This window comes from Adiantum capillus-veneris, chromosome 19 (genome assembly GCF_014529385.1).
Source record: "Adiantum capillus-veneris isolate H3 chromosome 19, ASM1452938v2, whole genome shotgun sequence".
Taxonomy (NCBI): Eukaryota; Viridiplantae; Streptophyta; class Polypodiopsida; order Polypodiales; family Pteridaceae; genus Adiantum; species Adiantum capillus-veneris.
This window is the reverse complement of record NC_140949.1, coordinates 146393237-146465325: the sequence shown is the minus strand read 5'-3', so window position 1 is coordinate 146465325 and position 72089 is coordinate 146393237. Positions and strand designations below refer to the sequence as shown.

The window sequence follows — 72089 nt, the reverse complement described above, 5'->3', positions numbered from 1 at the left end:
TTCACCTTCGTATTTGATAAGCACTGATTTAGAACTCCAGTCAATCATTGCATTGTATTGCTTCTGCCATGGTTGTCCTAGCAATAATGGATGTTGTGTAGCTTGGTCTTCAACCACGTAAAACATATGAGGATACACATACTGGTTAATCTGTATATGTAAAACTGTGCATCCGACAGTTTTGATTGAATTCTCAGAGTAACTCTTTAACTCTTGCTTGGCAGTTTGTAGTTTAGTGTCATTTGTCAATTGTCTATACAAACTGAGTGAAAGTAGGTTAGCTTGAGCTCCTGAATCCAATAGTGCTCTGGCTTTAATTTGGTTGGTCCCTACTTTGCATTCAATGATGGGTTCTTCTTTGTCATTCCCCATTTCTGTTATACTAACTGCGTTTATTCGTATTGCTCCTTCATTGCGCTGTGTCTGACGCAGTAGTCTTCTTTTCTCCATTCTTTCCTTCGCCTCAGCTTGCGCTTCCTCTACAATCTTTTTCTTTTTTTGGACACGCAGCTTTTCTTGATGTATTTTGAGAAGCATGTCTTGGGTTAGCGGCAAAAGATACTTTTTCACTCTGCATCCACTAATCCAATTGGGCATTTCTTCTCCGTCTAATGTAGCAAGCTTGACGGCTCCACTTGGTGATAGATCTTTAATCACCAGAGGTCCCATCCCTCGCTTTTTAAGCTTCTTAGCATGCTGTTTCAGAGTGTAAACTAGGACATAGTCCCCAACTTTAAACTCTTTAGTCCGCACATGCTTATCAAAAAATTCCTTTTGTCGCCTTTTTTGAGCGTAGATAGAAGCTACTGCTTTTAGGCGAAGCTCATCTAGCTTTTCTAGGTCATCTATTCTATCAGAGAGTTCGTGCCCTGTCCACTCTAGATCCTTAGCCACCCTTAAGGTTGAAATCAAGAATTCTATTGGTAAGATAGCATTTAGCCCAAAAACCATGTTATATGGGGTTGTTCCTATTGATGTTTTATATGCTACCCTATATGCCCATAATGTTGAATGCAACTTCTGGTCCCAATCAGTTCTCGACTCAGATACAATCTTCGTAAGGACCGTGCATATGGTTTTGTTTGTTGCTTCAGCTTGTCCGTTTGCTTGTGGATGATACGGGGCTGGTTTCCTATGGATTACCATGAATTCATCTAGAAGGATCTTTATCACTTCATTTATGAAATGTGTGCCTCGATCACTCACAATTTCTATTGGCAATCCATATCGTACAAAGACGTATTCATATAGAAATTGTGCCGTGGTCCTGGCATCTGCTTTTTGAGTTTCCTTTGCTTCGACCCACTTTGTTAGATAGTCTGTAGCCACAATGATGTATTGTGCATGAGTCTTATATGCAGGAGGTGAAATGGGTCCGACATAATCAATCCCCCATTTTGCAAAAGCTCTTGCCCCCATCATTGGTCTAAGCCGCATATCATCTCTTTTAAGTGGTACTTTGGTCCGCTGACAGTCATCACACCGTTTAACGTATTCCTCAGCGTCCATATGTAATGTTGGCCACCATATTCCTGTGGCTAAGACTAGTTTTGCTGTCTTATCACCTGAGAAATGGCCTCCACCCACTCCTCCATGAGCTTGCTCCAGGATTATCACATACTCAGACTCTGATGCGCAAATCCTAAGCTGGTTGTCTTTACCTCTCTTATAGAGTTGATCTCCTATTAAAGCGTACTCTCTAGCCTCTGTCTCTACAGATTTCTGACGAGCTTTTGTCGTTCCTTCTGGGAAAGTTCTATTTGTGAGATATTCAACAATATACTGACTCCATTCTGGAGTGATCATTATCTGATATAATGTCGAATACTCGGCTGGCGGTTTTGATGAACATACAATACATACAGTGACATATTCATGTACGCTTTCTTTCATTCCTGGCCAATAGACTCCCAATTGTAATAAATTCCTATATGTGTTCCTTCTTGAACAATGAAATGCACATTCCTGAACATGTGCTTCGCGCAGATATATACTATATTCCTCAGGATTGATGCATAGTCGTAAAACATGATCATTTCCCAATTGATACAACCTTCCTGCAACCAATTGAAGAGTCTTGGATTGCTGAATAGCAATATGTTTCAGGTTGTATTCTCTTCTATCGAACTCTCCTCCATAGGTTAATAGGTTAACGACATTTTGAGACCACCTCGGTATCATTTCTATGTTGAACAAGTACGCGTCTGGCATGTCGTCATCTACTCCTATAGGGTCTTCTCCATTCGTCAATCGCGAAAGATGATCAGCTCTAAGATGTGTTTTTCCCTTCTTTACTACTACCGTGAAGTCGAATTCCAGTAAGATAATGAACCATCTCACTATTCTCCCGGTATTGCATGGTTTATTCACTAGGTAGAGCAAGGCTTGGTGATCCGTAAAAAACACAAACTTGTTGGCTAGAAGATAATGCCGAAATTTTTTCACAGCATAGATCATTCCTAATCCTTCTCGCTCTATTGTGGTGTAATTCTTCTCTGCATGGTTGAGCTGTCGACTGGCGTAACAGATAGGAAAATCCATGTTTCCTTCTTCTGGCTGAGCCAGAATGCATCCTATTGCATATGCAGAAGCATCTATGTGCACATGGAATATCTTCTCCCAATCTGGTGATTTCAAGACTGGAGTAGTAATGAGTGCCTCTTTCAATTTCTTGAATGATTCCTCACACTCCTCTGTCCATTCAAAGTTCACTATTAGCCTGTAAAGTGGTTGGCCTATTATAGCGTACATGTAAATGAATCGTCTATAATATCCACAATGTCCCATAAAGCTCTGTACTTGTTTCGCATTGGTTGGTCTAGGCATATCCACTATAGCTTTTATCTTCTCTAAATCCGTGGATATTCCGTTTTGTGAGACAATATGTCCCAGAATTCTGCCCTGTCGGACCATAAACACACATTTCTCAGGATTGAGACAAATGCGATATGTCCTACATTTCTCAAATACTTTTCTTAGGTGTTCTAGATGCTCATCTCTCAGAAGAGAATGTACACATAAGTCATCCATGTAGATTTCTAGAAACAGCCTTAAGTATGCTTTGAAAGCATGCGTCATTAGCCTCTGGAAGGTTGCGGGAGCATTGGTTAGACCAAAAGGCATAACCCGATAAGCATAAATTCCCCACTCCGTTGCAAAAGCTGTTTTATGTTGATCTTCCAGTGCTATGGCTAGCTGGTTATATCCTGAAAAACCATCAAGAAAGGAGTATGCTGTTTTCCCTGATACACGCTCTAGAACATGATCAGTTATCGGCAGGGGATAATTGTCCCTGATTGTTGCAGCATTCACTTTCTTTAAGTTGACACACACTCGGAGTTTTCCGTTCTTCTTAGGTACTACCACAATCGGAGATACCCAATCAGTGTGTTCAATCTCGTATATGAATTCAGCTTCCATTAGCTTATCTATCTCTTCCTTGATTCGCTTAGCAAAAGTATCATTATATGTGTATGGTCTCTGTCTGCTAGGCTTTGCGTCTTGTTTCAGTGGGATTGTGTGTTGGCATATCGATGGGTCAACTCCCTTTAAGTCCTTATAAGACCATGCAAACACATCCCTGTACTCTCTGAGAAGACTCAAAAGTCTCTCTTCCTCGCTTGGAGACAAATCTGTGGCTATGTACACCGGTCTAGGCGTCTCACCTGGAGCTGCTAAATCAACTTTTTTTGCATCCTCCGGTCCGTCATAAGATTCGTTCTCCTTCCTCTCTCTAATAGGTGGGGTTAATATCACCTTCCTATCCTCTATTGTGAATTTCCTATAGTGAGAGGGAACATCAATGTTTTCCTTGATTTTGACGTTTTCGTCCTCTCCACTCTCAATTTCTGTCGTCCAAACTTCCTTCAGAGTTTTCTTGAGCTCTCTGTACTTGTTTCTACGTTCTAACTTGGACTCCGTGTATTCTCTGTTGCGCTTGTTCTTTTCTGATTTTTCTGTTTCAGTTTTCGTTCCATTATTTTGAACTTGATTTCTTGAGCCTCTTTTGTCTTTTCGTAAGCTCTTTTGATCACTGCCTCTCATTCTTCCAGAAATCTTATCCTTAACACAATCTTCAGCCTTTACTAGCATTAGGAATTGATTTTTTCCTCTTATTCTAGGCATCGGATTGGTTCTAACCCCTTTTGTTTTTTTCTTTGCTCTACAGTGTTTCTGGCGTTGTTTTGTTTGGTTCGGAAAATCATAAAATCGGACATCCATTATAGTTTCTTCGTTTCCGCTTGAATTGTCCATTGACTCGTTGTCTGCTTCATTTCCCCACTCAGGATGATCGGGAATGTCGTGAAACACCTCTTCTTCATCTTCCTTTTCCAGTGTATTGTTCTTTTCAGTTTCTTTTTTGAGTATAGTTCTCAACATGAAATACGGAACCACGTCGTACCCGTCCTTGTCGCAAAATTTCGTTGTGGGACCATCTGGAATTGCACAAACATCTAGGGTTGCTAGAATGTGTGTCCATTCTAATGGTTCAAAGGTGTCCTCTGGAAAGGGTTCTCCTACATAAGTTTCGTCTTCGATAGCCCTTTCTAAAACACATTCTTCTCGTTTCAGACTTCCACATTTCGAAGCTCCACACATCCATAACTCCTTGGGTTTACCTAACCAAGCTGGAAATTCGGATCCCGCCAAAGTACCTGAATCAAACTCCTCTACCGGTGTTCGGTTCACATCTTTGTAGCTATGGTCTTTCAGGTTCACACGTGTAGTGGTTTCCATATTTCTCAAGTATATGTGATTGTAGCCCCAATCTTGGACCATTTTCAACTGTCTCATGAATGGTCTTCCCAATATGATATCATAGTTATTCTCCTTGGCAAAATCGACAATAGCAAAAGTATGTTCGTATTCAATGCCGCAAGAAGTCACTACGACTTTCTCTAATAAACCCATAGGTTTCTCCATGTGTCCATCTGCTAATTGGAGTTTCAACCTAGTCTTCCTTATTGCTGGTTTCCCCCATTTTTTCCAGATTTCTTTTGTAGCAATGGCTACACCTGCTCCGCTGTCTAGTATTGCCATCGTCTTCACTCCTTGGAATTCAACTGGTAAGGTTGTATTCCCCTCTTCACCTTCGCAATACTCTCCGACCTTGTTTAAGGGTACAGGCTTAGCGTTCTTTTGTGGTTTGCTCAGCTCCTCTATGCTCTCTTGCAATCTCGATGTTGGATCTTTTATCCCGAATTTCTCCAAGCATTTTCCTACAGTGGTCCACATATGTGGTCTTAGCCTCAAAAGCTCAGCTAGAGTGATAGTGCATGTCACTGGTGTTGACAAAATCTCTATCAATCCTTGCGAGTCCATGACTTTTTCTGATGAGATTTTTCGTGAGGGAAGTGCTCTAATCTCGGATTTTGCTTCATACTCTCCTAAGTATGAAGGTAAGGTTTTCAGTGAATGAGGTTTGCTCTCCATTGTTCTAACAGAGCCCCCATCTCCCCAGTAAGATTGCTGATCCAAGTCCACTTGAGATCCTGCCTCAAATTCCACTATGGGAGGATTCCTGATGTCCTTTTCCCAATTTGTCTGATTAGCTTGGCAACTTAGCTCGTTTGCAAAGTTTGCCTCTCTCACTTGTTTCCAAAATTCATTGTAATCATCATCTCTTCCGTAAGACCTCTGTATGACTGGATGAAAACTCTCGACCTCCTGATCGGTTGTGTTCAACACTATGCGGTCATCCTTGTGTGTATTTTCAGGCTTTTGTGCACTGGGAGTCTTTTCAGCTACCCGTGAAACGATAGTCTCTTGCTGAATTGGGTTTTCCTTCCCACAATTCATTGTTTCTTTTGGTGGTTCTAATAAGGCTTGTGCAGTCTCGATCATTCTCTGGCACATTTCAAGTCTTTGCTTTTCCAATTCCGCGTTTGGGTATGTCATCCACCTCTGTTCTTGTGTTTGGTTGTTCTTTAACCTAGCTTCGTAAGCTCTTAGCAGTGCGTCCAATGGTTCGTGTACTTTGTCGACTAGCACTGATCCCCCTGAGCTTAAGCTCGTTGTTTCTTTGATACACTTTTGTTTCGTTCTTTCCGGGCTCATCTCTCGTTTCCCGTTTTGACTCTCAAGTTTTTCTAATCTAGCTTTAGTTTGCTTTAGTTCCTCAGCTAGAATAGCGTCTTCACGTTCTTTTCTCAACTTCATGCGTTCTTTTCTAGCTTTCCATGTGTTTTTCTGACTCCGCGGTCCTTGACTAACCACTTCAGTCGCTAACTTTCCATTCTCAAGTCCTCTAGTGGTTTTCTTAGCTTGAGCTCTAGTAACAACTTGCGTTGGTATCAGAGTTTCATTTTTAGACCCACTGCTGGTAGGAATAGTTTCTAGCATATTCAATGTCGTCTTTTGCACTTTGTTTGGATTCTTTGAACAATCCTCAATGAAGTGAGTAACCCCACACTCAGTGCAATAAGCGTTAATTCTAATGATTTCCGTATGTGGGCAAACAGTCATCAGATGGTCACCTCCACACTTGTAACAGGGTCCTAGTGTTGGTCTTGGTCCCATTTGATTCGTCCTTTGTGGATAGGATGGTCTCTGTCCTGCTAACCCCCCATGAGCTATGAACATCAAGGTTCTTGCGTCCAAATTGTATCTCTCTTCATCAGAAGCACTTGTAATTGTTGGTATTCCAACATTCCCCATCATGCCCCATGGTTCTGGTTGTTTTGGTTCTTCTGGTGGGTAATACACTGTCGGAGACATGTGTGCACCCGATTCTTCATAATAGGCTTGAACATGCACTAAGGCTTGTTCTTCCTGATTCTCTAAGGTTGGTGCATATCTAACGCCCACTGGTCTTGCTCCTGGTAAAGGTGGTTGTTGTCCCAATACCGGTTGCGGTCTTTCTATCCCCATAGGTCCCGGTACATTTCCCGTTGGGTATCGAGGTACTGGATGTATCTGAGGTGGTGCTAATTGAGCAGGAGGTGCATACTGGTGCTCCCTTACATACCCTTTGTTGTAATAACACTCCTCTGTTGGATGATTTGTCCATTTTTGCTCAATCGCACACCATTTCAGTGGTTTTGGCAATGGTTTTTGGTATGGTGCCATCCTTTTTAGAGCATCTTCTATCATTTGCTCTACATTTGGCATGGTTGTTATTTGAACATTCTTTTTAGTGGTAGTCTCGCTCGCTACGGAGGAGGAGCTACTGGATGCAAAATCTGTATCCGCTGACACCTCTCCATAAACCGTACAGTTATCCACTAAGTACAATGCCTCTCTCGTTACTTGCTCGAAACTTGTACAAGCTTTCAAGTGCAAGTCCTTCTTGAGAGTGTCGTTCCTCAGTCCCTCAATAAAGAGAACAGATAGTCTGTCATCTTGTGGTCGTTCACGTACTGGACATCTCTCAATGTATTGTTTGAAGCGAAGTGAAGCTTCCTTCACTTTTTCGTGTTCTCTCTGTTTAAAAGCATATATTTGTGAGACCGTATTGTGCTTAATCCCTCGTTTTGAGAATTCCTCAGCAAACTCTCTTAGCAAATGGTCAATGTCATGGAATCCCCCTATGTTCATTGGTTGAAACCATGTCAATGCAGTACCTTCTAGAGTAAGACCAAATCCCTCGTATTGTGTATGGAAATCGGTTATTTGCTCAGCTGTTAAGACTTGCTTAAAGAGTGACACATGTGCATACGGATCTCCTGAACCACCATACTTCTTTTGCACACACTTGGCTACTTGAGATGGTCTCATACGTCTATGATCTGCTACCAATCTCATTGCTCCTGTGTCTCGGCTAAAGCTTTCTCTAGCATCATGGACTTCATGGGTTACCCTCGTCGGTTCCTCTGCCCTGAATCTACTACTAGGAGGTAAATGTGATGGTTCCACTTCAAACCTTGGACCTGGAGTGGTATAGGTGGGGATTGGAACTGCACTACCTCGATTCGTCTCCATTGACTCTCTGGAATGTAATGATCCCATTGGTCCGGGCTTCGAGTACTGAGGTTGGCTGAAAGAGTCAGCAACCTGCGTTCTTTGTCCTCCTGTTGTCATTGAGTTTTGCACTCCAGTTGTTGGTGCTGGTCTATGTGAGCTAGAAGTAACATAATACTGATGTAGTGGTCCCCCAAAGTATGTATATCCTTCTAATTCTTTCTTGCCCATTGTTGAGTATTGCCTGCCATACTTATCGTAAGCAGCAATTTTCACTTCCGATCCCTCTGTATAGGTAAAGACATAGAGTCTTTTTTTGTCTGTCAACTCTCCGGTGTAGGGTTCTTCACATCTGTAATAGAGATCTTGCTCCCCATTATTATATTTGTATAGCCCCACATAGATGTTATCAGTGTTGATCCTTGTAGTTTCATTCTCTCTTCTTAACCTCGCATTAGGGAAGTTCATTATTGGTGCTTTCTCCTCGAGTTCTTCATCTATTTTGGCTTTGGTGCCCATCAATCCCCACTTGTCCACAATGTTAGGGTTTAGGACTACCAAGTACATGGTACCCTCGTCATCTAGATATCTATCTCCGCTATAGCTCACAGGCACTAAGTCCTTGAACTCACTAGGTCTATCTTCTATCTTTACACAATAGCGGTCCATTCCATCTTTGTAGATCTTGGCACCTTGCTCATTGTCGTACTGGTATTTTATGAACAATAGCTTCATGGTGGCGGAAGGGTTTGATGATCCTGCTGCCATATTTTCTCTGTTGTTCAGGTTCAAGTGTTCCCAGTTTTCGGTGAAAATCTCGTAAGATCTCTCCGAAGAAGTATCAGAGACACTTCCTTCAAAGATCGGCTCTAATGGTTGCACCCAACTTTGGTTTACACTTCCCTCGGTTGATATGACACTTGCTGGTTCCCCTTGTTTTGGTTGATTATTCCGGAGATTCCTGCCCGATCTCAAATTCATCAATTCCCCTAAAGGACTGTAACTTTTCTGTCTCGGCAATTTGTTTTCCCCAAGTTTTGTGGTCAGAATTGATCCAAACTGATTGATACTTGGTCAATTGTTTAATCTTGTCAGTTGGACATCTTCTGTTTCATCAAGTGAGAATTTTGTTACTGTTATGCTGAAAAAGACATTATACGCGTATGATGTCTTTTTTCACAGATTTTGACTATTTTGGTTATGCTCACTCTCAGTGGCCCCTTTATGCTCTATTCACTCACAAAATTCAGTTTGAACTCTGTTTGAGCAAGTTATGGCTAATTTAGGCTTTTCTTGGTAATTTTCCGCTTTTGACTTGTTTTTTGGGTCAATTGTTATCCAAATGGGATGAAACTTGAAATATAGCCTCTAGATAGCTATTACAATGGATCTGTGTTGGCAAAGTATCAAAATATGTCCAAAATTAGGTCAAAGACATCATACGCGTATGATGTCTTTTTCATCAATTTGGGTCCAAACTTGATATTTATGCTTCCCACAGTGTTTGTAACAATCTTGTCAGGTCAGATTTCAAAAATAAGCAGTGGATGTGCCAAAAGACATTATACGCGTATGATGTCTTTTGTCCCAGATTTTGACTATTTTTGGTTTTAAGCCTTCTCCAATGTTTATAATTGAGTTTCAAGTGTTTTTGTCAGGTTTTGAACGTAAAAACAAGATTTGAATCCAAAATTTCCTATTCTTTGCGTTTCTTGGACTCCGACTTGTCTTTTTGGGTTTCTTTGAGTGTTAATGCTCTTGTTTTAAGTTGATCTTAGGGTAAAACCCCCCTTCTAAACACTCTGGCAATGTCAAATTTTCAATTTTAGTCTCTGTTTAGGTCCTAAGACATCATACGCGTATGATGTCTAAAGTTGCAGATTTCCAGTTTTTTAGCACAGAACTCTTCCAATAGCTCTTTTAAGTGCTCAGCAACAATCAGTTACACAGAAAATTTTTCTGAACTTTGTGTATTGCATATTTCACTACCAAAGCAACTTTTTCAGTGATCTAACATGCAATCAAACACATCAAGCAAATAGAACACCAATTGATAGCTCTAGATCAGGATCAAATCAGGCCCTACCTAAGCTACTTCTAATCATAAAATGGATTTTTTGCAATTGAAAATATAAAGAGATTTACTACCACACAAGGAGTAGCAAATGCTTTTTATGTCAACAACCACTTAAACACCATCAAAAACAATCTAATCTAAGCTAAACTAAAAATACTGTCAACACGGAAGACCCAGGAATACCCCACTTCCTAGTATCTCTCGAGACCTTCGGAGTCCACCACTCCTAGATCTTTTCTAACTAAAGTATACAAAGTAGTTTATATGACTCACCTCGTAGGATTAGTCTAAGGTCACCTACTTAGGGCTCTCGTCCCCGGCAGCGGCGCCAAATGTTAAGGCGGTTACGCCGCTAGCGGAAGCTAAATAGCGAGAACTCAACCAACAACAGAATTTGTCAGACGAGGACGAAGCTTGACCCGCAGGCGCATGGAAACAACTAGGTGGGTGTCAAATCACCTACTCGACCTTCTAATGACAATCACTACTAAGGAAATCAAATCTAAGTTCTAAAACACGCAAGTGACTGAAATCCGTACTACAAACGAATGCTATACGAAACAGGATCTAGAATCATTGAATCGATCTCAAACTCAAGGGGAAGTCTATGCACTAGGTAAGAACAACACCCTAAAGACTTGAACTGCAAAATCAACCTATAACCACTCCGTGCGGCAAACGCGTATGAAGACAGGCCGAAAAATACAGGTGACCGAAACTTGACCCCGAGGGTACTAATGTGTAGCTCTACTCGTTGTGGTTCTATAGATATGCTGCACGCTCTATTCCGACACACGAGTTGGAAGAAAACTCACACCGAAGCTCGTAGGAACTTACCACACGTAGAAGCCGATAGCGCGCACTCTTGGTATCTGTGCGTAGCCCTCACCGTTGCTAACACAATGGCGGTGTCGCTTCTCCAATGGTGGCCCCGTAGCTCGCGTAGCAAGGAGATAAGACTCACTCTCTCTCTCTCTCTCTCTCAGACACAGTCACGGCGCTCAAAACTCTCTTTGATTAATAATTGAATCTCCCTTAGGTTACAAAACTTTGGCTTATATACCTCAGCCTTGGAGGTGAGAACACCTCTAATTATTTACATCAACAGGTGAAATTACTTCGGGATTACAAGCTGGAAACTCAATTGAGTCCCGTTACTTAATGAATGGCTCAAATCAAAATTAATGTCGGAAAGACATTTATTACAATCAATGGTTACAAAATGATGGGTGTGAGCAAAAATGCGGGTGTGATCCTCTGCTGGCTCAACAAAAGAGCATAAGAAAACAATTAAGATGAAATTTGTGTATGTTGAATGAGCCCAAAAAACTCCAAGAAGACCTCTACTAAATATGAAAAACCTTTGAACAATACAAAATAGTGGATAGAAGCAGTTGAGAGAGCCTCTTTTTGTTTTGTTGACGATTGTAGGCACTTTGATTGACTTTGAAGCTGATTTTCAACACTTTGTGTTCTTCCTTGAGAGTGTAAGTGATGCATGAATTGTGTTTGTTTCTTTTCTTTAATTGCTTGCATCATCTTTCTTTGAAACAAATTACTCGTAGTTGTGATTGAAACTATTGAGATGAACAAGCTTGTTGTTATTGTATCTTTAGCAAAGTGAGAGCCTTCCAAAAGCGATCTTCTTGAGAGTCTTCAGGCCAAAATTTACTTGATTTGCCTACAAGAAGCATTTTTCTTTGCTTTTACACACTATCTGGAAAATTTTCAAGGGTTTGATACCACTGTTTGGCTTCTTGTAATCTTTCCAATACTTTCAACATAACTTTGATTGATTAAATCAAAATAAACTCAACAAAAAAATTGATTAAATAATCACAACACACAAAGAGAATAACATAAACAAGAATCAAAACATAAAACACCATGCTGGTTACCAATCATCTATTTCAATCAATATGATTGAGTATTTGTCTTCCGTCTCTTTATTCATCTTATAGAGTAGGAATTACAATAAGATAAATATATGAAAGATAAGAGAGCATGAGCTATTCAATTAAGAGAGTGTATCCCATGATTAAAAGAATAAAATAGTATCTTTTGAAGCTTTTCTCTTATGGAGATTTTGATGGCTCCGTTGGCTTTGAAAGGGGAGGGAGGGGGTAAAACCAAGGTTGCCTGGTCAAGATGCTCTCAAAGTGCTCAACTTTCTTGAAGTTGATTCTTGCTGAAAAAGTGTGGTGCGTGTGAAGATGCAATTTTGGGATTCTTTTTCTCTCTTCATGCATGCACCCAAAAGCAGAAGTGGTTTCTTTTCACTTAAACTCTAAGAATAGTAGGTAAAGGAGAGTTCTATTTTATATTGCTTATATTGAATAGTTTTTTAGAATAAAACATAAGAAAATTTTATAAAATGTCCAAAAGTAGTAATAATGATAACATATACAACCCAATTCTTCACCATGGGCCTCTCCCATCTTATTGGTGAAGAACAAAAGATAGTAGTATGTACATGTGCGTAGATTACCACAGACTAAACGAAGTTACTTTTAAGAACAATTATCCATTGCTAAGAGTGGATGAGTTATTTGATAAGCTCACCCATGCTGTATTTTTACAAAGATAGACATTTAGTTAGGATACATCAAGTACGCCTTAGGTTTGCTGATATATGCAAAACTGCATTCTGAACAAGGTTTGGATACTATGAGTTTTTGGTTATGCCCTTTAGGTTGACCAATGCATCCACAACTTAATGGTCGCTTATGGATAGTGTCTGGAAGCTATATTTAGGCAAGTTTTTTATCATTTTTCTCGTGAAATTCTAGTGTATAGTGCCTCTAATAAAGAGCATTTACAATATCTAAAGCACGTGTTTGAATTGTTATGAAAAGATAATTTATTTGCCAAAGAATCAAAGTGTGATTTTCTCAAGGAGGAAATACACTACTTAGGACATGTTATTTTAGCAGGCTACATATGGATAAATCTAAAGTAGACGCCATTATGTGGTGGTGTTGAAAGGACGCCCTTTCAACAACGTTTCCACAAAGATTCCATTAAGATTCCGTAAAGATTCCACATGAAGATGGTGATGAAGTAATGAAGATGAAGATACGAGTTCATGGAAAGATTCCACATGAAGATGGATGCTGCAACAAGAAGATACGAGTTCATGGACGTCATCGAATATCCCGTTATTATTATTTTGAGCCATTATGGCCACTTTTGTAATGTTTACGGGAACCTCATATTTTAAATCGGCACTTGTATTTTGGCCGCAGATGCTTGTATCATGAGTAAAGCCAACTCAGTTTCTTGTAATTAAGCTTTGTAGAAGCCTAGGGACAATTCATGTCATTTGGCCGGACATTAGGTTTGAAGGCTTTGTATATAAGCTGAAACCTAAGGCTTTGTAAGAAACACATTACGTTATCTCAAATAATATACAATCGTGGATTCTGCAGCACACAATAGTGAGCTTCACGCATACACACCGTTGCGCACACTAATCACATTGTAGATATGAGAGTAAGAGCGTGTTAGCATCGAGGAGCTCTCCGTGTCAACGCAAGCAATGCAAGCCGAGGACCACATCGCGAGCCCGCCTGCTACGAGCTATATTTGGTCATAAGTACCTCAAACGACATCCGATCTGAATGATCAGGTAGTTGTTAGAATCAGGGCGAGAAGCTCTTCGTGTTGATGTCTTTGTAGATCAGTTTCGGACACTTTGGAAATTGCTATTTTGAGTCTATCGCGACAGCGATTAGAGGTCTTACAGTTATGGTTTTCAGGGTTTAGGTGTTTGGCCACATAGGATATGTCCTTGTGAGTCTTACCCTCCGATTTTGAGTCATTCTGATATGATTTGAGACTGTTTCGAGCTTGTAGTGTTTCGTAGGATGCGTTGTCTGTTTCTTTGCTTTATGATAGTGTTGTGGTAGGATTAGTGACTGTGGAGTGTTGTTCGTGTGTAGCTCAGAGTTGACAACCCAAAGATTGCCTCCATGTCCTAGTCGAGTCAGCTACGTCCTCGAATTGACAGTTTGTTGGTCTGTGTTCTCGCTGTGCTCCATCGTCCGTCGCGGCGTACCCGCTAACATTGGCGCCGTTGCCGGGGACGAAGCGCCTAAACTAGCGTAGACCTCATCACTCGTGTTTGATAGTATAGCATTTCTCTAGAGTTTTCTAGAGTGTTGTCACCATTTGCCTTCTTAGTGGGAAGTCAGAGAGCGGATCTCTTGACTGAGGGATAGCCAGGGAGCCTGCGTCTCGCCGAGGTGTTCCACCATGAGGTTGAGGTATGGTTATATTATTTTGTTGTGTGTTTAGATTAGGTTTTATGGTTTGTGTGTTTGGTTGTGACTTATGGTTGTGAAGAACTTGAAAGAGAAAAAAAAACACAAAAGGTAAGTAGGAGGCTGTTTGCTTGCCAGAAAGCAAAAACAACCATTCAACCATCCAAAGTAGGACTTTAGGTAGTGTAGGACATCTGATGTTGATCTAGAGCAATTTTGACATGAAAATGTGCTTGAAAACACAAAAGACGGAATTGTGTTGATTATGGTAAAAGTGCTCTAAAATGGTCGTTTGAAAGCCGATTTGAGTGCTTGTTTTTGCATTGGAGACCTTAAGATAGGGGGAAAACACAGATTTGGTACAATCCAAAAAAAAAACTCAAAAAAACCCAAAAAACAAAAATCTGAAACCAAATCTGCAATTTTCAAAAAACAGAAAGCTTGATCTCAAGACCTTGTTTTGCATATGCTCTAGAGCTTGTATGTGAAATTTCAAAGCATTTGCATCAGTGCTTGTGCATCTAAGTGGGAATTTGCTTTTTCTGAGTGTAAGGAAGTGAACTATGAAATGCTTGAATCCAAAGGAAAAGAAGTCGAAATTGAATGAAACTTTGGGGATAGGTTTCTAAGGGCATTGGGAACCAAACTGTCCAAAAACAGAGAAAAAAATACTTTCCAGTGGCTCTCTGCCCAGTCTATCGCGATAGAATGATGAATTGGAGATAGACTCACAATCAGGCAAAACCCCTCATACCACAGGTAAAACACATCAATACAAGGCTGCTTCCAAAAATTGAGTGTACTTGGACACCTGCTTGACCACCAAACCTCAAGTCTGGTGTTTAGAGTCTAAGTTCAGAGACAGTGGTAAAAAGACCTTGACCAATAGTCCAAACATTGCACAACTTTGTGTATTCACTATACAGAGGATAAGGAAACTAGTTGTGAAGAGAACTTTGTAAAAAGACCAAAACTGGGAAACTTTATGAGCCTATCGCGATAGGTTGGGGATATTTAGATGTGGACCTTATTTTGCAAATCCCTCCTACGGATAGCTTAAGCAGAGCCTACATAGCATACACACCAAATTTCAAGGACATCAGAAAGTGGGTCTAAGACCATTTGAGAGGATTCAGCTTGTAGAAAACACCAGATCTGGTCTAACTGACAAAGTAAAAGTCCAAACAACTTGAAAATTGGTAGGAGGACTAAGGAGAGGTGTTGGAACACAATGGTATAGTCAAAGTTCAAGTTTGACCTATAAAAGGGGTACTTGCTGAGTCTATCGCGATAGACTCAAAGCAGGGCCAAAGAAATTGAAATTTTCAAAACCCTCTGGAGCATAGCTTGTTTAGCCTCTCAGGAGGTTACACACAAAATTTAGTGGATTTTGGACATTGGGAAGTCATCCTAAGTCTATTTTCTAGTGATCAAATAGACTAAGAATTCTAGAGTTGGAGTTAAGAGACCTAAGAAAAAGTCCAAAACAAGAGAAAATTGGTGAGCAAGGTGTACAGAGCATAGGGAACACAATGGTGAAGAGAAATCTGGAAAATTTTCAAAATTGAAGAATTTGCTGAGTCTATCGCGATAGACTAGGGTTTTTTCAAAAAAATTGAAATTTTTGAAAATTGACATGAGGGCCTTGTTCTACATGTTGTTGTGAGCCTATGGTTAAAATTTGAGTAAATTTGGAGCATTGGAAGTGCATCTAAGTGGATTACTTCACAAGATCTGAAAAGAGACTGTTGTTTGATGCAAGTTACAAAGGAAAAGTATTCCAAATTGGTTGAAACTTGGTGAGTAGTATCTCAAGAGAAGGGGGAACTCAAATCTGTGAAAACAGTTGAAAAACTGTATCCCAGTAACACTCTGGTGAGTCTATCGCGATAGACTCAGAAATTCACTGTAGAAAAATCAAAATTCAAATCTGACTTCATATTTGGGTTTAGAAGGTCCATTATACCCTGTACACAAAGTTTGAGTGCATTTGGACATCTGCAAGGGGTACTTGGTGAGTCTATCGCGATAGACAACTGAGGAAAAAATTTTGAGAAAATTTTTAAAACCAAGTATACCACTGGGTTTATCATTGCCTAAGGGGTGCACACACCAATTTTGGGCTCAAACTGACCACTTGCAAAAACATCAGATAGAGCAACTTTCCAAATTACATCTCACTGTTTTGGTCATAACTTTCACATACGGACTCCGATTCCAAAACTTTTTTTATCAAAACGTAGCTTGAGAGCAACACTACAGATCTTAAAGTAAAATGACCAAAATGGTTGCCTAAAACCGACAATTTGAGAGAATTGTGAGAAAACGCTCACGGTTTTGGACATAGTTTTGGATTTTCCCTGACCAAAACACTTGAACACACTGAGAGAGGTATTACTACAACAAGCTAGATCTGTTAAGCCTAGAAGTCATGTCTACATCAGACTTAGACTCAGCTTAGACAAGCACATGGATTGCAGGGATAGATGAGCACCCACCCAGAATAGATCTTCCAAACCTACAGTACATAAAGACCAATTTTGTGGAGAGAGTTTGGACGTATCACTATGAAAGTGAAGGACTATATAGGTATATTAATGGAAATCAATTCAACCTTTACAGTTTCTTAGAGCCTTACCCAGATGAGCTGACAGAATACAAGCTCTTATACGTCTATACATACGAGGTCGACCGACAATGGACATCTTTATTTGTTGACAAGTATGGACGAGAATATAGAGCTGTAGAAAGCACAAATCCGCGAACCAAATTAGAGATGAATGGATATTTGGTCAATGAAGGACCTCAGATAAACCCACCAAACACAGGAACTTCTAAGAGAATTCCAAAGAGGGGACCACCGCCTGGATTTCCTCCTGGAGCGATAACGAGAGATGAAACGATACCAGAGAGGAGTATGGTTCCATACTTTGCACCCCAAAGTATAAGACCATCTCAGCTAAGAAAATGGGTAAATAGAAAGTACAATGGCATAGGAGACCCATACGCCCATGTCTCGGCTTTCAAGCAAGTCCTACGAGCAGAACGAGTAGAGGACTTCCACATGCAGTATGAGGGTTTTGGACTTACATTGGAGGACAATGCACAAGCATAGTTTGAACTATTGAACCGGAGAGAGTTCACAACCATTGAGAAAATGTTGGATGAATTTGTTCAAGAATTCACCAAGAGGGGCGTAAAACATAACACCCTTCCTAAGATTCAGGAATTTAAACAAGGCGAAACAGAAACATTGCGACATGCAATACTGCATTTCAAGCAATATGTTGCTAGATGTCCTACCCAAGAGTTACCCACACCAGAACGTCAGATCCTATGCTTCATCAGAGGGCTTAGGAATGAGAATCTCCAAAAGGACCTATACGTGAAAAGATACCAAACCTTGGAAGAAGTGACCAAAGCGGCAGTTGACCTAGTTGACAATTTCGAATTCTATGACGATGGCCAAAAGAAGATGAATGATGCGAGTGAGAAAAAGAAAACCGCTGATCTTGAGGACCAAAGAGGGAATCTAGGACAAAACCAAGTAAATTTTGAGGAGCAAATCATAGAGAATGTGATGCAACGCATCAACCACTCTGATAGAGTACCAGCCTATAGAGTTCCTCAACGACGCAGGTGCATGACATGTGGAGGGGACCATCTGACGCAACATTGTCCTGACTATAGACCTAAGACTCCACCAGGGTTTGAGCATGTTATGTCTGAACCTCCTAGATATCATCCTGTAGTAGCGGAACAAGTGTTCTTAAGTGAAAGACCCATAGCTGCTAGAAATGCATATGTGAGTCATGAGCTTCAAATAGAAATAAATGTGGTAGATCAGAGGCCACTTCAAGGTCAATATCAGGTATGGCCCCAACAACCAATACGTCCATGTGACAGATGTGGTAGTAGTGATCACTTGATTAAGGATTGTCCACACCATGATATCATGATAAATGTATATTGTGATGAGTGTGCAATCACACATATGATTTTGGATTGTCCTAAGCATCCAAGAAAGAAAGGTAAAGTGCAACCACATGTTACCTTTCCTTCTACCAGCAAATCAGAGAAAGAACGAGCCGCAACAAAAGGAGAGACGACAACAACAACAGAGCAAGAAACAATTGCAAAAGAACAAGTGCTTAAACAACAAGAAGATGAAAGTAAGCAAGTTGCTCCAGTTAACGTTGTCACAAGAGCACAAGCAAAAGTGCAAGAGCAGAAGCCTACAGATGGAGAGACTAGTAAGAGTTCCAAAAGCTGTAGAAACTCTAGACGAGCAAGAAGGACTAGAATGAAAGCAAGACTAGAAAGGGAGAAAGGAGAAGAAAAGGCTGTTACAACTGAGTTGGAAACAACTCAAGAGAAACATACACAGCAAAGGGAAGTTGAAACCCTTGAACCAGCTGAAGCACCCAAGAGTACTAGTTCAGGAGGATCTGTCCTAGTGGACAAAGTGAATGAGCCTTTAGATGCTATTTTACAGGCTTATGAGGCTAGATTGGCAAATAGACAGAACTTAGAACAAAGATGGATGACCCATCCTTATCCTGAACTAGAGAAGCAGAGGCTAGAAATTTGTAAGAAGCTCATTAAAACTGCTCAAGCATTGCTAGAACCACGTCTACCAGAATTGAAGGATAGGATAGTCACCCCAGTGCACAAAGATGAGAGCATTAAAGTAGACAAATTGCCTAGAGAAGAGGTAGATCATAGGGAAGAACCACTGCCAAGGTCGCAAGACTCGAGGGTAGTCCAAAATACAACAGATGAATCAATGAGGGATTTCCCACCCTATGTTCCTATAGTCGAGGAGCAGTGGCCAGAGGAGTTATGGAAGGCTGTCCGAGATGCCCAAAAAAGAGAAGAGGATGCTGGACCAGCACTATTTCCTGAAATCACATTAGATAGACCACAAATGAGTGTTGATGCGAGGTCATATCATGGTGACGTAGGATCGATAGCCTCCAAAGACAGTGGACCTGCATCGTTAAGAACTTTGCCACAGTACATGGGAGATTTTGAGGCAAAGTCTGAGATTGTGAGAGTTCCATCACGGAGGCTAGGAGGGACAAACGAATTGGACACAAAAATTTTGACTGACTTGCTATCCACGCCAGTGAAGTGCACAATTACGTTGGCAGAACTTTTGAAAATCAGACCAAGTATGTGGACGGATATAGGAAAATGCTTGGAAAAAATTGGGATCAAAAGCCCGTTAAGGTTCCTGGAAAAAGAGCTAGATGAGATCGAGAAGCCTAGATCAAATGTAAGACCGGTACCTCTCAACAAAGTAGGAGAGTACTGTGAAGGAGAAGATGGTAATGCCACTTTGCCTGTCGAGTACAATGGGATTGAAACGAAATCTATACTTGACAGTGGAGCAGGAATTTCCATAGCAACAAAACGAATATGGGAGAAATGGGGTAGGCCCGCCTTTAGAACAACCAGAATAAACTTACAGTTAGCGGATGGGCATGTGGAAAGACCCATGGGATTGCTAGAAGTGATAGTGGTGTCTTCTTGTGGTATAGAGTATGCACATACTTTTTCCACAGTTGACTTTGGCAAGAAAAATAACTATGAAATCATCCTTGGAAGACCATTCATGAGGCAATTCAAGATGGTACAAGATTGGGGTTATGATTATCTATACTTGAGACATGCTGAAACCACAACACGTGTAAATATGAGAAATCATAGTTACCAAGATGTAAATAGAACGCCCGTGGAAGATTTTGATTTTGCAACACAAAGTGGATCAACAGACCATCCGTGGATGGGCAAAAAGAAAGAAATCTGGATGTGCGGAGCATCGGAATGTAGTGACTTTGGGAGAAATGAGAATTCCTTAGAGAGGGTCTTAGAAGATGATGCTTACATAAGAGGACCTTTTCCGGAAGAGGCGCTAGAACCGCTAGAGTGGACTCAGATATTGGCTACTTTGGATGTCTGTGTTAATGAGACCACACCAACAAAATTTTGCGATGAGAATGGGTATGAAATAGTCCCCTACTACATGCTAAGGGTTATGGGTGAGACAGATGAAGAATCTGAGTATGATGAACTCAAAGTCAAGATAAATGACTCTATGGGTGATCCTGCTTGTGATTCATATAATGAAGGGTCACATAGGCAAGAAGTGAATACCTCAATGATGTCTACAATATCATTGGGTTGTATTGCTACACTTGCAACAACGGAGGGAGGTATGAAAGCTATCCAAAGTGCTAGATGCAAATCACCACCACATGATGCATCTCTCACCACTGGAACCTCAGACGACAAGGAGTCCAGGCCAAAAATATTGCTCAAGTTACTCAAGAGAACATAGGCAATCTAGTACCAAAGAAGATCAACTTTTTTCTAAGTGCACAAGACGGAGTCAAGATGAATTTTATGGCAGAAATTGATACAAATTCCATGACTAATGTCATGTCATATGGCATGTGGTTACTTCTAGGTAAGCCAAAGCTTTATGATATTCAGATAAAGATGAATCTCTCACATGAAGTAGATGTTATAAGTATGGGGATTGCAGAAGCTACTCTCCAACTACACTCGCAGAATGTCAAAGAAAAATTCTTGGTGGTAGATTCTCGACAAATGGGAACACACTTGATTTTGTCCAAGCCATGGGCACAAGTCTTTGAAGACGAGCCTGAATCTTCAACAATGGTCATCACGACAAGCCATCAAGTGTCAACAGAGGTCAAGCCTACAACAGTTCAAAGATTCTTGGCTATTGAAAAAGGCAAAGCTAAAGTAAGCCCACAGTCTCTAGCCTAGCCAATGCAAGTGCAAGACAAAGCCTCTACATCAAAAGCCAAACCATCAACAAAACAATGGAAACCCAAGCAAAAAGTCTATCAACCAAAGTTTCCATCACCCGAAAGTCTCCAAAGGAAGTCAAAACAGGTCAACCAAATGCTAGTATCCAAGGCACATATTAAAGTTAATGATCCAATTTGTTTACAATCACAGGAACAACCTCAACAAGCAAAGGTAACAGGATGGATCACATCAAGCACGTCAATTATTGCACAAGGCTACAAGAAAGGAAATTCAGATGTTTGGGTCAACAAGCCCAAGATGACAGCCTGGCAATATCCATCCCATGACAACCACTCAGTCAGGAATCAACAAAGCCGTCAACGTCAATCACATAACTCAACCAAGAGAAAGGACAGGTACAAAAAGCAAAAGAGAAGGTCTTCCACTGGACAAACCATACGACAAGTTTGGGTAATGAAATCAGAATTCTACCAGACTACCCAACAAAGTCAAGTGAAGATTACCTCCAAGCAAGTCCAAAGATTCATTCCAGTCAAGTTACTCGAAGCACAAGGATTCTATGAGGGTAACTTTCAAATCTGGTTACCTAAGGTAGTAGCTTATCAAGGAATCACCAAGGAAAAGCAAGAAACATCAAGAAATCAAGAGCAGCCACCCGCTACACCCAAGAGTACTACAACCTATAGATGGATCTCTCGTCAATTACTACAAGAGCAAGGCTTTTACAAAAGTAACAGCCATATTTGGAAATTAAAGACAAGGTACCATCAAGTCAAAGAAGAAACAAGGCAAGTGGCAAAGGAGATCACACCAGGCCCAAGAACAATGTGGGTTCCAAAATCCACGATTGAGGCTCAACAACAAGAAAGATACACAACTCCTTTACAGCCTCTTAACAACAAAAAGAAAGCAATGGTAAATGCTAAGGTCACAATTTTGAATAACACTTTCTGGAAGAAGAAGACTTCATCAACCATTGCTTCAACATCAATACCTTTCTCATCAAGCAACCACAATTTGCTACCAAGGAATGAAGAGTAGATATATGCCAATGTATTGGACAACATGACATCTCAAAAAGAAACTAACGAGAAAGGCCTAAACATCAAAAGCATATGGAATTGGATTTCAGGCCGTGATCAGGTAAGTCCAAGTCGCCATTAAACTTACATGGCATAAGAGTCTAGAGTCGGGCAGCTAAGCCACTAAATGAGAAAAGTGTCAGACCCAAGCTTCAAGTTAATATTTTTCTGTGGTCTATGAGTCTAGCTAATAGGTATAAGCTCAAGCTGGAGAGTTGAGCATACATAAAGTCATGTCGCTCATGCTGGAAGAGGTGAGCATAAGAGTCAAAGTCCATATAATATATAAGGTGGAGAAGGCAGAGTAGTCCAAAACAAAAACACTCACGCACTTGACACAGTGAGGAAGAGTGGAGAAACCTCGACAGCAAAAACCCTTCTTGTGAGTAGTGAAAGCTTTTGAAGCACTCATGCTATATGTTTTTCTTGCTACACTAACTCCATGAAGAACCCATCAATACTCTTCTCTCGCACCGCATCTTGTTTAACATGCATAACTCTGTGCAAGCATATAGATGTCCCATCATTCGACATATGCATTAGGCACTCTTTTTTATTCCACCCATGCACTTACACAAACAAATGACGATGACCAAGCGGAAACAGGTTTTATAAGCCTTTGCTCAACAACAATGACTCTGACTTCAAGCTACTAACACTTATCCATGTATATCAAGTCCATACTAGTAGCCATATGGCCATATGTACTTTAACTCAGCATAACTCTATAACCTCAGAACCTAAGTACATATAGCCTCGCATTTAATTATGACTAAAGACATTTTTTCCCACTGGGTTTTTCCCTTTAGTCTTATCCAGGTATCTAAGACCTTCATTTTGTATACGCTACATTTTACTTTTACTCTTTTATTTTTTATAACAACAAAAACAAGAAGAACCACGATATCCCCACACTACTAATTGCAAATCTACTGACAAGTCAAAAGGAAGAGGCCAAAAAACAGCTTGACAAAGCTTCAAGTCAACTTACAGGTACAACTGCGAGATAACAACCACAGGAAAAGCAAATACTAGAGCTACAATGACAACGACCTGCTGCACCAACAAGTCGATACAACCCCATGCAATTCAAGATACAACAACAAATCGGAGGGGGAGAGTTCCAGGCTTTAGATACACTACACGTACAACTTCAAGGCAGCTTTAACATCACGCAAAGCAACCAACTGCACAAGTGGCTACCACAACAACTTCAATCAACACCAAGACATCAAGAACTCGTCAAGGCCAGCAAAGACATAGAGTCTTGTCGGGGACGACAAGAATTTGGAGGGGGAGAGTGTTGAAAGGACGCCCTTTCAACAACGTTTTCACAAAGATTCCATTAAGATTCCTCAAAGATTCTGTAAAGATTCCACATGAAGATGGTGATGAAGTAATGAAGATGAAGATACGAGTTCATGGAAAGATTCCACATGAAGATGGATGCTGCAACAAGAAGATACGAGTTCATGGACGTCATCGAATATCCCGTTATTATTATTTTGAGCCATTACGGCCACTTTTGTAATGTTTACGGGAACCTCATATTTTAAATCGGCACTTGTATTTTGGTCGCAGATGCTTGTATCATGAGTAAAGCCAACTCAGTTTCTTGTAATTAAGCTCTGTAGAAGCCTAGGGACAATTCATGTCATTTGGCCGGACATTAGGTTTGAAGGCTTTGTATATAAGCTGAAACCTAAGGCTTTGTAAGAAACACATTACGTTATCTCAAATAATATACAGTCGTGGGTTCTGCAGCACACAGTAGTGAGCTTCACGCACACACACCGTCGCGCACACTAATCACATTGCAGATATGAGAGTAGGAGCGTGTTAGCATCGAGGAGCTCTCCGTGTCAATGCAAGCAATGCAAGCTGAGGACTACATCGCGAGCCCGCCTGCTACGAGCTATATTTGGTCGTAAGTACCTCAAACAACATCCGATCTGAATGATCAGGTAGTTGTTAGAATCAGGGTGAGAAGATCTTCGTGTTGATGTCTTTGTAGATCAGTTTCGGACACTTTGAAAATTGCTGTTTTGAGTCTATCGCGACGATTAGAGGTCTTAAAGTTATGGTTTTCAGGGTTTAGGTGTTTGGCCACATAGTATATGTCCTTGTGAGTCTTACCCTCCGATTTCGAGTCATTCTGATATGATTTGAGACTGTTTCGAGCTTGTAGTGTTTCGTAGGATGCGTTGTCTGTTTCTTTGCTTTATGGTAGTGTTGTGGTAGGATTAGTGACTGTGGAGTGTTGTTCGTGTCTAGATCAGGGTTGACAACCTAGAGATTGCCTCCACGCCCTAGTCGGGTCACCTACGTCCTCGGATTGACAGTTTGTTGGTCTGTGTTCTCGCTGTGCTCCATCGTCCGTCGCAGCGTACCCGCTAAGAGGTGGCCTCCCAGAAATCTAGCAGAGTTACATATTTTCTTCGGATTTGCAGGTTTTTATCAAAGGTTTGTTAAAAACTATGCTCATATTGATGTTCTAAACGGACCAACTAAAAATGAAGGGAAAAACCTTTCAGTGTGGGAGAAGCTCAACAACAAATTTTTTATGCGCTCAAGGACGCATTAGCTACAACTCCTATTTTGGCTATTATGTATCCTTTGAATCCTTTGAAACCGTTTGTATTAGAAATAGATACTAGTAACCGTGATATTGGAGCATTTTTCTTGTAGGAGAGAAGGAAAATTGCATTTGAAAGCAAGAAGCTTGATTCTACATAGTAGAATTATTCTACTTACAAAAGAGAACTCTATGCAATAGTGTCTGCTTTGAAGACGTGACATTATTTGTATGGAGCTCAGTTTGAGATTGTGTTTGACCATGAAAGTATAAAATGGCTTACACATCAAATAAATTTGAAGGGTCGAATGGCCAGGTAGGTTGAGATTCTTTAGGATTAGGATGCAAAGCTCAGATATCATAAAGGATGACACAATGTGGTAGCTGAGGCTTTTAGTCATATGGCGGATATCAACTCTCTTCTTTTCACTAAGCGCTGAAGTGAGATTTTGGAATCTGTGAAGGGCAATTATGAGCATGACACTGCATACTCCAAAGTGTGGAGCCATGTGAGAATGAGGGGTTCCTCTCACTCCAATGTTGGTAGTGTGTCTTTAACCTCCACACCCAATTCTCCTTTTTCAAGTGATGAGCTGCAAAGATAGAAGAATTTTTCCATAGCTGACAAGTACTCACTTCACAAGGGGAGAGTTTGTGTACCGACAAACGTGGACATTCGGCACCAAATTTTTTATGAATGTCACAACAGTCCAAGTGCAGGTAAACTTGGCATAAAGAAAACTTATGCACCCATATGGTGATAGTTTTACTAGCTAGGTCTATACGGCTATGTTCAAGATTATGTCTTACATTGCCAAAAGTGTCAAGTTAATAAAGGAGAGCATCTAAAAGCGAGAGGTCTTTTGCATCCATTGTAGATTCCTATTTGTAAATGGGAGGCCAAAAATAACAAAAAAATTGGATTGTAAACACCTAAAAAACTAAATGAACGGCCTTCACGGGCACTCATCAACACCTCTAGAGTGTTAAGGTCACATGCACCTACGCTTTGGTTGTGTGCTAGAGGACGAGCACATAGAGAGTGTCTCCGTTTATGCGGGCACTCATTATTCCTCTACCTTAGGCTCTAGGCCCTCAGCGGGAACCCAAGCTAGTACCACTCAGGACCCACATATTGCATCTAGTGACTCTTCCTCTGACTATGATGTCATGGAGGGTTACCCGATGCCTAATCCTGATAGCTCAAGCCAAGAAATGCATGCAATGGGCCCACGGTCCGGGCCGAGCATGCTTAGCCGCTTGAAGGAAACCTTTAGTATAGCCACTTGCTCCGACCATGGAGCTAACGATGTAAATGAGGGGGGTGGGAAAGTAAATTCACCATTCATGACCAATGTAGACCCCATGCTCTTAGAGAGTGTGCACGTTAATACTCCATTCACTGCACCCCCTGACTTTTCAAAGTTATTCCCCTTCGAGGTTATATTACCTGATGGTAGAAGCCTTGCCGAAGTGCAATAGGTTGAGCGGTATATCATTGAGTCTAGGGAAAAGAAAATTGAGAGATTACGTAGGGCAGAGCAAAGGAGAGAATTAAAAGCGAAAGCCCCTATGTCTACATCCATGCCAGGTGAGCAATTGAGTGCTCCTAAATTAGTGACCACTAAGGATGAACCCATAGAGAGCCACATTGCATCTAGTTCAAAGGACACCCCTAGCACCTCAATCCTAGATGGAGCGTTCCTAAATAAGAACTGGGAGAACGAACTACAAATCAAAACTCTAACCGACCTATACACAGGTCACACGTATCACGTGGGCTGGTTAGATATCCTACAATCCACAACGGTTGCTACTAGTGTAGAGGATCAATAACAAAGAGTTTGTGAGGTCATCCATAGGGTTATTGAGCTAGAGAGACAGAATAAGGGGATCCACATGCCTTGAACGGGTCTCATCAGATTCTTGGATACAGGGAAGGCTAAAAAACCAACCTTATCGCAAATGGAGACTCCCTCGGTAAGTCCAATGGATCCTCCATATGTTGTTTTGCTAGGGGTCTCAGTACAATCTGAGCCCACAAGTGATAGCTTTACCTTTCCAAGTCTAGCTCATCTTTCTCTTGATGACACCACGGCTACCATGCCTACCCCAGTGATGGGCATGCCAAGGAACACGCCATGGACATTATTTGTTAGTAAATCATCGCTACATGGTCTGCAAACAGTACCTATAGGTGTGTACCAATCATATACACCTATGGGTCCTCATGCTCATGTAGCTCCTACCACTCCCATTGTTTCAACAACTTATTCTCCACAACCACAACACCCAAGCTCTTATTTCAATGGGACCATACCGGCTAGCATTAGCATGTCACATCCGACGTCTGCTATGCCTAGGGCCACACATATGAACTTTGGGCCACCACATGGCACAACACCGTATCAAACTTGGAACCCAAGGATTTCCTATGTGCCAAGCCCAATGCCAATACCTACTCCACATGTAGTCTCTGGAGCGCCTTTACCCATGGTACCTGCTCACTTAGGTGACTTGGCAACATTTGCTCAACCTATCGGTTGATCTATTGCTGAGAATATGCGTAACACACCTGATTGGGAGCCTAGAAGTAAGGCAATACAAATAGCCAAGCTCACACAAAAATTTAGTGGAGACGAGGATGTGAGAAAGCATATCAAAGTGTTTGAACAAATATGTGATTCTCTAGGAGAACACAATGACCTGTATAAGAGTAATGCTTTAAGCGTAACCTTAAGTGGGAAGGCTGGGGATTGGTATAGAACCCTAAGGATGGAAGAAAAAATGATGTACTCTAATCTTGGGAGACTGTCCTTGAAAGAATACATACAAGAGGGAGTGCTTTGGTGTGTAGCATCTTAGCTCTAGAAAGCCCAATGAGAGGAAGGAGAGTCCGTGAGAGACTTTATTAGTCGCTTGAAGCATTTGAATTCTTGTTGTAATCTATATGAGCACTTCAATAATAACCAATTGCTTGATAGATTCATTAGAGGATTACGACATGAGGATATCTACAATGGACTATGCATTAGAGGTATCATTACTTGGGAAGCAGTCACCACCAATGCGATCCAATTGGAGAATAATTTAATGATTCAAGGAGACGGAGTGTCTGTTGAGCCTTAAATCTACTAGATCGCAAGCATCGGGGCATCAGCCAAACCCTAAAGCCTATTGCTAAGGAACCAAAGATATTTGAGATGACTTTAGCATATATCACCAAGGCCATTCAAGAGAGTCTTAGAGACAATTGTGCTCCACAAAACAATCATATGCATCCAAGAAAGGAGCAACAATGGTGCTTAGTTTTCTATGCTACGCATAGTACCAGTGAATGCCCTACTTTTAGAGTAAAATTTAATGGTAATTGCAATGCATGTTGGAGATATGGTCATCAAGCTAAGGATTGCATAGTATTTAAGTGGGTGGTGGCCAATAGACCAACCTTAGCATGGACGGACACACTTCGAGTGTTTGCATTGATGCCGGCCCCACCTCTTGAACAAACGTCACAACACATGGTCCCTAGGGCCCAAAACGTTGTTCAAACAACACCCTTACCACCTCCAATGATAGGACCGCAACCACCACATCCAAGAATCACTTATGTGAGTCAAGTGGGCTATGAGTCATCTATTTCTTGTTTGGAAGGCTGCGAGGAAGATATAGACCCTAATATTGCCTATGGGATTGATGAACTTGAAGAAAGTCCACAATATTACATGGAGGACTATTGGGGACAAGTCAAACCTGTCTATCAAGTAGCTGCGCTTACTGCAAAAGGCCAAAATATCAACTACACTACCAAGAGACCACCTCTTCAATGCTATGAGTGTGGGGGTCCACATCATGTAGCCGAGTGTCCTATTGGGCTACAAAAGAATGCTACACTAATGCAAACCAATCAAGCGAGCACGTCTACAATGCCGATACTCATGTGTAATCGATGTGGCATAGATCATTTGATTGCCCAATGTTCAAATAATCCAAATGCACCGAAGATCACGCCATCAAACTTGATTGAGGTTATTGAGGAGCCATCACAAAGTACACCTGTGGTACCAGTAAACGTACTCACACGATCGATGCTCCAAAAACAATATTATATTCTTGAGGAAAGAGACACGACATCAATTGCCCAATTTTAGAAGAAGAAGAAAACACGAAGGAAGAGATCGCAAAAAGCAACGAAGTCAGACCCAGTTCAAAGACCAACATAGGGACTGGTGACAACCTCGTATATATGAACGACGCGAAAGAGGATTTTGATTTAGGTGAAACCATAGAGACCAAAATGACCACTAGGAAAGAAACCAACAAGGAAGATCGTCATGAGCCACAATGGCCAGGACCCAAGAAGAAGAAGATATGAACTTACACAAACCCTACAGAGGAAATCGGGTGAGTCTGGTAGAAGAGACCCAAAGGGATCTAGATTATAGACACAGTGTTTCCTACACAACAACAACCTCACAAAGTCCATTGATCCCTAGCAATACCTAGTCATCCAAGAAGAAAGTGACTTAAAGTCATGGGAAAGTGGGCATACTCACTTCTTGTTGGAAAGAAGGTTTACAGAGGGACTACCTAACCCTATCAAAGAAATGGAGATCCCATCTTCCCCACGTCAAGGGACTGAAGCCCAAAAGGTGCCGTCAAATATTGCCAAATTGATGGATTTCATGGCTTTAGAAGTTAGAATCACCATCATGTCCAAAGTATATGGAGACCCCGAGCTATTCTTAGCTCTTCGAGATTTCCTCAATGGAGAACTGAAAGTCGGGCTTCCATAATTTGCACAGATGGATGGATCCAGAGAGATACCAATAGAGGAGGAACACTTAGATCCACAACCCAACCTAGATGAGAACTCTATTGTAGAAATACCTGTTAACAAGTTGGGACACTACTTTGAGGGGGATGAATCCAATGTGACCATACAAATCACTACCAAGGGATTAACTATGAAGGGAATCCTTGATGGTGGTGTTGGGGTTAGCATTGTGACTAAAATTGCTGGGAAACTATGGGAAGACCTCACCTTGGGACCACAAACATAGTAGTAAAGATGGCCAATGGGACTATTGTTAAACCTATTGGGATGCTAGAAGATCTCAAGATCAAGGTCTTTGGACACAAAATAAGGAATACCTTCATTGTTGTAGATTTCTCCAAGCGCACTATGTCATGTGAGATGATCTTAGGACGTCCTTTCATGAGGGAAGCAAAAATGGTGTATGACTGGTATAAAAACCATGTCTACTTGCAGTTCCAAGATTCTGTCATTTGAGTGGATCTCGTAAACTGATCGATCACATCCTCTAGGCAATAGATTTATAATTGATCATAGATCTGACACTGCAGTTCACTCGGACCCATTGTAGTATTGTTACACATGTAAAATGGACACTGATGTTGGGGAAGATTCTCCTTATATGGATGTTCTACTTCGGATGACTGAGTCTGACAATGTGGATTGGGTCCACCTAGCAGCAACCATAGATACTTGGGGAAATAAGGGGACGACATGAGTAACACCTGAGGGGGATGAAATGCCACAACTCGTACCCTTAAATATGATAGAAGCACTGCATATAGCTTTTGATGACCTACAAGATGAAGGCTTGACTGACATTAGAACCAGTAGCGTCTCACAAGACCATAGCCCACACAATTCGAAGTCAGAATCATCAATTGAAAATTGACTCTGAGGACAAATAATCTAAGTTAAATCTTAATGCAAATGTGGGGACAAACCATTCAGGGCCCAGTGGTACCCTAGATGACAATCTATCCAAGGGAGCAGAAGACACAAGTAGAGATTCATCTAGTGACTCTTCACTAGAGATCGTCCGTAATAAAAAATTAGATAAGAAGAGTAAGAGATATAAGAGGTGACGATATCAAGAAAATTTGCGTTCTAGAATAAATGAAAATAAATCTACCACAAAATGGCTTAATTATATAGGGGCATGTGATGCTCATCGCAAGTTGGTAGATAACTGGGGTGAATACCTTCAAAGCGTTATGTGGTGTAGTCCACAACCATTGACATTGCACAGCTAGAGGCTACAGAGAAGCCAAAGTTGAGCCATACCGTAAGGAGACAAAAAAATCAAGAGTTAGCTCAACAACAAAAGGAAGCGAAAGAGAAATCACAGTCCATAGAATAACAAGACCCCACAGACTTACACCTTGCACCTGAACATTTCAAATCCTACACCACAAAGGAATGTAAGGTTGTGTATACAAAGGCACAAAGGACACCTATTGATGGAAGCAATGGAGTCTATGACGGTCCAACGATAGTTGAGGAAAAAGAGTTAGTAGACCTAGGAGAAGAGTCCAAATCTGTTTTCATTGGCCAAGATTTGACAGAGACTGAGGAGTATGTACTTAAAGAACTTCTCAAGGAATTCAAGGATATATTTGCTTGGACATATCATGATATGAAAGGTGTTCCACCTTCCGTGGTGCAACACACAATCTCCATGAATAGCATGGCTAAACCAGTCCAACAACGATCCTACCCAATGAATTCTAAGCATGCAAACATTGTTCAAGAAGAGATTGAAAAGCTTGTCAAATGCGGATTCATATACCCTATTGAGCACTTTGAATGGGTGTCTCCAATAGTGATTGCGTCAAAAAAGAATGGGAAACTCAGAGTGTGAATGGATCTCAAGAAGTTCAATGCCGCCACTAGGAGGGACCATTACCCCTTGCCATATTCAGAACATGTGCTTGAGGAAGCTTATAGCTTTTTAGATGGGTATTGTGAATACAATCTAGAGGACCAAGCTAAAATGGATTTTATAACCAAATTCGGAGTGTTCGCATTTCGTGTTATGGCTTTTGGCTTAACCAATGCTCCTGCTACCTTCCAAAAATTAATAAACACTACTTTTAGAGAATATTTGAGGGAGTTTTGCGAAGCTTTCTTAGATGACCTTTGTGTTTATTCTTCTTGTAAAGAACATCTATCATGTTTATAAAAAGTGTTTAAGAAGTGCAGATTGTATGGCATCTCCTTAAACCCTTTCAAATGCCAATTTTGGGTTAAATATGGAATCATTTTAGGGCATATAATGTCCAAAAATGGAATTTCCACAGATGAGAGAAAAATTAAAGCCATTGCTGATTTGTTGCCACCACCTACAAACTATATAGGAGCTCAAAGGTTCATGGGTCATGTTGGTAATTATTACCAACGGTTTATTTTAAACTTTGTTGAGATAGCTCGTCCTTTGTATAAGCTTCTTATTGAGTTCCGCCGGACCGCGGAGTGTGACCATGCTTATGAGTCATTGAAAAAGATCTTGAAAAATGCTCCCATTCTACGAGTGCTCAATTGGAATGTAATTTTCCATGTGCATATTGATGCATCGAACTTTGCTATTGGGTGTGTTCCAGCTCAACCAGGAGAACATAAATTGGACTACCCCATTAGTTTTGCAAGTCGTCAATTGAATGATGCTGAGAGAAACAACACCACTACAGAGCGGGAAGGATTAGCTATGATTTATGCAGTAAAGAAATTTCGTTACTACCTTCTTGCCAACAAGTTTTTTTTCTATGTGGATCATCAAGCCTTGTTGTATCTAGTAAATAAACCTTGTTCCACGGGAAGAATTACACGATGGTTGTTAATTCTTCTTGAGTTTGATTTCACCATTGTGGTGAGACCGGGTAAAAGACATGTCATGGCAGATCATTTGTCTCGCATACCCAATGGTGAAACCCCTTAGTAGAGTCGATTATGAATTGCTCGATACTTCCTGATTCTTAGTTGAGACCATGCCTGAATGGAGTGAAAAGATTGTGAACTTTCTAGTTAATGGTTTTCCACCCAAGGAGCTTCATAAGGATATCGCTCAAAAACTGTTAAAAAATGTGAACCTTATTCTCTCATTGGCAGGAACTCTCTACAAGCTAGGGAAGGACGATATTCTTAGACATTGTGCTCGTGAGGATGAGTATTTATACATACTACAAGAAGCCCACATGGGTATAGCCGGAGGACATTTCTTAGGGAAACTAACTGCTAGAAAGGTGTTGCAATCAGGCTATTGGTGGCCTACCTTATTCGAGGATACATCACTTTTTGCAAAAGGATGTGATGAATGCCAATGTTACAAGATCACAAAAAGAAATGATAAGATACCCTTACATCCTGTTAAAGTGACTCAACCATTTGAAAAATGGGGATTAGACTTTGTAGGCCCAATTAGTCCGACAGCTCGTAACTCTCAATTTCGATATATTATCGTTGCCACTGACTATGTGACAAAGTGGACGGAAGCCAAGGCGACACGTAAGGTGACTGATACAAGGTCAACTGCCAAGTTTCTCTTTGAGAACATTATTACAAGATTTGGTTGTCCCTTTGAGATTGTGAGAGACAATGGTACTCATTTTATAAATGGAGTGATAAAGGAACTCAGACAAACTTCATGATAGCCCACCATAAGTCCACACCTTATTATCCACAAGCAAATGGCTAAGCTGAGAGCACTAACAAGACCTTAATTTCTATCTTGACCAAAACAATCGAAGCTCATCGCACAGATTGGGATTTGAAGCTGACATCAACTCTATGGGCTTACCGTACTTCTTATAAAGTTGTTATTAATTGTACACCATTCAAAATGTTATATGGCCAAGAAGAAGTTATAATTCCTAGGTTGTGCATAGCTTCACAAGAAGGTTGGGATGGTAACCCTTTAGGTGCCCTTTAGTTGAGCACTTATATATCCTTGAGAGATTAGATGAAGAAAGACAATTGTCTATGCAAAATGCACTTGTGGAGAAAGATAGAAGGAAGAAATGGTTTGACCATCATCTAAAGAACCAAGATATCAATGTTGGTGATAAAGTCCTTGTATGGAGTGCGTAACGAGAAGAAAAGTAGAAATATGCAGGAAAAGGACCATATAGAGTATGTGAAATCACCCAACAAGGTACCATTCGTGTGGAAACTCTTGGTGGAGTTGACACCATGTTAACTGAGTCAACATCAATTAACAGAAGCTGCTAAAGACCAAAGACGTACGAATGCACATTGAAGATCAAAGTAAAGATGGAGTAAATATTGGAGTTACACATTTTTCACATTTTCTCAAAACGGTCATGTATTGTAAATTCTCTATTTATTTCAAGCCATTGTAGTATTTTAATGTGCTACAGGCTCAATAGGAGTTCTAAGTTGTAAAGAACAGGTCAGTTAGTGTGTTTAGGTTGAAGATTCAGTAAGTGGTGGAGCCCTAAAGGCCTTGGGCACCTGGACATTGCATATTTTTAACTTAGGTATATAAGGCAGTGTGTAAAAGAAATTAGGGTTCTCAAGATCATTTGTTGAGAGCACTCTTTGGTGAGAGCTCTTGAGGTGTGTGGCTATGGAGTCCTTGAGCTTCTCCTTGCTCATGTGACTTGGTTAACACTAATCAATGCTTAATTCTCTTTCACTATGCCTCTCTCATGCTTCTTATGATTGCCTATGATGCTTTGATTAGCTAGATCTTAACTAATTAGTGGTTAATCCCTCTCTAATCTATCTAACTCTGGTTGAGGAGATTCTTCTTCCAATTCCTCTTGGTTGTAAACATCCTCTGACCTTGCTAAGCCTCTATTAGCAATGAGCCGCAATGTCCTTTCATCCATCTCGTATCTTCTTTCTTCAGGTCAAAATGCAAGAGGTGGAGGTTGTACCGGTCTCACCATTCCATGTGTTTCTTTCATCTTCTATGGCTTCAAAGGGTAGTACCCACTTTGGTTGTTATAATACATTGTAGCTAGTACTAGTGCTTGTTTTTTATATGTTTCTATCATTGGCATGTATCTCATGTCTATAGGCATTCCAACACCTGGTAGTGGAGGTTGTTGTCTGACGATAAGCTGTGGTCTTGCAACTCCTATTGGTCCTGGCGCATTCCCCATAGCGTATGTGGGTGGAGGAGGTGCTACTGGAACAGGTTGTACATACCTCTCCCTGGCATTTTCCATGCCATAGTAACACTCTTCTCTTGTATGGTTTGTCCATTTCTCTCAATTTCTCACCATAGAGGTTCTTGGAGGTCAGATTTAACTAGAGTAGCAAGCCTCTGAGCTAATCCTTCTATAAGCTTCATTTTCTCACTAAATACCTCTAGCTTTATTGTGGGTTGTGTTCTTGGTGAATCACTCCTCTGAGAAAATGTGTCACTCTCACTCTTAGTATCATATCTTCTAAGGTTCTGCTTTGATTTGGATAGGACTAAGTTATAGGGGATGGTGATGGTACATATGGTCGTGTTGTGACTGTAATTCCACCTCTATAAAAGTCATGTTCTATGGTTGCATCTGGATACAACCATGGTCTATTAGGCAGAATCACTTGAGGAGGCATGCCTGCCATCTCTATGATCGTTTCACCTCTCGTTATCGCTCTAGAAGGCAATCCAGGTGGCTTCCTTTTTGGAATTCTCATTCTTGGTGGAGATATCTGTGGTCCTTCATTGAGCAAATATTCACTTCTTTCTAGTGCATTGTATGGGTTTGTGTCAAAATGTGGATAGATTGGCATTTCAGCACTTCTAGCTTGGCTTGCCATTCCTCTGGTCATATCTACAAAAGGATTGGTAGATTGGCTTTCCATCTTGATCATCTTAGATTTCTTAATGTCAGGCCCACTCAATACTCTCAAGATAGTCCTTAACGAAACTTTGGTCCTTGATCAAGTCTCTCAGAAGTCAGGAATTTTTTACTCTTTTGGTCTTTGGAAACTAGTTATGGGTACCCTAAAAGTTTGGATTTAGGAAACCTTGGAAAATTCAGCTCTAAATTCAGTCTAGGTGTGTCTTATTGCGTGCTCACAAGCTCCTGGCTATACTTGACTCAATTTGGATTTGTCTACTATCAAAAGTTAGAGCGGCTCCCCTTGCTTGTTTTTTTCTTTTTTTTCAATCTGACGCGAAGCATACAACTAGTTTAATAAGATTGCGCCCACACGTACATGTCGCAGGGCCTAAACCATAGGGAGCACGCTTAAAGCCCCTCACTTTTACCACTGGCTAGTTTTCTAAGGGTCTTCAAAATCACTTTGCTATTTTACAAACACCATTTCTCAAAGATTACACCAAAATTTTCAAACAATTGTGGTTTTGAAGATAAATTCGCCAAAAACTTCAAAAGATTCACCCTGAATCCTATATTTATCAATCCATGGATATGATACGTTTGCCAACCCGTCTTATAGCACCGGAAAATTCTTGAAAGGATCTTATTTTTAACCCTTCTTAGGCCCCACTACACAGGATTTCCTTCTATTGCACAAAACCATTTTTAATATCTAGGTCGACTACGAAACTTTCTCATCCTAAACATGCATACAAATGGTCAAACTTGGCATGGTGCCTATTTATTGGTCCACGTCAAATTGGGGAGTGCGTGAATTTGATACAGGCCTTTACATTAAGAATAACATGAGAGCTCATCTTGTTGTGGAATACCATTTTTGGTCCTCGTGAGTTTGGTGAGTGCTTGTTTGATACAGACCTTTACATTAAGATCGATATCAAAGCACATCTTGTTGTGGCCTATCATTTTTCTTTCTTTGGGAAAACTTACATTGATGCCATCACTTTTTCTAAAATGTGAAAGGGTTACAGTCAACCGGCACATGGAGGGTTATTAGTTGAATACCGGGCCTTAAACATGACAAAGCACAATTTTATGGTGGTTTCAACTGGAATTGCTTAAATTCTATCTTTTGATTATCATCATGAGAAACTATCCTTGTTCTTCTTCAAGCGCCCAATCAATCTTCTTGATAAGTGATATGGGTCACAACAATTATGGAGTAACAATCTGTTGACGGTTGGGTCAACGCATGACATAACTCAACAAAGCCTTATTTTTTGAGAGTTATGGAATGCTACAGATTATGGTTATAAATATCGTTTGTAATAAGTTGATAGTATAGTTGCAGAAGCCGCGGTGCAATGGCACTTCCAGATAGTAAATACCAAGCCATTTGACCCCTCAAACTCTATTTTAGGTTTAACCTAAGGTGACCTTAGTATATAAGGTACCTAGGTCATTTTGTAAAGACAAATTTTATCATATCATAAGTTTTAAGCTACCGTCGATTGTGTGTGAGAGAGGAAGAGAGAGAGCGTGAGCTTCATCCTGGCGCTACTCCCCGCTTGCTCATCACATTGGAGAACCGACTGCACCATTGCGCTAGCCTCGGCAAGAGCTACGCGACAATCCCAAGCATTCCTCGCAGAACAAAGCAAACGCGCTCGTGCATCTATGAGCTATTTGCAGCTGTAAGTATATCAAACGATGTCTGTTTTTGCCTGTAAGTAGTATTTAGAATCGTAGCGACATAAGCTACATTTAGGTACTCACATATTTTAGTTTTGGGCACTTCCAGAATTTGGCTCTGTCTTTATACGCGTTTTTTGCAGATGGGTTTAGAGCTAGGATTTTGAATATAGAGGCTTTGGGGCAGGTGTATCCTAGTGAGGGGATGGTGTTCCATAAGTTCCGTACGATTTGGTATGGTTTAGTAAGTTTCCTTTTGTTTGTTTTCCTTTTGTTTGTGTGTATGTGGGTAGGTGTTGTAGTTGAGAGCAGTGAGACTCTAGGTTGTGGTTTAGTTGGCCTTCCAGAGTGTTGTATGTGTAGGATGGTCTCAGCCTAACAAGCTAACGAGGTTTCCTTCGTGTGCCTATCGTGTCATCTGTGTCCTCGATTGACATTATGTTAATCTAAGTTGTGTTGCATGCACTTTTTAGGTGGTGTGATTCGCTCCCGCAACATTGGCGCCGTTGTCGGGGATACAAGGACTTAGGTAGGTATTCCTACTAACACTCGTGTGATGATTGCTTGCTTTAGTTTCGGCTAAAGAAAGCATTTTTCTTAAGTGGATCCGGAAGAGGTTATTTCAAGATCAAGTGGATAGCCAGGAAGCGTGTGTCTTGCCGAGGGTCTATGACTAGGTAGGTTTAATGAGGATTTGCATATTAGAGTAGTTGTTGGTGGTTGAGTGATTTGTGAGGTGATAAAAGCGTTTGCTAGTCCGTGTGTGGCATTGAAGCATTTTTCTACTCATAGATGCAAAACCCCATATGATTTGTAGGAGTAGCTTTAGGTAAGTAATCTGATTTTGATCTAGAGCTATTCATCACTGATCTATTTACTAAGTGCTTGTTTGCATTTGAAATCATGAAAAAGTCACTCTTTGAGGAAAAAATGCAATAAAAAGAGTTTTGTTGACATTTTTGCATGGCTGATTGGTGTTGAGCGTATAAGAGGACACGTGCAAGGGTTTTGTGAAGAAAAACAATAATTCTGTAAATTGGGACATAATACGTGTATAATGTCTCAAGGGGCATCTGGAGACCAAATTCGAAAAATCTGACTGCACCAGTGTGTTCAGAAGGGGGATTTTACCCTATGTATACATTGAAACTAGAGTTGTGACCAACTCTTGACACCCAAAAGACAAAAGACGGGAGTGTCTGTGAAATGTAGAAAAGAGAAACTTGTGATTCTGAGCACATTTTTGCATGAAGATTGGTAGTACTTGAAAACTAGTGCTAGAGACTTGGGGATGCCTGTGAATGAATTCTATCCAAAAATTCATAAGCAGACATCATACGCGTATGATGTCTCAAGGGTGATTCTAGCAGCCAAAATGAAGTTTTGACATTATACCCATCTTTTGCATGTTGTGTTAAGCACATACACCAAATCTCATGTCATTTGGACGTATAGATGAAAATTAAGGGGATTTTACTCTTTCGGGGATGTCCTTGTCAAAAAGTGATGATTTTGAGCAATTTTGACATCCAAAATTTGTTGTGGGCACATATTCTTGTTCCACACACTAAGTTGCACCTCTGGTAGAAACAGAACTAAAATCTGAGCAAAAGACATTATACACGTATAATATCTTAGAGTCCAGATCTGGGCTCAAAAGTTACATCTAAGTGTACCCTTGTGATCTACAGCGTTTAGGAAGCATCTAGGCCAAATTTCATCAAATTTGGATCAATTTTGGGCTTGCAAAGTGTTGGAATTAGGGTTGCAGGAAAACACACACAGCTTGGAGAAGACGAAGGAAGCTCAAGGCACACAACTGAGTGTGTATTACTTAGTGTACAATAGAAAGATGGATAGCCCTAGAGTGATGGGCGTATATACAATGCACGGGGAAAAAACCTCCTAAAGAGGGAAAAAATGCCCCAACGGTCCTAGTGTGTTCACACACATCACTACCACATGTATATGGTAACAAATCCCCCTTGGAGTGATGCGGTGAACAAGAGCTGGCACATGAGTAAAGGGAAGTGCCATGCCCTGAGGACATGATCAGTCCACAAAGGGGAGTAAGCCCAAAGCCTTGCAGAAAGCTTCAAACTTCTCACGAGAAAATGCCTTTGTGACAAGATCTGCAAGGTTGTTTTATGTTGGCACATAAACCAAGCTGATCTCTCCTGCTAAGAGCATCTCCCTGACATAGTGGTAATGCATCTCAATGTGCTTTGTGCGAGCATGAAAAACTGGGTTCCTTGCAACTGCCAATGTGCTCTAACTGTCAGTGTAGATAGTGTTGGTAGTGTCCTATCCAACACCCAAATCATCCATAAGGCATCTGAGCCATACACACTCAACCGTAGCTGTGAAAATTGCCTTGTACTTAGCCTCACAGCTTGAAGTGGCCACATTATGTTGTTTCTTGCTTAACCACGATATACATAAATTACCAAGCATGAAACAAAAACCACTTGTGGACACTCGCGTGTCAAAACAACCAGCCCAATCTGAGTCCAAAAAAGCATGTAAGTATGGAAAAAATGATCCCCCCTTGGGAGAAAACAAGCCAAGATGTAAAGTGCCACTAAGGTAGCAAAAATACCTCTTGATAGCCTGCCAATGCTTAGACCCATGGCTATGCATAAATTTTCTGACCTGTGAGACTGCAAACTGAATATCCGGCCTCGTGTTGCATACATAAATGAGGCATCCAACAACAGTTTGGTAAAGAGTGACATCAGCAGGATCACCAGAGTCATGAAGACTCAATTTCAACCTGTTTCCATGGGAGTGGCAACAAGTTTGCAATCCTCAAGGCCAAACTTACATAGCAATGTCTCTATGTAATTTTTTTGACACAAGGCAATACACCCATCAAATCTTTTAAACTTATACCCCAATAATGATGCAACATCCCCAAATCTTTCATCTTGAAAGTAGCATTCAAATCAGCATTAAATTCAGCAATATGTCTCTCAGTTGGTCCAGTGATCAACAAATCATCTACATAAAGAACCACAATGAGAAGTACATTACCCTCACGCTTCACATACAATGCGCTTTCTGTTGGAATGTTACAAAAGCCTTGTTTGACCAAATGAGTGTGAGCTTTCTCATACCAAGCACGAGGAGATTGCTTCAACCCATACAAAGCCTTCTTACATCTGCACACTTTGTCCTCTTGTCCTTTCATGACAAAACCACGAGGCTGCGTTACATAAACTTCCTCAAATATGTCACCATTCAAGAAAGCAGTAACAATGTTTGATTGATGTACATCTCAACCAAAATGAGCTGCCAATGCACATAGAAAATGCACAGTAGTCATATGACAAGTGGGAACAAAATTTTCTTCATAATCTATGCCTTTTTACTACGCATAGCCTTTTGCAACAAGTCGAGCCTTATGGCAATCAACCTCACCATCTGGCTTGCGTTTCAACTTGTAAACCCACTTTGTACCAATGGCCTTTTTGCTAGGAGGCAAATCACATAAAGTCCATGTGTCATTTTCTATAAGTGCATCATATTCTGATTTCATGGCAGCCATCCATTTTTCTGAATTATGTGCTTCATCAAAAGACAGAGGTTCCTCAACATCATGTAAGCTAGACACAACCAAAGCATAACAATCTGGTGCATAAGATGCATGTCCAAAGCCTGAACGAGTATGACTAGACAAAGGTGTATCCAATTTACTGTCACGTAATGTATGCATCAGCCATTTTGGCATACCTCTAGCCTGCTCATTTTCAACCCTTTCCATCAAGTACATCATGTACATTTGCATCAGTAATAGACTGATCTGTAACATTTTTGGAAACCCCCATAGGCTGTACATTTACCTCATTGGAATTTACATTTGAACTTCCACCACTGAAAAGAGGCAAAAAAGTGTCATAAATGTCCTGTGAGCTTACATTATTGTCTCTAGTACATGACAACAAGGGCTGAACAGAATCTTCCACAAACACTACATCCCGTGAAACCAGAATACGCTTTGTTTGCGGATGATACAACCTGTAACCTTTGCTTTCAGCACTATAACCAATAAAAGTACATTTGACAGCCTTATCATTCAATTTTTCTGCACAATATTTGTGGCACCAAAGTATGTGCCAAACAACCAAAAACACGCATGTGCTCAATAGAAGGCTTTCTATCATGTGAGCTTACATTACTGTCTCTAGTACATGACAGCAAGGGCTGAACAGAATCTTCCACAAACACTACATCCCGTGAAACCAGAATACGCATTGTTTCCGGATGATACAACCTGTAACCTTTGCTTTCAGCACTATAACCAACAAAAATACATTTGACAGCCTTATCATTCAATTTTTCTACGCGGTGTTTGTGGCACCAAAGTATATGCCAAACAGCCAAAAACACGCATGTGCTCAATAAGAGGCTTTCTATCATGCCATGGTTCATTTGGAGTAATAGACTGCAAAGCTTTCGTAGGACACCTGTTAAGTACATAAGCGGCACAAATGATGGCCTCAAGCCAAAAAGAATGCGGTAAAGCTTGACTTTTGACCATACATCGTGCCATTTTTGTAAGTGACCTGTTTTTCCTCTCAGCTACACCATTTTGCTGAGGTATATAAGGCATTGTACATTGGTGTTTTATCCCACGACTAGTCAGAAATGCGTTAAATTCATGAGACATATACTCCCAGGACCCTTTGATCGGAACGGAGGGTGCCCATAGTACATTTCGAGACATTTTCACCCAAAGCCAAAAATTGTTTGAAGCACATAAAAACTTCGGACTTTGCTTTAGGCGGAAATACCCATGCATGCCTGGAGTAATCATCAATCAAGTAACTGCCCAAGGATGGAGTTTGCATGGGCACACAAACATCGCTATGCACAAGCTGCAACCTGCATGTGGCCCTAACTGAACCATCCTTTGGAAACTTCGAATGGTGCATCTTACCCAAAATATAGCCTTCACAAACATGTTTGACAGGTGTTCAAGAGGCGGCAAAGAAGCAACCATATCAGATTTTTGCAAACGCAGCAAACTCACAAAATTTAGATGCCCAAAACGTGCATGCCACACTTTTGCATATGAAACAACCTTTGAATCTACAACTGCATTTGCAAAATTTTGTCCACACTTGTCATACAAAGTGAGCTTATATAGCCCATGGCACAAAAGGTCAGATGCAACAATTTCATCACCGAAACTGAGATCATGAACTGTACATCTGTCATCCATAAATTTGACAAGTCTAGCAAGTGCAGATATAGACAAAATATTCTTCTTGATCCCAGGTACATAAAGTGCATCAACAAGTGTGAAGGAACAATCTTTCCAACTCCTTGAACTGGATAAGCACAATCTTTCCAACTCCTTGAACTGGATAAGAGGTGTTGTTGGCACAAGTGACTGAATTCCCATGAGGGACAAACTCAAGAGAGGTAAACAATTCACGATGTGAGGTAATGTGCTTTGTAGCACCACTATCGAAATACCACACATGTGAATCTGCAGCAACTGACAAGCATGCATCATGGACAGCAGGATTGTAAGTGCACTCTGCACTAAAAGCCCATTCTGCATCAACATCAGCATTACAGTCTCCTTTCACAGAAGACTCAACAATGGCTACATTTGTAGTGGAACCTGCATTTGTAGTGGAACCACCCTCTTTCTTCTTAGCCTCTTTGGCATTCAACTTAGGACATTGCTTGATCAAGTGATCATTAGCTTTACAATAATGGCAACACATCTTCTTTTTGCCTTTATCACCAGAATATCCAGATGAGTTGCTGCCAACAAAAGCATTAGGAATAGAAGTTTTGTCACTCACGACCATAAGAAGTGGCTGCATTGCTGTTACCACCCTTTCTTTGAGAAGCAATAAAAGCCTGTTCAATTGCACGCTGCCTAGTCCTGTTTTTTGGAAAGTGACTGTTGCAACAAAAATGTGCATAATGCATCAAACTTGACAACTTTAGGATTTCCTTGGATCATAAGTCTCCTAGTACTAGCAAAAGTCTGGTAACAATCTGGTAAGGCATCAAGAATAGTATACACAAGGGAACTGTCTGAAATGACTTCACCTGTAGAAATAAGTTGCTCATTGATATCCTTGACACGAGAAAGGAAAGTGTCCATATCATCTTCCTCATGCATAATCTTTGATTCCAGCTCTTTACGTAGCAAAGCAATTTTAGCCTCATTGCGGCTTGCATAAAGACCTGCTAGAATATCCCAAGCCTGTTTTGCAACTTTTGTTGAACGAATGTGAGGAGTAATGGTGAACTTCATAGACAACACAATCAACTCATGAGCCTGTGCATCCTTTACATCCCAACGATCTTGTTTTGTTGTAGGCAAAACAACTCTAATAGCAGCAATCCTTGCAGCAAGACCTGAAACATCCTCAACATCGCCTACATCCTCAGAATCAGGACGTACATCAATGCCCTGCACAATATTCCAGTCGCCCTTTGACACAAGAACATGCTGCATCATGTAAGCCCACAAAGGGTAATTGTCCCCATCCAATCTATCCTCAGCAGCAGCAAACATCTTGAACACATCTATGTTGTTGTCAGCCATGAAAAATGCATGTACTTGATGTGAAAACCGCCTGAAAGGAGGAGAAACTGAGTGAGACCAGCACATGCTATATAGGACAACCCGTAGCAGGCTGTATGGGACCTATTATGCAGTAATTAGTGCTGATAGAAATTTTGCACAAAATGACAAAATTGCATGTGCAGACCTGGCTGTAGTGGAAACGGAGGTCGAAATGAGTCCAAATCAGAAATTTGAGTAGATTAAGCTCTACGAGCTTATCCGAAATTTTTGTCGACCTACGAACGCTCGCCAAAGCTCACATAAATTGAAGAAAGTGAGAAGGCATGTATTGGAGCTGCGGGCGACTAAGCCGAGAGGACGCAACCTGCTCTGATACCAGGTGTTGGAATTAGGGTTGCAGAAAAACACACACAACTTGGAGAAGATGAAGGAAGCTCAAGGCTCACAACTGAGAGTGTATTACTTAGTGTGCAATAAAAAGATGGCTCATTTGGACACATATTTTGACATTTAAAGAGAATTTTGCATATACAAGAAGGTAAAGGTGAATAAGTGCTCATTTTGAGCAATTTTGACATCCAAAGTTTACTGTGATCACATATTCTTGCTGTATGCATGAAGGAGTACCTTGGATAGAAATATTAATGAACTCTAAGCTAGTAGAGATCATACGCATATAATGTCTCATAGGCTAGATCTGGGTCAAAACAGACAATTGAGAGTACCTCAGTGTCTTAGAGTATAAAAGAAGTTCCTAGCCAAAAACTTTCATAGAATTTGGAGCTCATTTGGGCTTGCAAAGAGCAAAAGACAGAAAATTGCAGATTCACGCTTGTATTGGTCTTAACTTGCTCAAAAAATGTCCAAATTAAATTTTGAAACTTGCTGAGAGTTTCTTGAGTGATAAGGAATTAGTGGAACAAAAGTCACCTCATTGTGCCACAAAAGACTTTATTCGCGTATAATGTCTGAAGTGTCAAAATAAAGGTAAAAATCACAAACTGAAACTCGCAATGGGTAGAGGACGTCAAGGAGAGCTCACATACCAAATTTTGTCAAAATTTGAGCACATAGACTTTATACGCGTATAATGTCTCAAGGCCATATCTGAAAGTCAAAATTTTAAATTTTGACCACATAGGGGGTTGGAAAATGATGTATTAAGCCTGTTTGCAAAATTTCATGTCATTCTAAGCCAAAAGACTTTATACGCGTTGATGGGGGCTTTTCACAAGCCAAGCTCCCATACCCCTCTTCTCTCGTCCCCACCCCATGAAAACCTCCTCTTAGGGAGGGAGTGATAAAAGGCATTGGAAAAGTAAGAAAAAAAATAAAGTATGATTATGTAAATATATGAGAAAGGTAAAATTGGCCACCTCATGCCTGCGGGGTAGCCCATCCCCACCTTGCCTCCTTTTTCTTCACTGTTGCCCCGCCGTGTGTCCCTTTTCCTCTCCTCCACTCGAAAGGTCAACCCCCTCTCTCTTCCCCTTGTCCTTTCTCCTTTCTCTCTCCCCTCAAGCTACCCCACCTCTCACCAATAATGCATTATAACTCACCAATAATGCACCCTAACTCACATGCAACTTATGCTATCTTCCAAAACAGTATATCCCACCCCCCTTTTCTCTCTCCTACACTCTCCCATGATCCAAATACCCCCCTCTCTCTCTAAAATTCGAAATCTCTCTTGTCTTGTAGCCAAATGGCCTCCCCCACACTCACACACACTCAGTTTCACTGAAAAAGGTGCCCACAGACCCATCCCCACCCAGTGGTTACCTGATTTTCTTGTGTTCACACACATCTGCACACAGATTCACCTCTTAACACACTCCCCTCTCTCCCCTCTTGTAATTACTTTATTCTCCATGTCACCTCTCACTTTTTTTCATCAACCCATCTCTCTCTCTTAGTCTCTCTCTCATGAGACTGCTGTTTTGGCACATATACACACAGCCAGACAAGTGGGACCCACAGTCACATGGCCTATGTAGATAATGATTTCTTCATTTCTAAATTCTAGAATTCCTCCCCCCTCCTCCCCTATATAAAGAGGGGTCACCATCACACTACGACACACACACAACATCACCAAAGAACACACTATGCACAGTGTGTGACTAGTGCACACACACACACACACCCCCACACCATCACCATCACCGCAATCACCATGCTCGTCTTGAGCATGACCTCTACACCCTTGGGCTATGGAAGATGAAGGGAAACTAAATGAAGGATGATGGCCATAACCCTCGTGCGAGTCTTCGCCATCAACTCCCACCTATCCGCCATGTGCTCTACCACGCTCTCCCTTCTCATTCCCCTACCCTATGCTCCCCATTTTATCGCCTTATTCTCTAAATAAAGCTTGAGGTTTTGTGAGTATGTTTTCTTGCAATGTTTTTCCCTTGTGAGGTGTGCGGAATCGCCACCTAGTCTTGTGTTTGGAGGGAGCTTGTGTATGTGTGAAGGGTGTGCGGATTTGCCATCCTTTTGTGGTGCCTAAGTACTAAGCCGCTATACCCCCTCCCTCACCCTCTCTCTCTCTCACTTGATCTCATTCCCTTTCCTCTTCATCATTACTCCCAAGCATCCATCTCTCTTGGATGAAAACTTTGTTATGGTGGTGTTTTGTTTGCGTCCTAGCCGCTAAAGCTAGGTGGTGCCCCCTGTTCGCTTTACCGTGACAGGCTCGAGGCGCGCCATTCGGTCCCCGGTGTTTTAGAGGCCGTCAGGGTTCGGGGTTTGCTTTGCTCCCGTCAGCGTGTAATGTCTCAAATGCCAAAGTAGAGGTCAAAAGTTACATCTGAGCTCACAGAAGTGTTTGCCAGCATAAAGTAATCCTAGTGACCAAGTTTCAACAAATTTGGGTCACATTTGGTCAAGATACAAGAAAAAATCCTTGATCGTGAAACTGTTTTGAGTGCCGTTTCAAGTGTAGTTCTGCTTGGGTGTAAAGTAATTAAAATCCCACATGCAATAACTCTGTAACAAAGAGAGTATAGGAAGGAGGCGAAGACGGCTGTTGATGGTTAAAAGGGTCGATTGGCTAAGTATGCCATGCGCACCCTCGATGGTGCACGCCGTATGGAAATCTAGACATACGGCCAACACAATTTTAGAAATCCATAAGAGGGTTGACTCGCTTAGCCGACGCTACTTCAATCATTGCTCAACAGCGTTTACCTATGTTGATTTTGAAAAGGTCTTTGATTTTGATGAGACTTTTGCTCCCACTTTTTGTATGACTATCATTTGTAGCATCTGATGCATTCGTGTAGCTGTAATACGAACACTCCTTTTAGGGAGACATCATTTAATATGTGGCACAGGGTCTACATCATGAATTTTGGTAGTACTAGGACCTCTATTTTTTGCACCTTTGGAAAAATTTCTTTCTTGTTATTCCAGTTTCTAAATTATCATAGATTTGATTAAGTCAATAGTAATTATAATTGGTTTAAAATGCTTGTAATTTTATTGAATTTGGTGAATTGGTCAATAATACATCTTTGATATATAGACAATGCTATCATCAATATAACTATTGACTAGGTAATAACAAGAGTGTCAGTTGGTTTTTTATCTCGTGGCAAACATTCAAATAGTAGTTTGGATTTTAAAGGTGGAACTCAGCCTGCATCATACCGACAAAGGCGATCATAGCTTGCATTGAGGCACTAAATGATATCCAGCAAAGATGCTACCCCTTTCCAAAAATCTTCAAGGGAGAACAAGGGCTCCCATGGGATTCACAAAAAATCTACATCCAAGAATTTAATGATGGGTTTCAACTCGTGTGCAATTTTTGCTAGCTCATTTAATGTAACCTTTGAGGAGGCCTCTTGCATTGGCTTCTTAAAATAGCAACCAAGATCTTCTCTCTGCTCAATAAGGACCTCCAAACTTGATAAATTTCCTTCTAATTGTAGGAACAAGAGATACCCTTGAAAGCAGTGGTATGGGACATGGAGGCATTGGAATGCATGAAGAGAACAAAGTCAACCCTCGAACACATCTCAAAGCAAACAAATGTGCCAAGCAAACGCCTATGCCAATGAGATGTTTGCAAAGTGGTGGGGAATGTGAGCAAGAATTGGTGCTAATAGTGGCTACAAAGATAGATTTTTAAGTTCACTAGTATAGCCGGCGGCTTCGCCCCCCCCCCCCCCCCCCCCCCCCCCCCCCCCCCTCTCTCTCTCTCTCTCTCTCTCTCTCTCTCTCTCTCTCTCTCTCTCTCTCTCTCTGTGCGTCACTGTGCTCCCGGATGCTGCAGGCCACATCCGCCGGTTGAAGAAGGATCTGACGCGTGGCAGGAGGGGGAACCAGAATTCCCCCCCCCTTTATCTATTAGTATAGATACTTGAACTCAAATTTGTTTATAGTATGGGATTCACATCGAATGTATGTATTTATGATCAAATGAGGTCAAATCAAAATTTATTGTGTCTATAGTACGTGGTGCTACTACTTTTGAGTACGTAGTCTAATCTTCTATGTGTATAGTTCATTCTAGAGCTCTAATTTGTGAGTCTAGATTAAGGTATCGTGGTGTATCTTTAAAAGCTACATGTTATGTCTTCATTGATTGATTGTTGTGATGTGTGGCGAGTCTTCTTGTGAATGTTAGGTACAAAAATGGCTAAGTTCTCATATGAGAGTGCTATCATAGGAACAACTTGGACTCTTGCTGTTGGTATCACTCGGTCATTTGAGATTAATGTCCTTAGCCTTTTTCAGTCACTGCAAAATCAAACAACATTGGCACAGTAATTGCATTCTCATAAGCAATTAAAAAGCATATGCAGTTGTAGGCAAGCAATGTGATTGGTAACAGAATTTTAAACCATTTGTCAATAAAGATTAAATTGCAATATAATCAAATGCATAACAGATGTAAAGGTAAAAATTAAACAAGTTTGGTGTCGCTAATTTAACGGCCGAAAGGCACTAGAGATCGACTATTAATACCATGGGTAAGCTTCTTAATTTTCTCTGGTGAATTAAGTTGTTTAATCGCGAGAGCCAAGTATTTCATGTTCGAGGGTTGACTAGAGGCTATACCTAGAAGACCTTGTAGTTAAGCTACGATAAAAGGAATTTCTCATGAAATCATCGCCTGACTGATTACCTTTTCTTTGACTCCCCAAAAGTTTTTTCACATTGATCCAATTTTGATGCGTGTGCTTATTTTGTATGCCTTGGGTTTTTTGCTTTTCAAGGAAAAGCGCCCACACTGGGAACCTCTAGGGCTCTAGTACCATAGACGATACATGTGAGTGAAGTACCAAATCAAAGCTGAGATTTCTCTTTCCGCTTTAGATTTTGCATTGTGGCACTTTGATTTTTTGTTTGTTCGTTTTCAACATTTTAATTTTGTAACTTTGGGGGGTCATATAACACTGTTACACCTCCCCAAGCTCATCACACTAGTAAACTCCCTTTATAATACCTAAGCTAAAGGTCAATAGGGTCAAGCCCACTAGAAAGCCCTAGTACATTTCACACAATGCTGCCTAAATCGGATTAAGAACCTAAGTAGCCATTGATTATTAGGAAGGCATTCCCCATGGTATTAAGAGAAGATCTGTAACACCTAACTTGGTCAAACTATCTTAGTCGGACTGCTTGATCTTTAAACCTAGACAAGTGATTATGACAAAAAATTACATTGAATTTAATGTTTGGTACTAAACAAAGGCACTAAATATTATGCTACCAATTACAATCAAAGCAGACAAACATAGATAAAAAAAGATAAGGGGCAATGCTAATGGACAAGAAACACATGTTTGTGTTTATGGTCACGCTTGATTTGAAGAGTGAGTCGAGATAAAGATTCCGTGAAGGTCCAAATCCTAACAACAGCAACACGCTCCTGTACACACTAGGAAACACAAGGAATACCTCTAGGAGGCACATCAGTGGGAAAAGGTACCAACACTTATTGAACACAAAAAAAAAACATAAGGAACCCTAACCTAATTATTTTCACTCCCCCTAGAGAGTTAAGGGAATAGGATATTGTAGAGATTGAGGGAAAACCCTAAGGCTAAACCCCTATCCTCGTCGTCTAGATAAACAAAGTCATCATCCATGAGACCATATGTGCCATCCATGTAGTCATGTAAATCTTCTTCTTCATCATAGGTACCCATGTTTACTAAGAAGGTTAGTAGACGCGTATAGTCATCTTGGTCAAAAGGGTAGGCTTGTGCAATGGGAGATACACTCTCTACTAAGTATGGATCAGTCGTGAACAAGAGAAGTATCGGCCATTCTAACTCCTCAAAATTCCTCTCACATGCTAGCGTACCTACCAAATCCCATTCACATGCAAGCACCGGGAAGACCATGTGGAACATTTGTGAAAAGTAACGAGGGTACCTCTCACCCAAGGTAGGAGTGGACGACTCTAGCGTACTAGCCATATCTGTACACGCAAATAGATGATGATTAGAGTGCAAATATTACAAGGGTCGTGTTCTTGTGCATAATGTGTTTTTATGATTTTGTGTTATGGCTCTTGCTCTTTTACTTTTTTATCTTGTTTTTGTGAGTATAAGGCTTTATATATACATTCCCTAAGATTGGAGATTGAGAGGTCAGGGAGGAAGGTTGAGGGGGAAGCAAGTGAATGATAGATGTCAGCAAACACTCCCCCCTTCCTTGGGTAGATCATACCTTTTGAAATGATGTCGTCACCTTTTGAAACCAATTGTTCCAAGTTGTTATGGGTGAAGGCTTTAACCAATAGTTTTCTACCTCCCTATGCATTTCATCTAGTTGCAAGGGTGGTAAGGTACTCTCCCATGATTTTGTTTGCAACATTGTTTTAGGCGGTGAACTTACAACGGGAGGTGCAAACTCTTTCTTGCTTGTATGGATATGTACAATGGTAGGTGGAGGTTGTGTTGAAGCTTCTATTTCTGTATAGGAACTACATGAAGAGAAAGAAGCTTCATTTGATTTCATTGTTCCTGAGCTAGGGGGAGAAAATCGTTTTTTCTTCGGTACCCAAACTAGCTCTAGAGCGGGTGTGTAACATTCCGTGATTTTTTCCTTTCCGCGATCTTCAATTCCTTTTGGAGCCACATGATTGAGCTCACATGGGCCCGGTGACAAGTAAGAGCACAATTTACGTTTTGGCACCCAGATTTGATCATTTCCTTCATAGTTTCCTTGGGCTTCCAATAGTTTTTTACGAATCCAACGCAACATTTCTTTACATTTCTTGGGGCGAATGGGACATCTCTTACCAAGCTCTTGTCTTTTAGCACTGGCTATGGTCGCTAAAGAAGCTTTAGGGACCCACTTGTATGTTTTCTTTGTTATATGGGGATGGGTCTTGTATGTCTCAAGCTTTATTTTAGCTACACTAGTTGAATCTCTAGAGAGTTGGGCTATGGGGACATATGTGTTTGTAGGTCGCCGCGACGGACGTCCATAGCATAGCTCTCAAGCATCATCATACAATTACCGATACAGGGGAAGCCACTCGGATGAGGCATGGAAAATCATTAGGATGTCAACCCTAATGAAGTGACTCGAAGAGATGCAACTACTACTCTACAACCACATCAAACGCACTAAAGCCAAGTAATCTGCCTATGTCCTTCTACATAGCTCTACAGTCATCACGCCCGTTTACCATGCAAATCATATCGGAATCGTACAAAACTTGAAGAAAAGCTACAGGGGACTATCAAGAACATATCCTATCACTGTCACAGCATTCTGGAGAGGTACAAAGATCGCGATCGTTCGTCCCAAAGTCAGCAAAAACAGCAAACAAATGATCCTAATGGGTCGTTTTAGGCTCCCTAAAGCCCCTCCTAGGGTCAACACAACATAAAACGCGCATATAGACACTCAAAACAACAATGTAAGGCCTCAAACTCGTAGTTGAAAGCCTACACCGAATCTTGAATGATTACACTTGAATGGAAGAGCAAGGTAAGAGGAACACAATGCAATGAACAAATTTGAATTTGGATTATCGTAGCCTCAATGGTGAAGATTACAAGTTGGAGCAGGAAGGAGCTCTCAAATGTACACTGTCTTCTCAATTTTCCATCAAAAAGATCATGTTCAAACTTACAAAAAATGACCTTTATAGTTTAGGTCTTTACAAATGGCTTGTCCGGCCAAAAGCTCCTAAACTTCTAACTGGCTCTCTAATATACAATTGCTCCCAGAAGAATAATCATAAATCCTTTGACAAGTTCTCGGCTTAGAAATGCTTCCTTACAAATGAATTTTACAATGGTTTCTCATAAAAATATGATCCTTCTCTAGAAAGGGCCGCTTGTCGCTTCATCCGCCAAACACTCCACCCTTCCTTATCTTTGCACGCCCTCGTGCATGTTCAGTCTTTGGCCGTTGATGTGGCTCCAATGAAGCAATTGTTGCTGAAAAGATTCTTGTTCGAAGGACAGATTCCAGGGCTTCTTGATGCTGTCTGAATGGATTTTGAGTCAACGTGTGTTGGTATGCTACGTACCATGCCTTTAGGTCCTTCGCCATAGGATGGAAAATCCGTGAGTCAATTTAGAGGAATCCTATGACGAAGGCCTCTTTGAATGTCTGCAAGTAGTGTGAGGGCAGGTACATTAGCCTGGAGTACATTGCCATCAAAATGTGTCGTGGTGGTGAATCCTGGAGATTCCAGCAGATCCCTCTATGTCCTTCCAAGAACAGATTCCACGAATGATCGTCGCCTTCAGTGTCTCTAAACACCTGGATGCAGGTGACGATCATCCGGGCTATCTTTACTAGCATTTGACACGCATCGGTGACATCCCGTAGCAAGGTGACTGTTGAATTCAGTGTGTTGATCATGTAGGCTATTGTAGGGGGCTGCTGAGCTGTGAAGACCGGGTAATTCAGTTTTTGCGGCCTCAAGCCTTTTCATGTGGCGAAATCCTTCCATGTGCGTCTTCTAGGGACTGGGCAGAAACTAGGATCTATTTGTATATGCTGAGGAGCGTTGTGGTAGTTAGTTAGATCCTGTGGCCATTTGTCCAACCACTTCTGCCTCCACTTTGGGTGGTCGTCGACAAGCATCTGGGCTTCTTTCGCTGTTAGTGCAATGCCTTCGTAACCCCCATCCTTGTTTCGTGGCAGGGCTGGCTGCATCTTTTCCTTCCACAGAATTGCTTCATGGCATAGCAGAGGAAATGGGAGGTACTCATGGCCAAACCCTTCCACCTGCTCTTCTGGCTGTAAGTAGGCCAGGGCCGCTGACTCCATTATCTTCTTTTCATAGAGCATGTACTCCTTTGTTGGCCCCTCTGGCATGTCCTTAATGCTCTCATTGAGCTCATCTCTAATATCCAGATCTGGCTCAGCAAATTCATGCTCCTGTTGCCCTTGGTGTGATGTTTCAGGCAAATCAGACACTTCTTGTCCGGGCAGCAGTTGCGGTTGACTCTGGGCTTTGTATTGTGATTTGTTGTTGAAAAATCAAATCTTCTTTTTCCTTTAGCAGCGTGTCACCAATCTGCTTCTGAGTCTGTAATTCGGCGCTTGCTTGAGCTAGTTGCTGCTCCAGTTCTTTTAGCTTTCGCTCATTTGCCACCATCTGGGCCACCGTTCCTGATACGAGCAGCTGTCTTTGAAGCTTTTCTTGCTCTAGCTCCGATTTCAGTGCCTCTATAGTGTTCACTGCTGTGGCATTGTCAGATGTGGAGACCAATGCTCCAACAAGTTCCTGATTTGCCATCAAGGTTGTCAGAGTGCTTTTGACAGTGTTGTATGAAATGTTAAGTCTCTGAAATCTTACACTCTCGTAAGCAAGCTGCTCCGTTTCTTTCTGTACTCTTGCCGTCAACTCTTGGCATTCCTTTTCTTTGGTGGTCAAATCTGTCCTGACGTCCACCAAATCTTTGATTAGAGACTGAGCCTACTGTCGCTCAAGGTCTCTTTCCTCCGTTGTGACTTCTAGTCGCGCCCTCAGGCTCTCTAACTCCTCTTGCCCAGATGCTTGCTTTTGTTGGGCCTCCTGTACCTGCCTTTCCTTTTCACTCAACACCACGTGTTGGCACTGGAATTGTCTTTCTAATTCCTTTAAAGTTTGCTTGTAATCAAAATCAGCAACTGCCTGGCAGGCTTCGTGGTATCCGATTGCTTTTGTAGGAGGTATAAACTCCTTTTGCGAGGTTGAAGGAGGAGGAGGTGGCTGTTTTTTGTTCGATGGAGAAGGGGGAGGAGGAGGAGATTTGGGCGAGGGAGGAGGTGGTGATTTGGGCAAGGGAGGAGGCGATGATTTAGGTGAGGGAGGAGGTGGGCTTGCTTCTTCTCGTACATGCCTCTTTTTGGAAGCATCTTCCCCTCGTTGCGAAGCAGATGCTTCTACTTTTCTTTTCTTTAAAATCTTGATGATTCTTTGGCGGGTCAGATCCGCCACCCGTCGCGCTTCCACATTCCTCTCTCTTTGGATATTCTTTAGCTGCTCTGCTTGGTTTGTTTCATCAGCTGCATCTTTCTCCTTCGTTCCTTCAGTGGACTGCGAAGAAATGTCCACTTCTGCAGCCTTTTGCTCTGCTTCTAACCTTTGCTTCTCAGCCCATATGCGAGCTGCATTTTCTATTCTTTCTTGCCTTTCCTTCTCGAATCTTCTTTTTTGTGTTTGTTGTGTTGCAGCCGCTCTAGCCTGTCTGTCAGCCCGTAACTTGGTTCTTCTTTCCTCGACTCTTTGTTGAGCTTCTGCATATGCTTTTTGAAGGTCCGACTGCGGTATTGCACTTCTCTCCCTCCTTTTTCTCTCGAGCGGCTTTGTGGAGTCTTCCTCCTCGCTTTCTTCAAATTCCGATGGCCCTTTGTCTTTCGACTCTTGAGATTTTCCTTCTTCATCTATCTCCGTTTTTTCTTCATCACTCGAGCTTTTGTTGGAGGCCTTTGCTGAGCGCGGTGATGTCGCGCCAGGGGTCGTCCTTACTGAATGAGCAACCAGCTTTGCTTTCTGAATCAGGGCCGTTTGAGAACTGGCAGCTGGCAAATCTTCAATCATTCCCAAAGCTTGGTATGCTATTCTGGTTAGCATCGGCCCTGCGTTCATGTAGCTTTTGTTTTTTGCCGAGCTTTTCAAATTTGCTTTGACCAAGTTTTCCAAAATGTAAGAATCGTAGTCGTAGTGAATGGTTCTATTTTGCTAGAGCCATGACCACGGCAATGTGCAGGATTGGCTCGGTGTAGCGAGGAGGCTTTTGTACTCTAAAAGGTTGAGAGATCAATCTCATCGGCAATTTCAGCTCTCTGTATATCATGTCACTGTATTTGTATTTGTTTCCTTTTGCTTTGACGAATGCCTTCTCATTATCCAGTGACTTTGTCTTCGCCAGCAAATCGTGTTGCCCTGGGAGGAAATGCAAAGCTTCGTTGATGATTTCTTTCGTGATCTTTACTTTCACCTTCAATCCATCCTTGTCCATGAGCATTGCCTGCCCATCATATTGTATCAAGCTCATGAGCTCATGGGCCCTCATGTAATCTGTTCCCCATGGCTGTAATCTGAAAAATTGCTCCAAATGCACAGCTCGCACTGCCTCTATTACCTCCGGCCTTTGGGGGAGGTTCCATATCTCTCGTGGCATGATAGTGGTCTTTACCATGTCACCATCAGCATCCTTAAACTTCGAGATGAATATGTGGGCAGGGATCTGAGCTAGTATTTCATCCGAGATGTGAGCCTTTTCATTTGTAGCGAGCTCCTCCACTTCATATGGTGCTGTTGTCCACTGCCTTTCTTTCTTTTGGCGAGGCATTCTATGTCAGGAGAATCACAAGCTGTCAGGATTTTTTTTTTCACCATTAATCGCATTTAGACTTTTAGTCAAAAAGAGTTCAAAAGTTAAAATTGATCATAACTTGAAAAAATTTCATCCATTCTTGTCCATATTTCACCAGTGGGACTAGGAAGACTAGAGCTATTAAAATCTGAGCCAATTCTGGACCTGAGGTACACCGATCGCAATCGTAGTACAGAGGCCAAAATTAGATTTGATCACATGAGTGGGTTGCTGATAGTTGGAGGGTCATTTTGGTCCACTCTGTGTTTCATTTGAACCACTTTTGAGTTTATAGGTCCCAATTTTGGGTTACAAGGGAGTTTTGGACTAGACTTTGTCTTTTCATGAGTTTTTGATGTCCAAATGGCTTGAAACTTGGTTGGTGACTTGAACAAGATGTATACAAGGGATCTGTTAGGTTTTGGTCAAAATCTGATGCTGAGGTACACCGATCGCGATTGTAGTACCTGAGCTTTTTTTGGTGAAAACTAGATGGTCATGGACCCCTATGCCTGCCTAGTCCACTGATGATTTATTTCCAAGCTTGGACTTAAAATGAACAAATTAGAGCAATTTTCCACTGTTTGACCTTATTTTATTAAGTCTAACCATATTGGGTTTTCCTGATGAAATTTGGTTGGAGCCTGGAGTTAGTTGAAGTTAGTTTTAGAGCTTCCACTGCTTCCATGATATGCTGCTACTAGCAGCCTACTCCACTGTCTGATTTTGACTTGATCAGGCACTTTATACCCCGTCTTGGGAGATTTTCCAGACTTGTGCATTTTTCAGGCATTCCTTGGATACCCATGTGATATTTGAGCATCTTTAAGTCACCTTTTGGTCTTTGGCATTGGTTTGGCCCCAATTCTCCCTTTGTGTGGTCATTCGAAACTGAAATGATTTTATCTGTACTTGTAGGAGATTCTGAGATCCATTCGAGGTTTTCTACAACTGTTCTGACTCTTAGTCGGACAGGTATGCCCTTCAAACTATCCATCATTATTTTTAACCAGATTTTGGTAGTTGTAGGTTAAATTTTCCCGTTTTGGTTGTGTTTGACAAATTAGGCCCATTCCATGAGTAAAATTTGTGCATTTTCCTTGAAATTCAAGAGAGTGTACTTTTAATTGAGTTCCAAGCCTGGGCCAAATCAAAAGTTGCAAAACCTGCATCTGGGGGCACCGATCGTGATCGTACCATAGAGGCCAAAATTAATTTTAACACCTGTAGATTGTAGGCGAGGCTGAGGGGAGGTTTTTTGCATATTCTATCCCAAATTTTGTCAGTGAGGTACACGGATCGCGATCGGTGTACCACCACCAAACTGTGATTTGATCATATGGCTTTGTTCCTGACCTTGTGGGGAGCACATTGATGTGTTCTGTGCCTGGAAAAAGTTTTGTTTGGATGCCTCTAAGGGCCCTTGACCTATTTGACCCGATCCGACTTTGATTTGATCCCTTCGCCCGTTTGTGCAATGATTCGCGCTTGAATGCGTAATAGACTTGATCTTTACTTGATAAGAAACATACCTGTGAAATCTGGTATGAAATGCTGGCTCCGACCGTCCGTACGAGGTAGAAATGTGGCCGCTCGCTCTAGGTCAAGAGGCTCTCTTCTGCTCTCTCAAAATGTGAAAATGAACAATGAGCTAGAATTTGGCCTACCTAACCTATATCTTCCCGAGATTTTCGTGACATAGGGCTGATTTTCCTCACCTTTGATCCCAATATAATCTGCATACCACCTGTGGGTAGAACCGCTTGTCATTCCGCCGTCGTATGACCATTTGATGCGATTTTGGTGAAATGTAGTCATGATCATTAAGGCTGAAATTTGACATCTTCAGATTAGCTTCATATCTTCCATGCTTGATTACCTTATCATGATACTTTGGAGTTTGCTTCCAGAACTTGATTCCGATACTTATGAGCGATATTTTTTAATTTTTGATGTTTTATTAACGAAAATCAAACAAAATAAATTGAAAATACTTATTAACTAGCCAAAATTATTATACTCACCCCTAAGCATATATTTTCTCTAGAAGCATCCTAATGCTCCGGATTTTGTCATTACAACTCATTATTATGCTAGCCGGATGATACAAAATGCTAAAAATGCCAGGTTTTGATCGAATATGTTCGAAATTGAACTCTAAATAATGAAAAAACACACACATTATGTACATATATACATGTTGGACCCCTTAATGGCCCTGACTGCTGCTAGATTCATCAATTACTCCCCCCTTCCTTGTCTGAGTCGTCCCGGACGAAGGTTGGGTGCATGTGCATGGGTTTTGGAATCTGTGTCTATGCATGGCCGTGTAATGTGGCCCTATTCTGATGTTTGAGACAATGCGTTGGGTAACAAGGTGTTATACAAGATGCGGGGACTGAATGTAGTTTTCAATGGCTTTTGATGGTGAGGGTAGCTGTGTATGGAACAGAAGAGCTTGCAGTCGAATTGCTCTTTCCCTGATTGTGGGTGTTGTGATGGCAACTATTTTTGGAACCCATTTGTATGCGGTTTGTTGCATCTTTAGAGATTCGACTTTAGTTTTCATAGGTTTCCAGTGCCATTTAGGTTCAGGATTCTTGTTTTGAGTTTTGAGTTTCCTTTCGAGCTCAGTCGCGCCGAATCTTTAGTTTTCTCCAGTTTTGGTTGCCATTTCCACTCTTGAGTAACTCCTGAAGGTCTTTGAGATGGTTCTGCTTCCGTCTGGAGTTTAGGTAGCCATATCTTGCTCGGTTTGTTGGGCATCAATCTTTTCTTTATCCATACTCTCCGAATAACCTTTTGTGGTGTTTTTGGCTGATAAGCCGGTTGCTTTTTTTCGATGGGGATACTCGGCCACGAGTGATCTGTTTTGGCGAATGGAGTCATGTACGTATTAGAGTCGTGTGTGTACATTAACGCATGTACTGACCATTCATTGAGTGACTTCATTGTACGTTCTCATCCATGGAACTCCCAGGCATAGTGATTCTCTGATTTCTCCGTCTTTCATGACGAAAAATTGATGAGGACAACTATTTCCATCAATATTGATTGGTAAGTTTACTATCCCCAATGTTGGCATTGTTGCTTCGTTTGAGGCTTGTAAATCACGTGTGGATTGCACGAGGGGTTCATCTGTAAGCATCCTGTAAGTGGAGAAGTTGACCACATTGACTCTTGCTCCTGTGTCAATCAATGCTCGTTGATATCTGCCATGCGGAAGTCTGACATTGATGCGAACATCGATTCCTGTTTCCCATGTTTGAATTATAGAAAAAGGAATTTGAGACGTATCTATTGGTTGAGGAAGTCTTTGTTGTTGTAAGTTTTGTTTTTGTTTTAAAATCCTGACTTTGGCCTCCTTCTGCGCTTGAGCTTTTGTCTCATTTGCTTTGTTCTTGCGCTCCTTCGCAGCATGTATTTTGGCAAGCACCTATGAGGTCAGTGATAGGTTGTATTTCTTTAGTCTGCAACCACTAATCTAGTTAGGAATTTCCTCCCCCTCTAATGTCGCAAGTTTAATGGCACCGCTAGATGATATGTCATGAATCACATAGGGTCCATTGCCTCGCTTTTTGAGGTTCCGGGAATATTGTTTCAGGGTATACATTAAGACGTAATCCCCAGTAGCAAATTCCTTGCTGATAACATGTTGATCAAAGAATGATTTCATGTTTCGTTTTTGCGCGTAGATTGATGCAACGGCTCTCAATCTAGTTTCATCCAGTTTTTCCATGACATCTACTTGATTGGATAATTCATGGCCCGTCCATTCTAATTGTTTAGCGACCCGAAGCGTGGGGATAAGAAATTCAAGTGGCAAAATCGCTTGAATTCCATAAACCATGTTGAACGGAGTCGTTCTGATTGATGTTTTGTAAGCTACTCTATATGCCCATAAAGATGAATGTAGCTTTTGATCCTAGTCAGCTCTCGATTCGCCAACAATTTTGGTGAGAATTGTCACCAAAATCTTATTCGTAATTTTTGCGTGGTTGTTAGCTTGTGGGTGATAGGGAGATGACTTCTTGTGAATTACCATGAATTCATCCAATAGGAATTCGATCACTTCATTGATGAAGTGAGTTCCTATATCGCTCACTAGCTCTATTGGTAAGCCATATCTGGTGAAAATATTCTCATACAAAAACTGTGCTGTCGTTTTTGCATCATTTCTGGTTGTTGCTTTAGCTTCCACCCATTTTGTTAGATAATCTGTTGCCACAATAATGTATTGAGAGTGCGTTTTATATCCCAAAGGCGCTATAGGTCCTACAAAATCTATTCCCCATTTCGCAAACGCTCTGCCCCCATCATTGGCCTCAAGGGCATATCATCTCGTACTCTAGGAATTTTTGTTTTTTGGCAATCGTCACATCGTTTCACAAACTCTTCAGCGTCCATGAATAATGTAGGCCACCATATGCCTGCAATAAGAAATGCTTTGGCTACTTTGTCAGCTGAGAAATGTCCACCAGCTTGTCCGCCGTGTGCTTGCTCTAAGATAGAAATGTATTCCTCTTCAGCCGCGCACATTCTCAATTGATTGTCTTTTCCCCTCTTGTAAAGATTGTCCTCAATCAGTACATAGTTTTCTGCCTCTTTCGTGATCGTTTTGATATGTGATCTACTCGTCCCTTCAGGCAGTATCCTGATGGTGAGGTATTCAACAATGTAGTTACTCCATCGGGGTGCTACAAATAATCTGAATAGAGTCGCGTGCTCTATTGGCTTTTGAAGCATGCATCTAACGCATGATTTGATATGCATATGAATACTATGTTGAATTTTCGGCCAATACACACCTATTCTCATCAATCTTTGATACATCTATGCATGCCCATTGTGAATCCCCGTTGTTTGTACATGAGCTTGGTTTAGGTACAATTCCTGTTCACTAGATTCAACACAAAGCCTAGGATTTGATCCGATCCCTGTTTGTATAACCTGCCCGCTAACATTACTAATGATCTAGATGCTGCAATGGTAGATGGTTGTCTTGTCACATTCAATGACCCGATAGTCAGCAAAGGAATTACATCCTCGCTCCATCTTGGAACCATTTCTATGTTGAAAAGATATGCATCTGACAAATCATCATCAACCCCTACAGGGTTTGCTCCATGCATCATTCTAGATAAATGATCCGCTCTTTGGTGTGTAGTTCCTTTTTTTACTGCTACCGTGAAGTCAAACTCAAGCAGTATGATGAACCATCGAACAATCCTTCCCGTACTGCAAGGTTCGTTTACTAGGTACAATAGTGCTTGGTGATCAACGAAGAATACAAATTTATTGGAAAGTAAGTAGTGTCTAAACTTTTTCACCGCATAGACCATACCCAAACCCTCCCTCTCAGTTGTTGTGTAATTCTTCTCTGCATTGTTCAGTTGTCTCTACTGGAGTAACTTATTGGAAAATCCATGTACAATAGGTACAATAGTGCTTGGTGATCAACGAAGAATACAAATTTATTGGAAAGTAAGTAGTGTCTAAACTTTTTCACCGCATAGACCATACCCAAACCCTCCCTCTCAGTTGTTGTGTAATTCTTCTCTGCATTGTTCAGTTGTCTCTACTGGAGTAACTTATTGGAAAATCCATGTTGTTCTCTCCAGGTTGTGCAAGTATGCATCCTATTGCATACGTTGATGCATCTACGTGGATGTGGAATATCTTTTCCCAATCCGGAGCCTTCAAAATTGGAGCGAAAATTAACCTTTGCTTCAAAGTTTGAAAAGCTTTCTCGCACTCATCCGTCCACTCAAATTTAGTTATCAGCGCGTAAAGTGGTTTTGCAATTATAGCATATGAGTAGATAAATCTGCGATAATATCCACAATGGCCCATAAATGCCTGTACCTCCTTTACCTTTACTGGTCGTGGTAGATCAACAATGACACCGATCTTCTCCATGTCTATCGAAATACCGTTTTTGGACACTATATGTCCCAATATTTTTCCCTGTCTTACCATGAAGACACATTTCTTTGGATTCACGCAAATCCGATACAGTCTGCATTTTTCGAACACCTTGGTCAAGTGCTCTATGTGTTCCAATCTTACAAGAGAGTGAACGCACAAGTCATCCATGTAGATTTCTAAGAACTGTCTTAGATATTCTTTAAAAGCATGACCCATCAGCCTCTAAAATGTGGCTGGTGCATTTGTTAAGCCAAAAGCCATTACCCGGAATGCAAAAATACCCCATTCAGTTGTGAAAGCCATTTTGTGCTGATCCTCTGGCTTTATTGCGAGTTGGTTGTAACCCAAAAAGCCATCTAAGAAACTATAAGCCTCTTTTCGTGCCACTCTTTCTATTACATGATCAATAATGGGCAAGGGGATAGTTATCCCAAATTGTAGCAGCGTTTACTTTCTTGAGATTGACGCACACTCTTAACTTTACATTTTTCTTCGGGACCACCACAATTGGTGAAACCCAATCGCTGTGCTCAATTTCGTAAATAAACTCTGCCTCTTTAAGTTGATCTATCTCCTCCTTGATCTTTTTTGCAAACGTTTCATTGTAAGTATAGGGACGTTGTCTGCTGGGTTTGGCGTCATTCTTAAGGGGTATTGTGTGTTGACAGATACTTGGATCCACCCCCTTAAGATCTTTGTATGACCATGCAAACACATCTCTATATTGTTTAAGAGTAGCTACCAAAAGCCTTTCCTCTTCTTCAGTAAGATCCGTGGCAATATATGCAGGTTTTGGATCTTCTCCCGACTTCGCTATATCTATTCGTTTGGCTTTCTCAATTACGTCGTACGATGTTCCCGGTTCCTTCAATTCCCTCATTGGTTGTTGTACTATGAGTTTCCTATCTTGTATGGTATACTTCTTATAATGGGACGGTGCATCCATCTTGTCAAAATTCGTGTCCTCATTTGTTTCCAAGTCAGTCGTCCATATGTCTCTGGGGGTTCGCTTGAGCTTATTGTACTCCGTTTTCCTCTCTGTTTTGGTCATTCCAGACCCTGTTTTCCCCCCTTTATACGACTTAGTCGTTCTCTTTTCGTGTCTGTTCTTCTTGCTGTTTTTCCATGGTTTAGTTTTGATAAACCTGCCAGTGATCTCGTCTTTGACACAATCATCAGCTTTGACAAGCTTTAGATATCCCGTTCTGTCATTGACAAGAGGCATCGGATTATGCTTATTTGCCCTTGATTTTCTTGTTCTCTTGGATTTATACCGCTCTTGTCGGCTAGGTTTTTGGTTAGGAAACTCGTAAAACCTATCCTATCTCGACCCATATTTCCTATTTGTCTCTGATCCACTTGATCTTTCATCATCAGCCTCTATCATTTGGATTTCATCATCCAGTGATGGAAGGTCACCGCTTAGTGAATCCGTGAATTCCTCCTCGATTCGATTCCTATCGTTCACTACAGATATCTCATCAATTATTCTTTTACACTCGGTCTCACGTGGTGGTTCTTCTTGTTCCTCGCTCTCCGATCCTGACTCAAGGATGACGCTAGCCATTTGTGACATTACTAGGTTGTATCCTTCTTCGTCCACAAAATTTTGTAGGCGTGGATTCGTTAACACATACGTCCAAGGTTGACAATATTTGAGTCCACCCGAATGGCTCAAAAAAATGTTCAGGGAAAGGTTCTAGGAGATAAGCCTCGTCTTCTACGGATCTTTCCATTATGCATTCCTCTTTGATTATGTCTCCACAATCAGATGCTCCACACATCCAGGAATGCGCTTTCGTTTGCATCCATGCAGGTATTTCTTTTTCGTTTACAGTGGTTAAATTAAATTCTTGCACTGGTGTTTTTGCAACGTCTCTATAGCTGTGATCCTTCATGTTGATTTTCGTTATTAGCTCTTCGTGCCTTAGATAAATTTGGTCGTACCCCCAATCTTGTATCATTTTAAGTTGACGCATAAAAGGTCGTCCCAAAATAATGTCGAAGTTGTTCGTTTTCCTGAAATCCACCACAGCATAGGTGTGCTCATAGTTAATTCCACACGAAGTTACAACTATTTGGTCCAGGATTCCCAATGTTCTCTCTACATACCCATCTGCGAGTGGTAGTTTCATTCTCGTTATTCTGAGAGTTGGACGGCCCCATTTCTCCCATATTTGCTTTGTAGCAATCGCCACTCCCGCTCCACTGTCTAGGATGGTTATCGTTTTTATATCCTGATATTCAACAAGTAAGGTCGTATTACCCTCCTTGCCTTCACAATAATCTCCAACCTCGTTTATGGGCACTGGTTGGGCTTTGGGTTGACCCTCCCGTTTGTTTTCTTCTCCCGTAGGGTTTTTATGAAGAGGGATCTTTATTCCTTTGTGCTCCAAATGTTTCCCCATGTCTTCCCATAAGTGTGGTCTGACTCTCAAGAGTTCTGACAGTGTGATTGTGCATGTTATAGGTGTCAATAGCATCTCTTGAAGACTTTTTGAGTCAACCATATGTGGAATAGTTCTCATCTAGGATGGAACTAACCTTATCTCCGATTGTGCCTCATGTTCACCTATAAATGAAGGCAAGGTTTTCAAGGATTGAGCTTTGCTTTCCATCAAAACCTCCGTTCCCACATCCCCATACAGCGATTGTATATCGGTTGGATAAAATCCGTTATCCAGGTTAATCTCAGGAATTGGAGCAGACTATAACGTCGCGCTTCCGTTCTTTCTGTTTCTAATGGTTTTCCATAAGTGTTGTGGCCATTGTTCTTCAACCTCTGGAATTGGCATTATCATCATTGACTTAGCGTCATCAGTGGTGTTCGGCACCACTCGGTGATCCAGTGACAATATCGTTTCAGGCCTGGGTCTGTTTACTTGTTTTGGTTCATCGATTTTTAGTTTTTCTCACTCTTTGTGAATCAACACTTCTTGTTCTGGGGTTCTAACCACCTTAGGTTCCATCAACGCCTGGGCTGTTTCAATGAGGTGTTTATACATTTCCAAACGCTTCATTTCCACTTCTGGTTGAGGATAAGTTAACCATCTCTGCTCTAAGGTTTGGTTTGTTTTTAGCCTTGCTTCGTACGCTTGTAATAGAGCATCTAAAGGCTCTAGCACTTACTGATCCCCCTGAGGACGCTTTCCTCGGCTTGTTGTTACCCTCAGCAGTTTTACTCTCTCTCTCTCTTGTTTCAGTTGCTCCTTCGTTTCATGTAATTCGTTTTGCATGGAAATTTGGGTTTTCAACCTTCTTGTTTTCATCTTGTCTTGTTTCGCCTTCCAGGATTTTTGCTGGGTTCTCATGGATAAACTCTCATTTTCTGTGGGTATCGGCAACTCGACTTTTTCCTCCAAGGGCTTGTTTTTCTCTAAGTCCTTGGCTTGGGCTCTGGTTATCGCATTGATTTGGATCATGGGATCGGTTTCTGATCCACTACGTGCCTTGGTAACACCCCCACAATATTCATAGTTGCTTTTTCCTTGTTGTCCGGATTCTTTGGGCAATCTGGCAATATGTGATTCACACCACATCCGTCACAAAACCCAAAAATTTTCAGTCTTTCGACTTTGAAAGGGCAGTTACGCTCCCAATGATCCGTACTTCCACAATTATAGCACTGTCCAATTGGTGGTTGATTTTGAGGAGGTGGTCCCATAGGTTGTCCGTCCCTATTGGATATCCTCTTGGTTTGTAATTCTGGTTCGCAATGAACATTAGCGTTCTTTCGTCCACCAAATATTGATCTCTGGCAGGTTGTGCTACATACATTGGTGGTGCCATACCCTCGCTATTTCCCCACGGTTGATAGGCTTTGTCTGCGTACATTTGTGATTCAGGTTCTGTTGCATAAGGCTCATTCGGTTCCTCATAATAAGAAACTTGAAGTATACTATTTGTTCCTGGTGATGCTTCACAAGGTTGAGCATACCTAATCATGGCTCTATTTTCTTGTGGTAATGGAGGTTGTTGACCCAACACAGGTTGAGGTCTATTTGCTCCTGCTACCAGATTAATATTTGGTCCAACTTGATATCTTGGAGGAGGTGGCTGGGGTGGTCCTGCTGGAAGTCCATACGGTCTTTCCCTCACATAGTTTTTGTTATAAAAACACTCTTCCGTGCCATGATTTGTCCATTTTTGCTCTATGGCGCACCATTTCAGTACTCGTCCATTCGCAACTGATGCTTTTGTCTGTTGTGTGCACCACGGCATCGGGTGATCCCCCCCACATATGTCACACTTCCTTGTCTGAGACTGTCTCATCACCGGATTTGATCTCATATGTTGCTGCATTCTCTTCGTTACCTCTATCATTTGGTCAGTTGTCGGCATCAAGGATGCCTGAGCATCTTTCTTGGTAGAGGGTTCGCTTTTAATCGATGAAGAGCCACTGGTTACTGAATCGGTATCCTCTGACACTTCCCCATATGCTTTGCAGTTATTGACAAGATATAACGCTTCCCTTGTAACCTGTTGAAATGTGCTACAGGCCTTCAAGTGAAGGTCCTTTTTCAAGGTTTCATTCCTAAGTCCTTCAACGAAGCACAGACAATCTCTCGTCCTGCGGTAATTCCCTCCTCGGGCACCTCTCAATGTATTGCTTAAATCTCAAGGTTGCTTCCTTCACTTTTTCATTCTCCCTTTGTTTAAAAGCATATATCTGCGATACAGTATTATGCTTTATACCCCGTTTTGAGAATTCTTCCGCGAACTCGTGCAATACATGTTCAATATTTGGACAAGTTTCAGGGTTTAAAGGTTGAAACCATGTTAAGGCCGTCCCTTCCAAGGTCAGCCCGAATCCCTCGTATTCAGAATGAAAATCGGTGATCTGTTCTGCTCTTAAGACTTGCTTGAAGAGCGATACATGGGCATATGGATCCCCCGATCCGTTATACTTCTTCGGCATGCACTTCGCTACTTGGGATGGCCTAATCCGTCTATGGTTTTCGATCAGTCTCATTTCTCCTGTGTCTCAACTTAATCGTTCTCGGACATCATGGATGTCGTGGGTTGCTCTCGTTGGCTCCCCTGCCCAGAATCTACTACTAGGAGGCAAATGTGATGGGGTGGCTGCAAATGTCGGACCTACTGCCGTATGTGTAGAGATAGGAACCGCACTACCTCGATTCGTAGCCATTGATTCTCTGGAATGTAACGTCCCATGGGGCTTGGCATCGAATAATGAGGTCGACTGAAAGAATCAGCTACACGAGTCCTCTCTCCACCTATGGTCACTGGGTCTGGCACGACAATTGTAGATGCTGGTCTTAGTGGGCTTGGAGTGGCATAATATTGGTGAAGTGGTCCCCCAAAGTACGTATATCCTTCCAACTCTTTTTTATCGATTGCTGCGTATCGTCTTCCATACTTGTCGTATGCGGCAATTTCTGTTTCCGCTCCCTCTGTGTAGGTGAAGACATAAAGTCTTTTCCGCTCAGTCATCTTTCTAACGTAGGGTTCCTCGCATCTATAATAGAGATCTTGCTCTCCATTATTATACTTGTATAACCCCAAGTAGACGTTATTCGTGTTGACTCTCAACATTTCGTTTTCTCACCTTAACCTCGCATTAGATAAGCTCATTGTTGGTGCCTTTTCCTCATGTTCCTCGTCTATTTTGGCTTTTGTGCCCATCAATCCCCACTTGTCTACAATGTTAGGATTCAAGACTACCAAGTACATGATACCCTCGTCATCTAGGTACCTATCTCAGCTATAGCTCACAGGCATTAAGTCCCTGAACTCACTTGGTCTATCTGCTATTTTCACACAATAGCGGTCCATTCCATCTTTGTATATCTTGGCACCTTGCTTGTTATCATATTGATACTTGATGAACAGTAGCTTTAATGTGGCCGAGGGGTTTGATGGTCCTGCTGCCATGTTTTCTCTTCCGTTTAGTCTTAATTGTCCCAAGTGTTCTGTGAAATACTCGGAAGATCTCTCTGAAGAAGTATCGGAGATGCCTTCTTCAAGGATCGGCTCTAACGATCGTACTATCCCTTGGTTTACACTCTCCTCCGTTGATACAACACTTGCTTGATCCGCTAAATTTAGGTGTCTGGTATTGATTTGTTTTCCCGATCTCAAAAACATGAAGAAAATGGGATTTACTTGACTGAATCCAAACCTCTTACCTGGAGATGGATTGATCTTCCAACTCCTGTGACTGCATGGATTGTTACTTGATCGGTCTCTGCAAATGAATACACTCGATGGCTATGAGATCACTGTATCATGCCAACTGTCAACAGATTCAACACTTTCACAATGATTTCAACACAATTTTGCTTGCAAATTATTAAATATTGAGTTTTGAGTTTTGAAAACTCCTGATATCTTAAATATTCTAGGTCTATGAACAGGTCAAAAATGAATTAGATCTGGGCCAGAGGTACACCGATCGTGATCGTACTTCTGGGCCCAAATTTGACCAAACTTCATCAGCTTGTTCACTAGGCTATTTTAAGGCTACCTCTCTGATACTTTTGTAACCATATTCTAAAAAGTCAAGCTTTTACCAGTTCTTGGTTGGAAGTGTCTATTTCCCAGAATCTGTCAGTTTGATCTGACTTTAGTGCTTGATTAGGGATTTGGAAGCTATCTGGGGTTGTCCTATGTACAGGCTATCCCTCTATATGGTTCCTTCCCAGTTTTGATGTGTTTTGGTCTACTGAAAGTCAATTTCTAAGCCAGATTAGCAGTTTTTGACTTGGATCTGTATTCAGATGGTTTGACAAGTATTTTGAGGTTTCTGGCTTTAGGTCCTTTAGACTTTTATGTTTGTATACACCTGGGGATCCCACAGATGAAATCTGGTCAAAATCTGGCACTTAGGTACACCGATCGTGATCGTAGTTCTGAGCCCAAATTAGACCAAATTTGACATACTTGTAGACACTAATGTTTTAAGGCTATCCCCCAAGTCTTTTTGCATTTGGATCACCAAAAGCCAAGATTTTTCATTTTCTCGGTCTGTCAAGCTAGTTTTACCCAAGTGGCCTGATTTCCTTGATTTTTGATGTTTTTGGGTGTGGTTGCTTTAGACAAACTTGTTTAGAATCTTATCAGGAAGGCACATGTCAAATCTTGTACAATTCTGACACTGAGGTACACCGATCGCGATCGTAGTACCTGGGCCAAATCTGATGAAATTTTGTTTGCTCCCTCTGACAAGTGTTTCCTAGTGTTTTGTGCTACCACTTTGTGATTTGAATCAATATCAACCCTGTTTAGTCAGATTTTCAAAATTTCAGAGTGTTATGGCTTTTTTGCCAAAGTTATGGTTTCCTGGTTTCTCGACTCTAACTTTTGCCCCAAATCTGATTGGAATGTGATTTGCTTATCCTACTCCTAAGTACAAAAATGACAAAACATAAGGAAATGAATCAAACAAAACAAACACGACGGATTTTGGGTGAGATTTCAGTACTCAATCGAATTAGAGAAATTGAAGAGCAAAAATGCTTTAACACTCTCACTCACAGCTCCCTAAACCTCCTAACAGAGGATCTAGCCGGTCCACTGGCTCTAGACTCCACTAAGCTCCAAACCCTTGTCTAGCAACCTAACTGAGGTGTAAAATGGATTTGTGGATTAATGTTTCTTTTTTTAAAGGAATCTAACTGCGAACTCGGTCACTCATCACCTAAGGTGCATTCCCCGGCAGCGGCGCCAATGTTTGCGGGTCGCCGCGACGAACGTCCATAGCATAGCTCTCAAGCATCAACATACAATTATCGATACAGGGGAAGCGACTCGGGTGAGGCATGAAAACTCATTAGGATGTCAACCCTAATGAAGTAAACTCGAAGAGATGCAACTACTACTCTACAAGCACATCAAACGCACTAAAGCCAAGTAATCTGCCTATGTCCTTCTACACAGCTCTACAGTCATCATGCCCGTTTACCATGCAAATCATATCGGAATTGTTGGAATTAGGGTTGCAGAGAAACACACACAGCTTGGAGAAGACGAAGGAAGCTCAAGGCACACAATAGAGAGTGTTTTACTTAGCCTTTTGCAACAAGTCGAGCCTTATGGCAATCAACCTCACCATCTGGCTTGCGTTTCAACTTGTAAACCCACTTTGTACCAATGGCCTTTTTGCTAGGAGGCAAATCACATAAAGTCCATGTGTCATTTTCTATAAGTGCATCATATTCTGATTTCATGGCAGCCATCCATTTTTCTGAATTATGTGCTTCATCAAAAGACAGAGGTTCCTCAACATCATGTAAGCTAGACACAACCAAAGCATAACAATCTGGTGCATAAGATGCATGTCCAAAGCCTGAACGAGTACGACTAGACAAAGGTGCATCCAATTTACTGTCACGCAAAGTGTGCACCAGCCATTTTGGCATACCTATAGCCTGCTCATTTTCAGCCCTTTCCTCATCAAGTACATCATGTACATCTGCATCAGTAATAGGCTGATCGAAAACATTTTCAGAAACCCCCATAGGCTGTACATTGGCCTCATTGGAACTTACATTCGTATTTCCACCACTGAAAAGAGGCAACAAAGTGTCATATATGTCCTGTGAGCTTACATTACCGTCTCTAGTACATGACAGCAAAGGCTGAACAGAACCTTCCACAAACACTACATCCCGAGAAACCAGAATACGTTTTGTTTGCGGATGATACAAACTGTAACCTTTGCTTTCAGCACTATAACCAACAAAAATACATTTGACAGCCTTATCATCCAATTTTCTGCAATGCACTTGTGGCACCAAAGCATATGCCAAACAGCCAAAAACACGCATGTGCTCAATAGAAGGCTTTCTATGATGCCATGCTTCATATGGAGTAATAGACTGCAAAGATTTCGTAGGACACATGTTAAGTACATAAGTGGCACACATAATGGCCTCAAGCCAAAAAGAATGCGGCAAAGCTTGACTTTTGACCATACATCGTGCCATTTCCGTCAGTGACCTGTTTTTCCTCTCAGCAACACCATTTTGCTGAGTTGTATAAGGCACTGTACATTGGTGTTTTATCCCACGACTAGCCAGAAATGCATTAAATTCATGAGACATATACTCCCCCCCTCGATCGGAACGGAGGGTGCCCATAGTACATTTCTAGACATTTTTAGCCATAGCCAGAAATTGTTTGAAACACATAAAAATTTCGGACTTCGCTTTAAGCAGAAATACCCATGCATGCCTGGAGTAATCATCAATGAAAGTCACGAAGTACAGGTAATTGCCCAAGGACAGAGTTTGCATGGGCCCACAAACATCACTATGCACAAGCTGCAACTTGCATGTGGCCTGAACTGAACCATCCTTTGGAAAATTAGAACGCTGCATCTTACCCAAAATACAGCCTTCACAAACATGTTTGACAGGTGCTTCAAGAGGTGGCAAAGAAGCAACCATATCAGATTTCTGCAAACGCAGCAAACTGGCAAAATTCAGATAACCAAAACGTGCATGCCAAAGTTTTGCATCTGAAATAGCCCTTGGATCTGCAACAGCATTTGCAAAATTTTGTCCACACTTGTCATACAAAGTGAGCTCATACAGCCCACGGCAGAAAAGGCTAGATGCAACAATTTCATCACCAAAACTGAGATCATGAACTGTACATCTGTCATCCACAAATTTGACTACAAGTCTGTTAAGGCGGTTACGCCGCTAGCGGAAGCTAAATAGCGAGAACTCAACCAACAACAAAATTTGTCAGACGAGGATGAAGCTTGACCCGTAGGCGCATGGAAACAACTAGGTGGGTGTCAAATCACCTACTCGACCTTCTAATGACAATCACTACTAAGGAAATCAAATCTAAGTTCTAAAATACGCAAGTGACTGAAATCCGTACTACGAACGAATGCTATACAAAACAGGATCTAGAATCATTGAATCGATCTCAAACTCAAGGGAAAGTCTATGCACTAGGTAAGAACAACACCCTAAAGACTTGAACTGCAAAATCAACCTATAATCTCTCCGTGCGGTAAACGCGTATGAAGACAGGCCGAAAAATACAGGTGACCGAAACTTGACCCCGATGGTACTAATGTGTAGCTCTACTCGTTGTGGTTCTATAGATATGCTGCACGCTCTATTCCGACACACGAGTTGGAAGAAAACTCACACCGAAGCTCGTAGGAACTTACCACACATAGAAGCCGATAGCGCGCACTCTTGGTATCAGTGCGTAGCTCTCGCTGTTGCTAACACAATGGCGGTGTTGCTTCTCCAATGGCGGCTCCGTAGCTCGCGTAGCAAGTAGATAAGACTCTCTCTCTCTCTCTCACTCTCTCTCAGACACAGTCACGGCGCTCAAAAACTCACTTTGATTAATAATCTGAATCTCCTTAGGTTACAAAACTTTGGCTTATATACCTCAGCCTTGGAGGTGAGAACATCTCTAACTAATTACATCAGCAAGTGAAATTACTTCGGAATTACAAGCTGGAAACTCGATTGAGTCCCGTTACTTAATGAATGGCTCAATTCAAAATCAATGTCGGAAAGACATTTATTAAAATCAATGGTTACAAAAATGATGAGTGTGAGCAAAAATGTGGGTGTGATCCTCTGCTGGCTCAACACTCCCCCCCTCTGCGTTCATGTCGTCCCTGACATGACCTTTATGCTTGGTCAATAAACTCCTATCGTCTTGAGCATCTGAAAATGTGATTCGTATCGCAGGTTGCCGATGGTCAAGGTTGGGCCGAATATTTTGCTTTCGTGGGTGAAAAAGCCGGTGTAGAAAGCTTCTTCGAATGTTCGCATGTGGAAGCTAGGCAAAAACATAATCCT

General features: G+C 41.4%; 1 non-coding gene across 1 annotated transcript; it reads left to right on the top strand.

Moving 5' to 3' along the window:
• Nucleotides 1–46603: 46603 nt before the first annotated feature.
• Nucleotides 46604–46731, top strand: LOC147435031 (U11 spliceosomal RNA). The gene has a single exon (XR_015185441.1). It is a non-coding gene; the product is annotated as a U11 spliceosomal RNA (small nuclear RNA).
• The last annotated feature ends 25358 nt before the right edge of the window (nt 46732–72089 follow it).